General features: G+C 42.8%; 2 protein-coding genes across 3 annotated transcripts; one reads left to right on the top strand and one right to left on the bottom strand.

The window, feature by feature from the left end:
* Positions 1 to 34994: 34994 nt before the first annotated feature.
* On the top strand, positions 34995 to 46111 carry LOC103525571 (killer cell lectin-like receptor subfamily F member 1). The gene is made up of 7 exons (XM_030451760.1): positions 34995 to 35076; positions 41051 to 41128; positions 42246 to 42344; positions 43178 to 43318; positions 44302 to 44453; positions 45090 to 45202; positions 45997 to 46111. The coding sequence occupies exons 1-7, from the start codon at positions 34995 to 34997 to the stop codon at positions 46109 to 46111; spliced, it is 780 nt and encodes a 259-aa protein (XP_030307620.1).
* Positions 46112 to 51899: 5788 nt separating this feature from the next.
* Positions 51900 to 57013, bottom strand: LOC103525570 (C-type lectin domain family 2 member L-like). 2 transcript variants are annotated; one of them, XM_030459083.1, is made up of 5 exons: positions 56893 to 57013; positions 55874 to 55954; positions 55018 to 55202; positions 53813 to 53913; positions 51900 to 52163 (listed from the first exon to the last, which is right to left on the bottom strand). In XM_030459083.1, exons 1-5 carry the CDS (start codon positions 56954 to 56956, stop codon positions 52025 to 52027), a joined length of 570 nt encoding a protein of 189 aa, XP_030314943.1. In that variant the 5' UTR covers positions 56957 to 57013; the 3' UTR covers positions 51900 to 52024. The 2 variants fall into 2 exon arrangements, with proteins under 2 accessions (XP_030314943.1, XP_030314950.1); XM_030459090.1 differs by lacking the exon at positions 56893 to 57013 and adding an exon at positions 56593 to 56847.
* Between the last annotated feature and the right edge of the window lie 14697 nt (positions 57014 to 71710).

Below are 71710 nucleotides of genomic sequence, written 5' to 3'. Positions count from 1 at the left end.
GTAATATTTCTTGTCAATCAGCCTGGGACAGCATTTAAGCTGGTGCTTTTTTCCAGATGTGAAAGATAATGACTGATTTGACACCAACTACAGTAATACAAAGTTGAGCGTTCAATATTTGTACATGAAGTAAGGATATTTTGGTGTAGCACTAGAAGACCTCAGGACAGATTTACTGTGATGTCAAAGCCTCGTCTCAGTTTATTTATCAGAAAGTGTCTCTTCTTCCTGCTTTCTAGCAGGCTGCAAGAGGAATTTGCTCAACTCTTTGGAAAAGAAACAAACCCTGAAAACCCCAGATTAACCGCACAGAAATTCTGAAGAGTTTTAACAGAAATCACAAATAAGGATACAATGGTAAACAGCAGTATATATAGAAAAATAGTATTTCAAACTGGAGTCCAATAGACCCTGTGCAAACTCTGTGGTGGAATACCACAACGTGACCAGAGCAGCATATATAAGAGAGGGTGTGGGCTTCATCCCGCGTGTGCTGTGGATAACTGGTGAGCAATGGATTGTTGCTAGCTGAGACTCTGAGCTGACATGGCCTGCATGACCCCCACCTTTTCTGTCATGTAACTGATGCATTCCCAGAAAGGAAGTAGTGAAAATAAGAACAGAATTCCCTGTAGGGGAAAAAAAGGAGATGAAATTATGAAGAGAGAATTAAACAAAGTAGGAATGCTTGTTTATTAACCTCCAGAGTCCTTCCTAACTGAAATCACTTCTCAGATAAATAGATCATCCTTTCTTCCTTGTCAATTAACTACCACTTTCTTGCTGTGCTTCTTTATCACTGACTTACTGTCCCTCCTCTCCCATTCTGACACCTCACTGATTACTTCATGTTATCCTCACCTTGCATGCGCTTTTATTGCCCATCTAATATCCCCACCCTCTTTCCTTCCGTTTGTTAAATATCCAGTCTCGTGCTTTTCCCTGTGTCTTGGACTAATTTCTGACTTTGTGGGCTGTATCTTTATCCTGCAGAGGGAGGAGTAAGGTAAGTCTGAAAAAAAAAGGAGGATAAGTAGCAAGATCTGTAAAACACACATGCGAAAAACAGTCTTCCTCAGAAAATCTGAGAAGTGAAGGGGATTACATTGCTCTTGCTGGGCCTGCAGATTACACTGCGTTGTAGGTCATTTATAGACTCCTCACCTACTGCAACACTTTCTGCAGCAGATTAGGAATGCAATATGAGCTGTGCTCACAGGCTTACCTTTACCACAGGAAAACATCAGTCACACTTCTGGGCCAAAAGAGGAAGTGTCTCAGTTGGCCATTCACAACTTCTTCAGGTTGCAGTAGATGGGTTGTTACCTTCTTCTTAATCACAATGCATTTTATACAGTTGTGCAGAACTTTTTTCTTTTTTGGTGCTGCATGACTATCTCAACCCAAGTTACCATGGGGATTTAAAATAAGAAGCAAGGAAGATGAGGAAAATTCTGAGCAAGTCTCTGCTCTCAGATCAGGAGACCATGAAGTGCCCTGAAACCTCAGAACAAACTTCATCTCTCCATATATTTTTTGTAATGTCAATGATTAAGACACATGCATTTTCTAAAGAGAAAAATGCTGACAAAAGAGAGAACATGCAGCCAGATGTGCTCTGACATCAAGGGCTGAGATCTACACATTATTCAGGACAGACGTATCTGCCATTCTGCCTCAGCTACAATTCCCACCATCCCAAGCTGGGTGTTAGAGTGTTTTGCCATCCCAGTTTTAGGGGTTGTGTTTTGCTGTTTATTGTTTATTACCTGGCTTCCTGTTCAAGCACAGTTTCTTGAGTGTGGGTGCCTGATCCTGTGAAAAAAAGAATAGTCTGCATTTTGCCTCAGACTTGCATGGTCTGGGTAAAGAACTGTGAAGAAGTTTGATTGTTGTTATGGGGAAAAAAATACGTGTCTACAGTTAAGGTACACACTGAAATCAGCTTAGAAATATGGGGTTGTTTAGATTAAATATCTATAAGCATATGGCTTCAAGAACATGCTGTAAAAGGTGGTGCTTCAAGGCAGATCTTGCAAGTGTGTAGTGGAACAAAGCAATCAGACACCTCTGATTACCGAGAAGTGGGTGTGAGCCGGTATCAAATCCACCTGTGCCCAATTAGGGCAGGCCCCCTATTGAGCATGTGCAAGACCAGGAGGCCAATAAAAGGTGAAACTCACAGCCACAGACTAGCTCACTCTCAAGCACTGTATTACCTTTATTGCACCACTAGCGCTCATCACCTCCAAGGTGAGGCTCTCTGTGGAGTCTCAAACCCGGGGCTTATCGGCATTGCAGTACTGGGTCTTAACCAGCTGCACCATGAGCTGATTGGGCTGATTGGGCACAGGTGGTTTTGATACCGGCTCACACCCACTTCTCGGTAATCAGAGGTGTCTGATTGCTTTGTTCCACTACACAAGTGTGTGGTTTTCACTGAACTTTAGAAATTAGTTCTTAAATTTCCAGCTTTCTTTTGTCTCTTCTCTGTACATCTGGGGCTGAGAAAACTCTAATCACAATCATACCTAAACACAGGGGTCTGCAAAGAGGTAATTACTAATTCAGCTTCTACAACAACTGGCATAACTCTCAGGGGTCTGAGAGTTGTTTCTAGTGCTGAATCAAGGCTTTGAACGGGATAATGTTGGGGCCTGCAGAAAGAGGCAGCACAGCAAGACAGGGACAACAGCTTTGCAGGAACCCACACCTCAAGTATGGACAATAGGAGACCAAAGTTGCAGAAGGTTTCAGGGATCTCAGGATGTGGAAGCAAAACTGACAATAGGGTTACTTCTTTAACTGGACTGTCCTGAAAGAATTTGGGATCTGGAGGCACAGTCTTTTGATGTCACACACACACACAAAAATCCTGCAAATGAGATATATAATTGTCTGAAAAGGACTTTGAGGAAAAAGGGATCAAGAAAATTGAACTTCAGCCCTATGAGTCATATTCAGAAGCACATGCTCAAGAGCCCCTCTGAAATTTCCTAAGGAAGAAACTGTTTCATTGTAATATTTTAATAATTTGTGTGTGTGTGATATTTATTCCAGGAGGTGAAGGGGGTTTGGGCAAGAATGGTGTGTGGTCTCTGGATAAGAGAAGGCTTCAACAACTATTTTAGTCTCTTTACAGCTTTTAACATCTTTTGTTTGTCACATTGTGTAGCAGTAGAGTTTATTTTTGAGAACTCTCAATGGCAAGCGGATTCATGAAATATTGACATTATTTTACGTTATCTCTCAGTGGACCCACCCACTTTGTCTCAGCTGAAAGTAGATTCTTACTCTAATAGCCTTTTCACACTACAGAAAAGGCTCCAGGCTTCTGCAGTTGCTGCGGATTAAACTGCAAACAAAACATGGGAGCTTCATTTGTTTCCCCTGCAAATCCAAATACAGCTCCAAGCACTGGTCTTAGTTGCGTTATTTCCATATTTCTGCCCTCACTGGCATAATTCACCATCATCAGAATCAGAGCACAAGTCATTCTGGGAACCATCCTCAGGATTAGGCACAAAAAGTAATAGCCTACAGCTCACCTTTTTCCAGCCATGCAGACTGTAGTGAAAGCAAAGATGAAAAGCTGTTAATGATTAGTCAGCCTAGATTGTCACCATGACACTTTCACAGAGGGAAGATGAAAAGAGGTCTGTTATTTCATCATTCTCCATGATCATTTGCACTCTATGAAAAGCTGAAGAAAATCATCACAGGTATGAGGAATTTAGCAAAGTTAACAGCACTCTTTTACTAGTGCTGTATGCACCTCTGTTCATCAGGGAATTGCTTTTCATGTTTAGGTTTGAATTTTACTTTCATATAAATAAAATTATGGAAAAATGATCATTTACTTCCACTGCTGCTTTCATGTAATACACTAAAGAGGGAGTGAAAAATGTTACTGCACAGTGAAGCTTAGGTATATGTTTTAGAGGTAACCTGGATAAATACATTAGATGCAGAACTGTAATCCAAACACTACTTGATACCATAGATGGAAGGGTGCTACCTGTGGTGCCCATTTAGGAAAAAATCACTGTAGTACACAGAGGTCTGGGCACCCTTTAGTGATCTTACAGGGTCCCCTGCAGTTTTGTTTTTCAGCATTCCAACAGAGACCTAAAATACAAAAATAGAAACAAGTTAAATAAGAACATATTTTAATTTGTAGTGAAAGTAAATATTTTGAGGAAACCCTCAAAAAGCCTTTGAGCAAAAAACCTCATAAAATTTAATTTTTCAATGCTTTATTCTCTCTAAAGTAATACTGAAGACTCTAATAATGGAATTTTTCCCAAAGCGCAATTTCTCTTTTGTGTATAGCTCCTATCCTATACCCTACTGAAATCTCTGACTACTGGAACTACCCAGTCTTTTGCTAAATTCAAATATCCCAATGGGTCTACTGGGGAAAAAGAGTTGAGCAGAGGATGTTTTGTCCCTCCGTGTCCCTTGGTAGATAACTAAAGAAAAGCTATAAGAAAGGAATAAGCAAGTTTATATCCTATCTGGTTGCCAACTGCCAGCCTAGGTGACCTTCAGTTTGCAGATTTTTCCCTGCTTTTTTCTCCACTGAAGTTCCAAGTTGGTTTTCCAGATTCCAAGCAGCATAATTCTGAAGAAACAAGAAAGAATGTATTAAGGTGATACTTTTTTTCCTCGTGACATTGTTCTCTTCTTTGATGCTCTGAGCAGCTCCTAATTAATTTGGGATTACAGAATGAAATATGTCAAATCGTGTAACAGTATTACTGCATCATCCTCTAGCACATCCATGGAGATCTAGTGGCACTTGTTGGTTTTCCTTACTTCTTTGCCAAAACCACATTTGGAAACATTAGAGCTAAAAGCACTAGGACCTTCTCCCTCCCCCCACTCCCTGAGTAGTACTCTAACACTCAGGACAGATGAGCTCATGTCCCTCCTATTCCCACAGTTCAGCCTTTAAAAAAATGTGATGAATTTCTAAAGGAAATGGCTTGAAAATATCCCTAGTTTAGGATTTTAGTTGTTCTTTGTAGATTTTTATATTTGCCTTCATCAAAGTCCTAAAATGTTTTTTCTACCCTGTGCAATTTAATCAAGGCCATCCTTTTAATTGCTTGCTTGCATTCTTTTAATTATCTCCTTCAGTCTTTACACATGCATTACTTTGTCCACAAATAAAAGGGAAGAAGGTGCGTATCAGCTAGGTCTGAGAAAATGGCTGAAAAGCCAGGGAAAAAAAGCCAAACGAGAGCAGCAGGAATGATTATCCCTCATAGCTCTGGGATGTGACTGAAGCCAGAGGGAGAGAAAATGAAGTGTAACAAATTGAGGAAAATGCAGTGAAAAGAAAAGGGGTAAGAAACAAAGGAGACATCTGCCTTGTGCCAGATTTAAAGTCACACCTGGCTGTTTTAGATGTTGTGTAATATGTATAAGGTAATGTAAATAATAACCAGACAACACTGTTTTAGCAGTTCAGTAACAGGTTTTAAAAGGATTTTGCCTTAATGTTTGAGAGCAGGGGGGTGTGAACATGAAGCAGATACAAGGAAAGAGGCATTTGGATCAAAAAACCACCACAAGCTGTCCCCGAGAGCAACCAGGCTGATGAAGCACAGAGCTGAGAGCTGGGACGGCTCCGCTGGCCAAAAAGTAACTAGATCTCAGCAAGGGTTTGCAAGAACCTACTCCATATCTGTCCATCCATCATCTGTAGCTTTCTGTCTGCCAAGAGTCATTAGCCAGGAAATATTTCCCATTTCAGGAGTGCTAAATAGATTATAAACATTGACAAACTCCCCGAAATTTGGTGAACACTATTATACTGTCTGCCTGCAGAACATGAAATTTGGATTGAAGTTTGTTAAACTTAGAGTGTATTTCCAAAACCGCGGAGCCGTGTCTCAAATTCTCAGTAACCAGGGAAAAAACAGTTACCTTAGGTTTAGTTAACAACATCTAATTTTAATCAGAATGCTTTCCCTCCTTCAGAGTTACCAGGCAGTGTATGAATGCTTCTCATCCTGTTGTCCATACCATGAAAATGGTTGCCTTTCAGATGGTAGGACCTGCCACTGAAATTCCCAGAGATCTCTCAGCAGCAACTGGAGACCTAGTTACCTTCAGTGAGTCCCTGTCTTGTAATCAGTGATGATTTCTAATTGGTCCTGAAATACCTTTCCCTTTGCTGTGTTTGCATACAGCATCTGGGTAGATACAAGTTCGGTTGCTCCTGGTTCTGAAGTGAAGACTTTCTACTTGGTAAAACCTGTATGTCAGGAACTAGTGGCTGCTGCTGCTGCTGCTGCTGTACATCCTTTTTTTAATAATCTGCTATTACTGAGCAAATGACATGCAAAACCACGTCAGTTTAGCTCTCAAAGACTGCAGAATTTTTCTTGCTTTTAAAGAAAGCTGGAGCTAATTAATTTGGACTGTCAACTTTGTTTTATTGTAAGAGGTTATCTGAGAGTCTGACATGAGTGACAACTATCTTAAGTATATTTCAGCTAAAATCAGATCAGGTTAGTGAATGACAGCAACATGCAGGTCAAAATGTCATCTGCAATCTCTTATCTATGATTTATAAACATTTATTTTTCCATGGGTATTTGAAGACCTGGGCTTATTCCAGAGCACCTGGCAAACAAAAGGGTGATGTCAAGAAAAACGTAAACATTTTCTTCTATTCCTTTGATGCTCCACTCTGTGAGGCAGGGATTCTGTCTTTAGACTACACTTACCAGAGCACCATCCTGCTTTGTAACAACAGCTCAGGTGTTATAGTCATACAAATTCTAAATATGACTTTTCATCAGTTTAACATAATGAATGCCAGAATGTCAAGTGCTTTACTAAATATCTTTATTGATTTCTGGTGCATAGACTAGAAAATGTGGTAGATTATCAACAGCAGAAATGTGGTTTAAGTACAGAAAAGCTTAGATACAGGGAACAATTCTAGAAATAATTGCTATACAATCACCTCCTACTCAAGATCTGCAAATCATTGATATCAGCCTGTCCCAAGGGAGTTATAACATAACTGAAAAGAATATAAAACCAGACAACAAAATAATAGAAAAAAATGCATCTGCCCCTGCAGTGGCTCAGTTCCAGTGGAGAACTCTGATTTAAGTGAAGCTACAGCATTTTTGAAAAACAAAATAAAGTACCAAAATAAATACAAAAGTAATTGCTACCCCAAGACAGAAACATCATAATATATCTCTGTGAGATACTCTCTTGAACAAGTCGATCAGAATAGTTTTATTCAATCCAATGTAGAAATGTTTCTTACATTTTCAATGCCCCTTTCATATAAATCCAACTAAAAGCTGTCAGGAGAAGAAAATTCATATCTAAATTTGGGCTTTCACATTCCCTGTTTTAGCCATGACTTTTTGCACTTGCACATATGGAATCAAAATTTTATCTATATTGCAAATTATTGCAAAATCAAGTTAGGTGTGAATTGAAAGTGATGACACAAACTGTTCCACCTGGTGCTGTCTAGGCAAGGCCCAAATCCAACTTTCTGATGCAACAGCTTGAATTGTTGCCTTGGTACATGCACTGATATAACTGCATGCTTGCTGGTATTACAGGGTTAAGCAAATTCCAAATAAAATAATAATATATGTTTTGTCCATCTATGGAGATCCTGTAGGAAAAAAAGCTGAAGACTGAGCAGACTGATGCCATGTCTTCTTTCATAAAGGTCTCTTCAGAGAAAATAATGAAAAGAAAACAAGCATTATGTCTCATTTGGTTGAAGAAGCAAGAACCCAACTTCATGAGTTGGGTTACCTGTGAATGGAAAAGACAAAAAAGCTATGGAAAAGACAAAAGCTAATAGAATTGGGGTATCTTACTGAAGTTCAACCTGCTGTGAGTGTCCTAAGAACAAAGAGAGGGCACCTGTATGCCATGAGGGCCATGGCAGGATGTGGTGTGTCTTGGGATGGAGGGGGGTAGTGCAAAAGTATGACTAGTGACCCACTCAGTGACGGGGGCACTGGTACTAGGACATAGTGTCTTCAGCAGGCCAGTGACAGCTTCCAGGAAAAGTGATCCAGAGGAGTGATTACACATGCTTTGTTGTTCTGTAAGAAGTAGCAGATATGGATGGGAAGGTTTTATCTGGATCGCCGTTTAATGATATTCCTAGTCTGAGATGGACAATTGTTCTCTTGGTTTCCTTCAAATCCTAGACTGAATTGTCTCTTATCACTTGACTAGGTCATTATCAGTCCTGGACCAAACAGTGGTTAATGGTAATCACCCCCAACTGCACTCAGGCCTGTGCTTTTTTCACATCATGGTAGGTTTGTGGGGTTATATAACTCCACAGCTGGGAGACACCTACAATTAAATGAGGAATTTTCTTGGAGTAAAAGCAGCAGAACCCAATACTTGCTCTGGCAGGTGGTTCTGGTTCTGCCAAAGCTGCTGGATATTCCTGTGGTCAGGAAAAAAATCTAGTGCGCCTGTGAGTTGCTGGCTGGTTGAATTTGTGACAGTGTCTATTATTTGGTTTGGTATACTTCCTTGTACCTCCTCTGGAGAAATGCAAATCTATCCTGTGTGACCTACTCTGGTGATCCTGCTCTGGGAGGGGGGTTGACTCAATGATCTCTTAAGGTCCCTTCCAACCCATAACATACTGTAAACATCCTGTGAAAATACAAACATGGCTAAAAATGGCTTACCCTGTAGGTCAGCAGGACAGCCAGATCTGCCTCAGAGGTGTTGACATTTCACAGCCAAGAGGATGACAGTGATGAGCAGAATCACTGCAGTGAAGTACAAGGTGGCAGCAATGTAACACCAGCGTGACTTTTCTAAGCAGCTCACTGCCAAATTGATAAGGGAGAGGGATATTACCACAGGTAGAAGTAATTCAACTTTTTTTTCTCAGTTACAAGAGTATGCAAAATCACTTTATCTAGAACTTCATTGGGAATGTGATTCATTGTGTGCTATAGATCTAGCACCCATGGAAAAGGGAAACAGCATTTTTATGAGGGTATTTTCAGTGTGCTGCAGATACAGCTGAAAAGATCCTGTAGTATTTTTTTCAGCTAAATGTACCTGCAGATCTTGTTTTGGAAACTCTTTTCTTAACCAAAAATCTAATCCTTGAAAACTGGAAATCTGAGGGTCATAGTATTTATGTTATTAACTGAAAATAAAACCTTTATCCATTTATATAGGTTTGTGTATATATATGTGTATGTTTATATGCAAAATCACATTTTCAGGGTCAGAAGAACCCTTTTCCTTGCCACTCCCAGTTTTTACCATCACAGCTGTTGGTGCCCACAAACGTGACCCCTCATGCTCTGTGGCAATGTTGCCAATTCTGCTGTCTCAAACACTTTGCCATGGGGTTTGCCTGCTGTTCCTGCACAGCACTGCCAGTACTTTTCAGTGTGGTGCCTTTCCCTTGGAGAATGGCTTGCAGTGCTCATCATGGGTTATTTTTCCCAGGTTATGTAATTGAAGACCCACAAAGAAATATTTAAGTTCACTTTCAGCATTTTTTAAAAAGGTTTTATAGTTAATTTGAAATTCTACATACTCTTTTTCCAGATTATCATCCTTTGTACACATAACAAAGGAACACATTTTTAATTAGCCATTAAATTCCTTCATAACTTTCTGCTCCAACTGTAATCCTGTCTAGGATCTCTGTGTTCTTTTGATCCCTATTCCTTAACACTTTCCAGGCCGATCTGTACCATCTAAACCAGAATTAGAACAAACACTTGACTTCTGTGGTTAAAAGAGGTTTCAGTGAAAAACTGAAGCACTCACCTCTAGTATTTATTCATATTTATATGGATTTTGATATCCCTAGAACAAAACTCTGAAAACCTGGAAATTCAGGCAGTTTAGGTAGAATCAGAAGAAAAAGGAAGATTGAGGACTGTGATATAAAAGGCAGCAAACAAACAGATGAGTCAATATATCACACTATCAGCAAGTTTGCAGATGACACCAAGCTGAGTGGTGCTGTTGATGAGCCAGAGGGACAGGATGTCATCCAGAAGGATCTCGACCAACTGGAGAGGTGGGCCCAGGTGAGCCTCATGATGTTCAACAAGACCAAGTGCAGGGTATTGCACCTGGGTCAGAACAATGCACAGTATCAGTCCAGGTTGGGGGATAGGATAGAAAGCAGCCCTGCAGAAAAGGACTTGGGGGTGCTGGTGGACAAAAAGCTGGACACGAGCTGACTGCATCCTTGTAGCCCAGGAGGCCAGTCACATCTTGGACTGCATCAAAAGAAGCGTGGCCAGCAGATGGATGGAGGTGATTCTGCCACTTTGCTCTGCTCTGGGGAGACTTCGCCTGGAGTACTGCATCCAGCTCTGGAGCCCTCAATAGAAAGGACATAAACCTGATGGAGCAGGTCCAGAGGAGGGCTGTGAAAATGATCCGGGGCTGCAACACCTCTCCTATGAAGACAGGCTGAGGGAGCTGGGGTTGTTCAGCCTGGAGAAAAGAAGGCTCTGAGGAGACTTAATAGCAACTTTCTAGTGTCTGAAGGGGACCTACAGGAAGGCTGAGGAGGGACTGTGTGCAAGAGTGTGTAGTGATGGGACAAGGGGCAATGGTTTTAAATTAGGGAAAAATAGGTTTAGATTGGATGTTAGGGAAAAATTCTTTACCATGAGGGTGATGGAAAAATCAAGCAGGTTGCCCTGGGAGGTGTTTGAGGCCCATCCCTGGAGATATTCAAGGTGGGGCTTGAGAAGGTTCTGAGCAACCTGATCTAGTTGAGAGTGTCCCTGCTTCCTGCAGGGGGGTTGGACTATATGACCTTTAGAGGTCCCTTCCAACCCAAATTATTCTATGATTTTATGAATCTATGAGTCTATGTCAAAACTGCACTACTGACAATAGTTTTCATGCTGCAATTTTATCATGTTTTCACTGGCATAAGATCAGAGGGCATTGGAATGAAGCCAATAAATTGGTTTTGCTTTTGTAACAGCACAACCAAGATCTCCACTTAGCCACTATCTTTTCTGTCTGACTCTAGCAGTTTTAATCAGAAAGACCATCTGAAGCTTTTGGTTTCTTTTTCCTCATGTTAAGGCCAAATTACCACACAATGGAAACAGTGGTTCTCACTAGTATTTTGTGCAGCTAACATTTTTTTCTAGAAATATTTTAATTTTTCTCATGCTCCATACCAATGCTATGTTTTCCTTATCTTTTCATTTTCACCTGATATGGGAGAGTTAAAACTTATATCCAATATCATATTTTACTTTGCAGAACAAAATTTACTTTATGGCAGGTTACACAGTTTGAGAAAACAGTTTAATGTATGTTGAAAATTTAAGAAAAAATAGACCATATTTATCTGAACTTGTCAAATAAATATTCAAAATCTAATTTTTACTCTCTAGGTTTCACTTGCTATAAGAAACTCCATTTCTGTGCTTTAAGTACTATTGATGACCATTCAGCCTAAATGCATTTGGAGGTTAACAATACATGGATTTTGTTGCTAAAAAGAGCGGAAGTGTTTGCAATTTTGACCACTGCAAAATGAATTTAAGCCACATGTTATGAGCACCCTGCATGAGTGAGGTGAACAGAAGAATAGACCCAAATCAAGTATCACTTGTGTTGAAAGTGATACAGTCACTACCCTGGAAAAAAAAGTGTGCTATTTGGCTGCTGAACTGTTAGGGAGCTGCTGTGTTTTGTGTGGGTCTAACTCATTATAGGTATGAAATGGCCGTTCCTGGTCCAGGTTCTGGTGGACCATACTGCCTGCATAGGACATGTCTATTTTCTTCTGGAATCCTTCTGGGATGAATTATCTGGTTCCTTCTTAGAAGAAAGCTGGCCTCATTTCAGAGAACCATTCTTTTCCTACAGTGCAGATTTGGACAGTGTCAAATTTTAGTCCCTTGGCCCAGAATTGATCTCCAGCAGCATCCCCAGTGGATTGTCCCATGGTCTACATGAGACCCTTTATTACATTCCCAGTAGCATAATGCAATGTTTTCTGAGCCAAGGTTTAAACAAAACAAAACAAAAAACAAACAAACAAAAAAAAACCCCAAACAAGCAAAAAAACCCAACATCAAACCAACCAACCAAATTTTTAAAAAAACAAATAAGCAAAAAAACCCCAAACAAACAACAAACCCAAAAGGTACAGCCCAGCCCAGCCTTTTACATTTAGGCATTTCTGAAGCAAAATGCCACAACCAAGTGGCAAGAATGTGCCACAACAAGCAAGTTTGAACGGGCTCAAAGAAGGTAAGTGGCCAGGGACTGTGCTTTTCAGAAGTAGCTGGTTTGCTCCAAAATGTCTTGCACTGAGGAGTGTGGACACAAAGCTATTGGCATCAATGGGCCCTGGCACCATGATTTGCTCCCAGGTGCAATCCATGCCAGCAGCACAAACATCAACCAAAGGCTCACTAGACTGAACCCCAGAGGAAATGAAATTGATGCCAGGAATCCTCCTAGGCTTAGCTGGGGCTGAGGCCCCAAAAGTTTAAGGTAATGCAAAGATGGGGGCTGTGACTCTACCGCTGACCTTGAAAACCCCATCACCAGCAGCCTCCAGGCACCCCCAGGGGAAACGAGCAGCAGGGAGAGGTTTTGAAGGCCTTTTATTTTGTCTAGATTACATCAACATCTCTTTGGGCGCCCTAAGCAACTCCTCCACTAAATGTAAATATGTAATTGTGGTGGTGGTATAAAAAGAGGATAAAATACAAATAGAAAATGGGAAGTGTCCCACAGCATTGCAGTACCTGGATGGGCAGTCTTGGGTGAGCTGTCAGGTCTGTCAGATCTCCGTTTCTTTTTTACCTCGGTGTATATGATTGGGTCACCTGTAGAGAGACAGAAAGTGTTTCAAGTACAAAACCTGCCTGAGGGTAGCCCTTGCTATTCTCACTGCTGTCTAGCATCCTGCAACATTAGAATTTCTCCAAGAAAGTCAGAGGAGCAAGAAGACGAAAGTTTTCTTTTTTTTTCTGATAAGACTTGCATGTTGATGAATTCAATGTGCCCAAAATAAATTACTAAAAGAGTTCATGCAAATAATTGTCCTGCTGTGAAGTTTTCCAAATGAATACAAAAATACTATTCAGTTATTAAATATTAAAAGATTTAAAAACAGCCTCCAGGTGACTGTAGTTTATCACCCATTGAACTACTCTATTATTAATGTTATTTTTTTTCTTACTAATCCATATTTATACACACATGTATACAACCTGTCAGTTGGTAAGGAGAATTAATGAGAAATTTTTTCCTAAATTAATTTTTTCTATTTACTTCTTGATAAACGTTTTCTTCATAGTGAATGCAGATATTGTCCATGGGTACAAAGCATGCGTTTTCTACTGTTACTTCTTCCCAAAGAGGAACACAGTTCCTACTGGAGCAAAGCTATGCATGTGCATACAGCAGAGGCTATTATTTATGAATTAAACATATTTTTAACTATTCAGAGTAAAGCACCGAATGCAAAACATTATGCAAAGCATAAACATGCTATATTCATTTCCTCCACAAATTTTTCTTCCTCCAGTTCATTCTTCCAAGTATTTAAATGTTTTAATTAATGCTTGCTAATCACCACTGCAGACAGAGTGGAGATTTTTAGTGCAAAGCAGAAATTCCATTTTCTCTACAAAAAGGGGAAACAAAAGCCTGTCTCTAGTAATTTCTCAGCCAGAATAGTACAAAAGCAGCTGTTCACCCTCCCTGCCCCTCCCGCTGCTGTTGTTGGTCAGAGAAGGCAGAAACCTATGGAGGCAAGACTTAACAAGAGACTTATCTGAATCTTCATTGCCTTGCTAATTTCTGACCATTCTCATCTGGCAGCAGCAGAGGCCCTTTCCCTTTCCTCTCCTCTCCTCTCCTCTCCTCTCCTCTCCTCTCCTCTCCTCTCCTCTCCTCTCCTCTCCTCTCCTCTCCTCTCCTCTCCTCTCCTCTCCTCTCCTCTCCTCTCCTCTCCCTCTCCCTCTCCCTCTCCCTCTCCCTCTCCCTCTCCTCTCCTCCCCGCCTCACCTCTCCTCACCTCTCTCACATCAGTCTCCTGTATAAGTGCTTTCCATAACTAAGAACTATTTCCAAGAGCAGCTCTGTGTATTGGATGCAGAGATGGCATCTCAGCTCTTATTCAGCAGCCTTCATCTCCACTGAGCTGAACCACCCATTCCTCCAGGCTTAGAAACCCCCATTTCACAATCCAAGGCAATGGAACAGGTCTTTCTCTTACTGTGAATATTTATGCTCTTTTTTGTAATGAGGTCTAGCATCCACAGGGAACAACTCATCTTCCTCCAGTCACTTCTTGCTTCTCTATTTCTTCTAAATGTTACCTGTCAGGCTCCTTCCCAACTTTTTTTCCTGTTTATCAGCTGCTCATCACCATAAAGATCTTCACAGACCATCCCTATTCTCAGATATCTTGTTTTGCAATTAATTTTTTGGGAAAAAAAATACTAAAAAACAAACACAACACCACCCACCCACCCCCCAAAACCCAACCAATGAGCCAAAAAAAACCCAACCAAAAAACTCTTTTATTTTAACACTTGATCTGGCTGCCTTTACACAAGTCAGGAAGAATTCTTTGTCAGATGCTCGTGCCTCAGACCATACACTTGTTCTCTCCGAAAACTACCTACCCTCTCCAGACTGATTTGGGATATTGGCCTACATTCAGGGAGAATAAAACTTGGCTTTTCTGTCAATAAATCTGTCATGGTTTAACACTGGCCCAGCAATTAAACCAAGTAACAGACACTCTCTATTAATCTCTCTCTCCTCCTTGATAAAGAAAGGAGAGAGAATAAGGGAGAGAGACTTATGGGTTGGAAACTAAACTACACGACTTTAATGAAACAGTAATGATAAGTAGGAAAAATTACTAAATATATACAAATATACAGGAAAATGGAAACCACATTCCCCTCCCCTTTCCCCCAGTAACTCTCACGTCCCCACCGAGGCTGCAGGGCAGCCCTGGGAAAGTCCAGGCAGGACTCCTGGAGTCGGCAGCAGTCGGGAACTGGAGGCAGGAACACACACATACGGGCTGGCATGGATCAGGACCACAGGCAGATGAACGGACGGAATCCTTCCAGCATGCCGAGTGAAGGAAGGGAAGCAGGAAAAAAGGCAGGAAATCAGGAAGGGCAGGCAGCTGGAAGCTGGAAGCAGGAAATCATGGCTTGGTCCTCGTGATCCCTCAAATTTATACTGAGACACATTTTGTATAGCCAAGCTCTCTAGGACTTTCCAAAAGCAGTCTTACATAGGCTTTCAAATGTGACATGTCAGAGATTGGCACACATATTGGGGGGTGCTGGAAATATCTGGTGGTCAGTCAGTAGGAAATCCTTATGTGCCCTGGTAACCACTACCATGGTTGTTACACTCACGGTTCCAACCATTTAAAAAAAATGTTTTCAATGTGTGTAACATGATTTTTAGGACTGATGGAGACCACAAAACATGTTGTCAGGATGGGCTTCTCAGAGGTATGGGAATACCTGACAAACTGCACATTCCCTGCTTTCCCAGCCTCAACAGGGGAGAATTGCCTGTCTGCTGCACTATCAGTAGTGCTTGATGACATGGCCAGATTCACTAACAGTGATGCAGGCTGGGCTGGGAAGGGAGCTAGGAATAAGATTTTGAAGAATGAGCCAGTCATTTTCCCAAGAAAGAGGGTGGTTTGCTTGGATTGCTTTGCTTTAACACCACAAAGATCATAAGCATAGCTCTCCTTATCTTTGTAGGCCTTGCTTACACTTGTCTGTTATTATGTATGGATGCTAACAGTGGCCATCTGCATAACAGATTCACTATCACTGTAAAAGCAGTTCATCAGTGATCAGTGCCAGATTTGAAGCTCAAGGCAGGCAAAGATGATGTTCCAGTACCTGACTCCTGTTATGTGAATCACCATAGGCATCACCATAGGCAGTGCTTGCAAACTCATATACTAAAGGTATAGAATAGAATAGAATGTATCTCCCTACCCAGGGAGTCTCTACCGTACTATTGGACTAAATCAGCAATGTTGTGCAATCAGAAAAGTTTGTGGGGAAGAGGTACAAGTAGGAAGATGACTACAGATTTAATAAAGTCAGAAACTAGCCTGACAGTTTCTCCTCCATCTTGAGTTATTCAATCTGCAGATTATTTGCAAGAGTGGGAGGGTGAGGGAGAGGACATGCCTGACTGACCCCAGCAGTTTTCAGTAGGTGTAGAAGCCCGAGGAAGGAAGAAGCTGAATATTTACACTGTCTTGTAGCTTGCCTGCTTTGCATGGCTTGCCTCATTTCCCAGGAGCTACTTACATCAAATTTGCTTGCTGATAGTGTATGAAATAAGATGGGTTTTCTCTGAAGAGAGAAACCAGATTTTTCTCTGAAGTGCCATTGGGAAGACAGCCAATTTTAGGAGTCCAAAATGTAGGACAAGTCCAGCAAGGTGGAGATTAAAAGCTGTATACACCAAATGCAAAAACACAAGGAAACAGGTATGGGACTGAAGGGAGAGATGGGGTGCAGACTAGCCAGGAGTCAGGTATAGTAGGCATGAGGAAGCAGACCAAAAGTTGAGCTATGTAACCAGATTATGCAGCACAAGCTTTGCAGTCAGTAACTCAATAAATTGCTCAAGGATCAGGCAGTATGGAACCTTTTTTTCTTTCCTGGCCTAGGCTATTATTCCTGTCTCAGGGAAACAACTTTGGCCTTTTCCAAGTCTTGCAGTATCAGTAATCTCATGTAAAATACACAGACCGTTAGACGGCAACTGGTTCCTTTGAGCTTTTTCAGGCAGATGGGTAATAACCAAAGCTCTGAACTCACTGTAGCATGACAAATACCAAGTTTTTTGCCTTAAAAAAACAACCTCCTAAGGTTGACAAAGCTGCTGACATCTGCCTCCGATATATGAAAAATATCAAATCTAAACCATTTTTAATACCAAGCATGATCAAATCCCAGTTTTGTTGAATGCAGCATCTTTCCTGCCCAGCAGCCAAGATATAAGAACTGAAACTGGCAAACGAGGACCACAGTTTCCTTCCACTTGTGTTCTTAACCATGAGAGCAAAGTAGCACATGTTGAAACCAAAGATAAAGATTTTAAAATCTATATATACAAGAACACACACAAAATTGTGTGTTTTTTACACTATATCTCACTAGGACACACAATAGTGAGAGGTGGAAAATGCAAGAAAATTTAAAGCATTTCTTCATGCAAGATACTACAAATAGCCTGTAGAAGTAATTCTTTTAGGATGTTTTAAAAGTAAAGTATTTATTAGGACATCAAAAGGGATGCAAGATTCACAGACGTGACAAGAATATGGGTATGGCAGCTGAGAAGATTTTTCAAAAAGATTATGAAAGGAAAAACATTGTGCCATCATACTCAAAATCACAAGAAAAAAATGCTTTGCCTGAAATTTATTTAATTAGCTTCACAATTGGCCACCAACATTTTTTTGACAGTCTTTCCAAATGCCTCATACTGGCAGCCTTCAGATGCTGAGTTAGTGTCACAGTTTAATCTCAATATAGCTTAGAGCAGCAATTTCTAAGCATAATTCATTAACGTGTATTAAAAGCTCTGGGAAAGTACTTAATTCCATAAGATATAACTGGAAATTTAAAGGAGAGTCTCACGTGAAGAAGCAAAGCCAAGCAATTAGATGAAACAGGCTTTTATGATCATGACTTTTATGACTTTTGTAACATTTTGTTTTACTGGGCATGGGTGTGAATCTCTGATAAGCGTTTGTGGGGTGCTGCTACACCGGAGCACCGAAGATTGTCCTAACAATAAAGCTCTTTTCCAGTGAACTGGTCACACAGTCTGAGGGGAAAACTGAGTTAATGCCATGAAAGATAATGACATCATACCTGTACAGATGCTTTTACTATTGTGTCCTAAGGAATAAATCTAAAAAACTTATAATTACAGAATAAGTGTTGCCTTGCTTTCATAAATAGGACACATTTTTCTTTAATACTGTAACCCCTGAATATTATAATTTAAAATTTTTCCTATGATTATTGTCTTATAACTATCAAATAACTAGTCTTAAAGCTAGCAAAAACCTTGACACTTTTGTTTAAAAATGTGAATTATTTATTACTTATACCCATTAGTGGCTATCTTTTGCACTTTATTCCTTAAAATATATTTTTAAGTAATGTAGTTTTAGAGCTGAAGACACCAATAGACTTTACACAAATTATAGGACTGATGTTTTTTAAACTTATCAAAACCTCTATTGATTCTTGACTCGTATTGTTATCAACAGAGAACTTAGAAGAGAAAGAAAGACTAAGAAAGAGAGAAAGCCTAAGAAAGAAAGAGAGTCAAAAGGAGTAAGAAGGAGAGCAAGAGAGAAAGAAAGTGAGAAAGAAGATAAATAGAACTATCATTTTATGGTTTAAAAATCTTTCCGGTGTTTAACAAAATAAATAAAAATTTTTTTAAAAGTATATGTACTGGAGGAGAGAGGTCTGTTCGGTGTCCTCAGTGCATGGCAACTGCCAGTGAGTTTCTAATAGTTTGCATTAATATCTTCAATCTCTGGTCATTAATTTGTTTCAGAAACAGCACATTTGAGCCATACAATTGAAATCCAGAACAATATTTTAAAGGTCAACCTTTACTTCTGCTAGAATTCAGTATTCCTTCTGTTAAACATTAATTGACCAAGAAAATAGATATGTAATAAACAGAGGTGAATTTTAATAGTTATAGAAGTGCTCCCAACATTACTTCAGCTTCTTATGAATGCTTCAGTGTATAAAAGAATGAAACTTTTAAGAATTTGTCACTAAGCAAAAGAAAAGTAGTATTAAAATGATCACTTTTACCTGTATCCGAAGTTTGTGAAGTAAAATGCACTCCTTCCTCGGGCCATACCTCTGCATAAACAACTTCCCTTGCCATTTTGAAAAGATGCTTCAGATCTGCAGTCAAAATGGACTCGTCGAAGAAATAGTGCCCAGTTCTACATCCTTTCTGGCCTCTTCCTCCACCCCCCCATGTTAAGTCAAAAGAAATGTTTAGATGTTTGTACAACGGAAGGAAATGAGACACTTTATTTAAATTTTTTTCCAAATGTAAATTCTCACCTTGTAGCTTTTGGTGAAGTTGTTACTTCTTTGCCCCTTTCTGTTGGTGTATGGTCTATTAAAAACAGTTAAGCTACAATTTTTATAACCGTTCTGATAAATTGTAACCTTCAGCCCATACATAACCTGAGCTGGCAACACACTACATATATACGTATTTTCTTCAAACCAACCATACACTAAAATGTATTCCAACAGAAAACTTAAATCGTGATTATTATATAGTTTCAGTTTGAGATTATCAGATCACTTCCCCTTAAACTTGATTAGATGAGGGTTAAAACTAGAAAGCAATGACGAGATGAGGAATGGAGGGAATATCTGACATTGCTGAAACACTCATTTAAAATCTTTTTAGAGATTTTTGTTTTCTTTTTTTTTTTAAAACGAATTTAAAATATTTTAAATTAATTTTTGTTCACTTGGAGTAAACTTGATTTTTAAAGTTAGATTTGAAACAAAATATTGTTATAAGACAAACTTCCTTTTTTTTTCTACATTTTCCTCCATGTAGAAATTTCTAAATTTTCTGGTTTTATGATAACTTAAAATAATGCCAAAATTATTTTCCCAGAGGAATTTCTTCTCTTCAGCCAGCTCTAGACCTCACATTACTCCTCTCTTCCTAGGGACATTATCAAGGAAGCCAATATGGCTTTCTTCTTTCTTCCCTCTAGCAGAGGTGTTAGTTGAGGATAAAGTCAATGTAGTTACCATGGCAGTAAGTCACAAAGTTCAATATTTTATCCTCTTGGGACCAACCACAAGACCCTTGGGAAAGGAGAAAAGAGGCTCTGGAGGCTTGGAAGACAGTGATGTTTGGTCACCATTTTCCATCCTTTGTTTTACTAGTTGCACAGAACTGGCAAAATTATTTTCTCAGTGGATTTGAGGAGAGCATGTAAAGTTGAACCAATCACTAGAAGGATACTTAAAGAGTTATGCTCCGCAACATTAATCCTTTACATTTTAATAACAGAAAATGGTCACTAGATGTCTCTACAGCACCATCAAAAAAATCATTAATTATATTCCATTTAAACCATTTAAACTGAAGAAAAATTTGTATATGTATATAGCCTTTTTTCAGAAGCATGAGTTGCATAAAATAGCTTGTTGGAGATCGCCAGAGTCTGAAGGAGAAAGAAGACTGGAAGAGGAGAGAGGAAGATGGGTGTTGGCTATGACTTCATGAAGCACAGCAGACTTATCAGTAAGCTTTTCCCGAACCAATGCTAAATATAACTGCATGTCTGTGGCTGAATTACAAGATTACACAGTTTAAACCAACCCTGGTTGGTCTTTGGTTGATAAGAGTGTGGGGGAAATGGAGAGCCAGTGACTGTGGGCAGATGTGCAATAGCCATATCCTGTGCTTAGTGAGGATGGTAGAAGAGGCAGAGGATGTCAGAGACCACAGTACCTGTCTCAAGACCTTTTGCTACACAGACCATGAAGCTGGTGTCAGGTGCTAGGAGTTCAGCATGAGGCAGCAAGCAGCATCCTGGCAAAACTCAGCGAGAAGTGAGTCAGAGATGCCTGTCCCCAAGCAGCTCTCCCAAGGGTAGCAGCTACCCATCCACTCCAGACTGACCTGTCTGATTCCTGGCATACAGGTCCGTGCTGTCCCAGGACCTGAAGCACTGATATAACCTTTAATTAAAGGATATCTTTTGCTTTAGGGTAAAAGAAACAGCTTTTTTACTCATGAGAAAGGTAATAGTGTGTTGCTGTCCCTGCAATGGGGCAGAGTAGGCATTGGGACCTTTCTCAACCATTTAATTTCATGATTTTTTTAAAATGATTTTTTTTTCATGGTCTTGGATTCTTCACTATGGAAAAAAAATTAATATAATTTATCTACAAAACAAATGCATAACATTTATATAAATCTCCAGAGTTATGGTCACCATGTCACTTGAAGTCTTCTACTTTTGAGAATAAGCTCATGACCTGACTAGAGCTGAATAAGAAAAATAACAGCCACTGAAAATAAATCAAAATAGTAATTAAAAAATTTTTTTTCTGGCCTTTTTTTTCCCTTTAAACGATCTGTGTGAGGTAACAGATGTATACTTATTACTCCTAGGAAATAAATCCTGTATTTTCAGGTGGGCAAAGGCCCTGCCATATCAAAAATTAGCTACTGCTTCCCTTAAGAATTATGTGTTTTTCTGGAAGGGGAATAGGAGAATACTTTTAGTATTGTTTTGGGCCAATATATCACTTAAGAATGCATTAAAAAGTATTGTAAAGTTTTTTGGACTGTCAGCAACTTGTTTTTGTCTCTCATACCTACTTAGGGAAAAAAGACCTAGTATGGTGCTGTACTGCAATATATTCCAATAATAGTAATGCTTTTCAGAGTAATCAGAGGCAAGAGGAGTATTAATGCATGGGCTTTCTCTGTTTAGTGCCTTATCAACTCTTCTTGCACCCCAGGTGTGGCTGTTGACAAAATTAATAGGAAAATATATTAATGGATTTTTAATAGCTAATCTATTACTATATTATCAAAGAAGAATATTCTGTAGCTGCTAATTATTTCTCACCACCTGGGCTTATTTACCTGTACCAGTCAATACTTCTGAATAAAAATCATAATTTTTCCATCTATTATAGAATCCATTGGGGATTGATAATGTTCACAGCACATCCAAGTGTGGGAGGGAAGCACAGGGGAATCACAGGGGAATTTAATACTTTGGGAGAGGAAAAATATTACTTGGTGAATTGGGAAACTACTTAGGGAAACACGTCATTCAGTTGCAATAACAAATCCAGTTAGTGTTGTGATAACTTACCACACACAAATATGCTGGATTTTTTTAATTATGCAGTGAAAATTGATCTGCTTGCCAAAGAGCCCACTGTACAAGAATTCTGTAACCTAGAAGAGCAAGAAATAAATCTAGCCTGTTTCAATTTTGATCACGGTGGTTAAATAATCCAGGCAGTGTGCACAGTAATTATATTTCTCCAAATATTAATTTTTGGCTTGTGTTTTTGTGGGTTGTTATTCTTACTGAAAGCTTAAAAGGAAATTGCATTCAGCAATTCAACTGCTTGAAATGCATTTCAAAATCACTTCTATGATTCTGTTGCTATGTTCTTCACCTAACTTTTCTTGGGAAGCTCACAACAGTGGTGAATATTGTGCAAGTTTTCCTTGACAAAAAAAAAAAAGTTTTAAATGAGGGGAAGTTCACTTGGGTTTTAGTTTCCTTAAAGCTATATCAATTGGTTATTAACAGTTAGCTGTAATTTATCTCCTATGTGAGCCTTTTAATGTGAGCAGTGAGGATGCTGTTGGTAGGCTGGCTCAGACAAGCACCCAGATCATGAGGACAGGTCTGAGGTCAAGCCAGGAAATCAACAGATCAGCAGAGTCAAAATGGGGCCCTAAGCCCTTGGGATGGAGTGTGGGAGAAGGGGTCACCCCAGGGGTGACCCTTTAGAGTCAGTCAGGCTCGTGATGAATTCATAGCCTGTGTCATGCTCCTACACAGGGCTTGTGAATTGCACTGTTGAGAAAGATCCTGTGGCCACCTAAGGACGGTAACTAAATGTGTAAGGAAGCAGGTACATAAGCTAAACAGAGCTCTCCTGTACCACCACAAATCTAAAGCAAGAGGAGCAAGCTCAAGTGACAAGGGAGACCCAAAGCATGGCAGGGAGCAACAATTGGAAGTTGTTGGCATATTTATTGGCATATTTACAAGGCAATTTACAGACACAGCAAAACAAACTTCTCACCCTATCTGTCACTTCGTGCTTTTTCAACTGGACTGTTGACATGTGGTGGGAAGGATGTCCCTACCCTGGCAATCTGAAGCCTGTCCAAGGTCCCTTAGAAGGCGCCGCCCCTTCTGTTCTTGTGCTTTTTGTGGCATGACCACAGAGAAGGAAGTTCTATTGAATACTCTGTTCCAGTTTCTCCTCTCACTTTCTCCTCCTTCTTTCCCTTCAAAGGAGAACATTTCTAGGTAAATGCCAAGTGTATTTATAGCAAGTTGCAGTTTCTTCTTCCTCTTTCCAGGAGATGGATATGCCAGATTCTTCATCTTCCCTTTGAGCTTCTGTGAGCTTAATATGTTATTCTGCTTCCAGACTAGAACAGTTTCCTAGCTTAAAAGGGCTTTCTTCTGCTTCACATTTTTGAAGATAGTAACCACCCTTTGCAAATCATGTATCTTGGGAGGTGGTCATTGTACTGGTATCTGCTGAACCTGGGAGTGACCAGGCAGGAGCCAACACAGATCCAGATCTTCAGTGCCCCTCCTGCCCATTCTCAGGGAATCATACCGAGAATTTAAACAGATTACTGCAGAGTGCTATGATATTTAGTTCTAGTGCATCTATCCCATGGACTGTTAAACTATCCTGGCCCATACAAGTCACTTGATAAAATAGCCATGTTTTACTTAAAAGCTTTAGCTTGAGCTGGCAAGAAAAGTTTTATTTTTTTTTTCCCTGCATAGGCAAACAGATAAATAACACAACACACTCTTCATGCTAGATATACATGTCTGTCCCCTTCTAAATACATTTGACTTTGTCAGCCCTCCTGAAATGACTGTTGTGTGTGATTCAGTTCGGGAACTTTCCTACTGCTGCCACATATTCAGGGAAGTTCTGAGAAGTAATAGTCATCTTTTCAGATCAGTCTACAGGGACAGAGTAAAGTATTTGTAGTCCACCCCACTATATATGCCTGTAACAGCAGTGCCATTTGCTAGAGGACCTAATCATTATCTGCCTTCCTGGTTTACCAGGCTCACATTTATATCCTTGGACATTATATACTAGTAACATTTGAAAACCTCATGGAAAAAGAAGGGAAGTCAAAACACCTGATGAAATCTCATCCACTTACCACAAAGACAAACTGAAAGTTCTCAGACAAAGAATTACTAAATTCCACAGAAAACAGGAAAAAACCCATAGTGTTTACTATGTGTTGCACTTTCAATAAGATCTTTGTATTAATCTAACAGGTTTTTCAGCTGCCAAAAAAAAAATTATGTTTCACAACTGTGAAAAGTTCTGAAGAAGCTCATCTATTGCCAGCTTTTTCAGGAGTTTGAACAACGAAACTGAATTACCGAGAAGCAATGTCTGCTCTTTGCAACAGCCTCTGTAGCATTGTTTCTTCTTGGTACTTCCACTTCTTAACCAGATACCTTATTCTCACAGAGTCACTATGACTTCCTTATTGCTTCCCCCAGAGACGTTTGGATATGATCATCACCACAGCACCTCTTGCCTCAGTGGACCATCTACAACAAGGATTTTCAGTATTAATACTGTGGGAGTTGCTGTGGACTGTATTTAGTGTACCCTGGAGCAGGATTGAATGTGAAGAGGGTGTGAGGGAAGATGGCAGACTAAATTGCTTAAATTAAACTGAATTCCAATTTTCAATAGAGCAACTCTATATTGTACAGCCAGCTGTTCCCTTCTAAGAGCTTGCTCGGGACTACATTGACCAATGGTACAAATCCAGTTCTTCTGTGAGGAGCACCTTCTGGTAGGGATAAAATACGAATCTAGGACACAGTCTCCATCTTCTGTTGCATTGATATGAAATCAAAACCCCAAGAGAAAAACAAAAAATTAGGGCAGAACTTTGTCCTAAAAATTAGAAGACACATTTCTTTGTAAAACTAGGTCTTAGAGACTGCAGAGAACAAGACAGATTTTGAGCCCTGCTTCTCATTGGGAGGATCAGAATTAACATGCACATTAAATGCATAGTGATACTCTGATGCACCTTCTGTTAAATCAAGCTGCTTTGATCCCCACAGAGGAGTACCATGTGTACTTGTACTTCACAGTGTGTGAACATACGTGTTGTAAGCATAAAAGGCACAATTCTCCAAAGCAGGAGAGAGGGGATCCCAGTGGGATCCATGGTAGCACTACTCCTCCAGCTGAGAGTGGGGCCCTGCAGCCTCGTGGGTCTGATATTGCTGAATGTCTGCAGAATAGACAGGATGTGGCAGCAGAGAAAGCCAATGTCTGAGACACAGTGAGTGAAAACAATGCCTGCTGAGGCACAACCCAGTGACCTTCTGATGTGGGCCTGTGCATTTCAATTGGTCTTAGGAGCCTCTGTCTGTACTGGCTGAGTGCTGAACTCAAGATCAACAGGACAAGCTAATTCTTCCTAATAAGGCAAATGTTATTCATCTCACATAGTGGGATTGTACAGAAACAAGTTATTCAAGGAATAAAATAGCAGCTGCTATGCAGCCACATGAAAAAGCAGTCAGTGATGCCCCTTCCTCACTTCTCTGGGGACATAACTAGTTTCATTTAGCATAGTGCTAGCATTTTTACAGCCAAATGAGAGCCCTCATTTGGTAAAATACACCGGATTATCTACAGCAGAATATGTAACACAAAATAACTTTTCTGCTTGGACAAAAAAAGATACTGACTCATCTCGCACATACTGAACTTGAAAGAAAACTCACAAGTTTGTGTTAAATGACTCTCCGATCACCCAGAAGAATTTGCCTTCCTTCCTGTGCAGCCCAATTCAGAAGTCAACCATGCATATTCAGTACAATATAAAGTTCTAGATGAAACAAAACCAAACAACATATGGCTATTAGATTTTTTATTTATTATGACTATATAGGTTTTTTTATAAACCCACACAGACATAAACTGCATCACAGAACAGTGGACTTCTTTTTGTCTCCACAGGTCACTGATGTTTTACTGATGAATTCAATTAGCTGAAATGTTAACGTAAACCCTAGATTCATTATTAGTAGTCAATGAGATCCCAGCTGTTTAGTTGGTAGTCATGCAAAGTGTTACTAACTTTATGTATATATAACCTGTCCCATCCCATCATGAAAGACATCCATGTATGTCATTAGACACACCATATCACATTACAGTATTGCATTGGTTCCACTGTAAAATCAGAAAAATTAAATTTCAGTACAAGGATGTGAATTTAGCAGGGAAACAGTGCCTGAGTTGACATAGTTTGACTCTTATGTCAGTTTAACTCCCTGGATGTCAGTTACATTACACCTCTATCAAATACAAGTCATAATTTTTAAATCCCTTCAGCTTCCCAGTTTTCACACTTTTACTGTGAGAGTTTACTCTATTTTGCTGTTGCTTTTATTCCTGACTGCAATCAGTTGATGCTACCTAAATGCAAACTCTGGGATTTTTGACAGCATGTATATAGTGTACCATTTACAATACAAATAAAATAAACACTTTATCAGTTCTTTCCTTATGATCCTATAGTAGTCTCTGAAAACACATTTCCAGCATGACTTAGACAGGCTGCAGAACTGGGCAGAGAGAAACCTTACGAGGGTCAACAAGGGCAAGAGTATGGTACTGCACCTAGGGAGGAATAGCCCCATTCACCAGTAGAGGTTAGGGGCTGACCTGATGGAAAGAAGCCCTGTGGAAAAAGACCTGGGAGCTCTGGTGGACAATAGAATTGCCATAAACCAGTAATTATTGCCCTTGTGGCCAAAGAAGGTGAATGGCATCCTGGGGTGCACCAAGGAGAGTGTGTCCAGCAGGTGGTGGAAGGTTGTTCTCCCCCTCTGCTCTGCCCTGGTGAGGCCACACCTGGAGTACTGTGTCCAGTTCTGGGCTCCTCAGTTCAAGAAGGACAGGGAACTGCTGCAGAGGGTACAGCAAAGGGTTATGAAGACAATTAGGGAACTAGGACATCTCTCTTAATGAGGAAAGGCTGAGAGTCATAGGTCCTTATAGTCTGGAGAAGACTGAGGGGGGATGTTATCATTGCTTATACTGAAAGGGTGGCTGCTAGGAGGGTGGGGCTGGTCTTTTTTTCAATAGTGTCCAGTAACAGGACAAGAGGTAATGGGCACAAGCTTGAACATAGGAAGTTCCATCTAAAGGTGAGGATGCTCTTTACTTTGAGGGTGACAGAGCACTAGAACAGGCCATCCAGAGAGGTGGTGGAGTCTCCATCTCTGGAGACATTCAAAATCTGCCTGGACACCATCCTGTGCAACCTCTTCTGGCAGGAGGATTGAACTGGATGATCTCCAGATGTCCCTGCCAGCCCCTAACGTTCTACAATTTTGTGATCTGCTGTGCTGTAATTATCTTTTGTTTTTCTCATCTATATATAACACCTGGTGTTGGCAGGACTCTACAGGACATCAAAAGAACATAGTAAAAAGAAAAATGGTTTGAAAAAAACAAAAAACCGAGATAAACCTACTGCACGAACAATTACAATACTGTGGTTCCCAGCATAATATCACCACAGCTGGTTTTGCCTTTTGTGGAAACAGAGAACTTGACTATTTTGCACAGAACTAAGAGCACATTTCTATTCCTCAGTTTGCCACTAAACCATTTGTTATATTAAAGTAAGCACCCTTCAAAAGAACTGTGTCTTTAAAGAATATAAAAAAGATAAAAACCACATACATGTGCATCAGTTCCCTGTAAACTCAAAATTAGTGTAGAGGTTATATTTAGTGTGGGAGTTGCTGTTGATTGTGTTTAGACTGTAGCCTGGAGCACGAATGAATGTGAAGAGGGTGTGAGGGAAGTGGGCAGACTAAATTGCTTAAATTAAATAGCATACATAAATAGCCAGTTTAAAAAAAAAAAAGCAACAAACCAAAAAAACCCAGCTTCTTTATTAATAATTAGGAATCACAATTCCATTTGTATCTTCTTGCAGACTTTACTGATAATTTACACATACTTTTTCTTTTAAATTTATGCAGTACCCTCTAAGGTAATAACAGAATTTCTACACATTGCCCTGAAGAAGTCTAAAGGTTTGTACTGACTTGCATCAGACAAGTCTGCCACACAGTATGATGGATTTCAGGTTATGAAAGTGAACAAACAACGGAGTTAAAGGTACTGTTAGGGCGACAGATGTAGCACCAAATTCAAGGTGCTGGACAGCTTACCAAATCTTCCTGGCTGTCAATCACTTCAAGGGAAGCCCCATGGTCAGAGCAGAACTCCTGGCTGGAATTCCAATCTGCCGTGGCTCCTGAATGATAGCAGCACTTTCTATTGTAGTACAGCCAGTCATCAGGGCACGGCTCCACATGTGGAAATTTAAGTGGATTTTTTGCTCAAATGAAGAAACGAAGAGATTGTTATTTACACACCACTATGTGTTTAAAATACAACTACACACATTTGCACATTCTAGACCTGCTTCCTCCAGCTTTAAAATATCTGTGACCTGCACTGAAGTGTGAACAAAATACAGAAGGATTGTACTCAGTCTTAGTTTTTTTCCCAGTTATACAGTGTGTCCAGTGATCCTTGACTGCATGTTTATACACTGGGCATGTGCCAGCAAACAGTTCAGCATGTGCAAGTGCAAAATTCCAGCTATGCCAAAGACACAATGGCAGGTGTCCTGTCAGAGTAAAAAGCTGTCTTTGAAAAAGAATGCAAACATACACACTATTTATCTACTGTGAATGAGCTAAAATTTGACCCTAAACAGGTTCTGGTTCAATGTACTCTGCTGTAAAAGTAACTCTACAGGCCAGAGCCACGTTAAGAAGTCAGTAGTGCCTCCCTGTTTATGCCTTTGTCACTCCTCAGCATTTTGCCATGATGCAGTACAATGAAATATGGCAGAAAATTCAAGAAATTAAGTTTAATTGTAAGTTAAAGGTGCACTGTAAAGGTACACTTGTCCAACTGTAGATGGACAAGCTGTAATACAATTTAGTTTCACTTTCTCTTTCTGGATTTAATCTCTGTAATGGCAGCATGCCTGCATGTGGGAGAGCTGACATCCAGCAGAAAAACCTTTTAGACCATAGCCATTAAATGGCAGGATAATGAAAAAGAGAGGTACAGAATTCCTCCTTCCAAAACGAGGTTTCTTAAAATAAATGCACTCCCTCAAGGCAATCCATGTTAAGAGTGAAAACACACCAATGGCAATGACAATTCCTGCAATTCTTTTCCAGAAAGACAGTTGCAAACACGTATCTGAGGAAAAAAGTACTCACGCACATCAGGGGATAACACACACGTAAGGAACTGAAGGCTCAGATCACAGAAAATGACCAGAAGTGCAGAAGTGCATTAACTTCTTGAGGTTTTTCCAAGCACTTGCAATTACCCCTGAAATTACTTCACAGCAGAGCTCCAGCACTTCTAACACCTGGATAGATTCTCAAAGGCATGGAAGTGCCAAATCCTACAGAAATACACTTAGAATAGTGTTACCTGAGAGATTCATGCTCACAGTATGGCCCTGAAGGTGCCGGTCACTCCCTAGCCTCACACACCCTGCTGGCTCTCCCGCCCATCCCATCCCATCCCATCCCATCCCATCCCATCCCATCCCATCCCATCCCATCCCACTGTCCTCCTCCAGGCTCGACCAGGGCCTCCCCACATCCCCCTCCCGTCCCGTCCCATCTGACCCACCAGGCAGTGCTGCGCATCTCTGGGAAGCCAATGCCATCCCCAGCAGCCACTCTCCCTTTGCCATCGACCCCAGTCAGCCCCACCAACTGGTGGGGCCGTGGGGAACCTGTCCTGGGGCGGCAGCTGGGCCAGCAGCGGGTCGGTGGAGATCCGCCATCGGAACCACTGCAGCTCATCCCGGCGCCAGCAAGAGGAGAGCAGGGTCTCGGCAACACCTGCCTCCTCCATCGCCTGAGCCCCAGGATGGTGGACTTTTGGACTTGTGTCCACAACATCATCACTGCCAAACCTGCATAACCAATAGCAGGTAATTATCAGAGTGCTGTTTCCTAATAATGCCTCTAACCTGGGTCCCATGGAGGCTGCAGACTTCCCTGTGGGATGGGTCTAGTTGACACATTGGGTTCTCTGTTCCCCTCGGGGGGGGGGAATCACCTACTTCAATTACCCTCCAAAAAGGCAGTCATAATGCATGGGGCTGACCCCATGGAGGCAACTGCCTGGAGACACCACCTACATCCTCCCAGATACTTCCTAGTGTGTTTCTAGAGTTCTTTTCATCACTATGATGCCCCATGAGTCTTACATCTGGATGTGTCTTCCATGAGAAGAAGAGGGAGAGGAAGTGTGTGGAGTCATGGCCTGGTGTCCACTAAATTGTTTTTCAGGAAATATATGTTGCTAACGGAGATTTTCCTCCTTGGAACCCTGCTTGGACCAAGCGGGAATTATATTTTATTTGGTTCCTAACATAGTCTGCTTAGTTGCTTCTTTTTCACTGGTTCCCAACTAAAGTTTGATTAACTTTGTTTGACTGTCTTAGTTAAAGATCCACCGTAGCCTCTGTAGCCACATTTACTAAATAATGGCATAGCTCAACTACACCTTTACTGTATGTGGTATTCAAATATTTTCCTAAAAACAAGTTATTCCATTGTTCCCTGGCTACTAGAAAACTGCTATCACAGCTAAAACAAGCTAAAATCAGCTCAGGCCAAGGTAGGTGCAGACAGATCCATCACAGGCAGATTAAAGTTTCTCACTACAAGCCCAGTGGGCACAAAGAAGTACAATCAAACATGCTGAATAAATGTGCTATAGCCAGAAATATTAAGTTGTCTGTCAGCAGAAAAGTTGATGTAGTTAGGCAAATACTACTGTTAAAGGTGCAAAATAAGCAAGCTATATATTACTTATATCCTGGGATTTAAACTGTTTCCTTCTGTTAAACAAAAGAATGTTTGTGTAAACATGATACAGTATGTTATGAAAAATATAAAAGGCATGGTTGGCTTAGTGGTTCCTAGCTAGTGCTTATAAACATTCTATAAAGCATAAAAATACACCAAAGCATAGTGTCCAGTTCCCACTGAGTTACCCAAGTGAAAGATAGGAACAAATCCTTTAACTTCATCTTAGTTAGTCCCAGGAAGAACAAGCATTGGTGTACTACAGAGCTGTAACTGAAAGAATTAGCTTTTGAGTCTTGAAATTATTTTTTCTAGAAAATTTCATTCCTGATTGTGGTTCTGTCTCCTAGGGAAAAAATGTAAAGTTGTGGCATACTTGTATTTGTAAAGAAATAATGCTAGAGAGCATTGGAAGTTTTGTGGAAGGAAATGCTTGTTACATTCTCATTTGTTCCCTAAACTAGGCAGAAAAATTAAGTAGTAAGTACAGGCTGGAGGGACCTCCTTATCTGGTGTTGGCTATATGCCTCTGTCCTCATTTAAACTCCTGAAGAGAAAAAAAGAAAAACAAATTACAGAATCACAGACCCATCAAATAAATTGTGGAAGAAGGATCTCTGGAAAACTTACCTTGCTCACAGCAAAGCTGACTTCAAACCATCAATCAGACAGCTCTCTTGTTTCTATGAGTTTTAGCACAGGACAGCAATCACAAAACCTCCCTGGGTACCTGTTTCAGTGCTGTACCACTTTCATGAAGCAAGAAATTTCTCCTTCTGTGGCACTGCAACTTGTGCTCATTGCCCATTTTACACATCTAATAAGAGTCTGGCTCCAGCTTCTCTATACCTCTCTCCCCATTAAGTGGTGGACAGTGGCAAACTAGACCCTTTTCCCTCTAGTCTTACCTTCTCCAGGTTGTCTGCACCCTGATTCTGACACCCTCTTGCCAGATTTTCCAAAACTCTCTTGTATAGAAGGATGAAAAGGAGACACAGTACCCCAGCTGTGGCTTCCTGAGTGTGTTGAGCAAAGTGAAATAAGCTTGATAGCTGTGGTCTTCACCAGTGCAACTCTTCCTTATGTAGGGAGCTTTCCTTGCCATAGAGTCATGCTGCTGAGTTATTGCTCAGTGTGTTTTGCTGGATTAGGTGTTTGTTTTCTGTATTCAGATATCTACTCAGAGACGTTTTCTGTGTTCTGATATTTGCTCTAGATGCAGTACTATTATATACATGTGTTATGTATGTATATATACTTCTATACCCTTTGAAAGAAATTTTTAAATACTAATAGCCCGTTTCCTGGTTTGCTGGTGCAGATCCTAGTCAGATCTCATTTTAAACATAGATCTCTACCCCAATGATTTCAGTATATACAGAGATGCTTGTGGAGGAAGGAAAACACTCATCTGTCCAATCTTTGAATTTATGTTATAAGCTGATACAGGCTTTCTAGCTGATGGAGACAGTGGCATTTCCAGGAGGCTCCTTATCTCAGACACTGAGTTAGAATGTAGTAAATCTCTTCCTGGACTGTTTATCTGCTTTCACTTCAGGAGTCAGTAAGTTTTTCCAACTGAGGCTTAACTCAAATCACTAGACTTAGGTGAGATGCTTGCTTACAGTATTGTGCATCGCTGCAGCCTGGGGAAATTTAACATATATATAACACTCATGCAGACATATACCGTGAGTCAGCAATGCTATTACTACTTATAGATACTTTTGTGGCTATCATCTGCAAATACCAGGTATATTAACTTAAATGTATCTCAGTGGTCAATCTAAAATGTTTGTAAAGCTGCACAGTGGATATTAATTTCCATATTTTTTAGAAGAATTGTAAGTTTATAGCTGATCAGGGTTCTACAAGAGCTTTGATTCTAATTTCATAAGCAGAAATAAAATTATTGCCAAAAAGCACTGTTACAGTAAACAAATACGTTAGTGGCCAAGGAATGTCCCAGCCTACACGAGTGCATTTACAGAAAGACCTCTGAAATACATGGGAAGAAAGAAACTGATGTACCTGAACTGAGCTCATCATTTGTGAATCAACACCCTGCAAACACAAGATGCTTCTGTATCAGCCTGGCCAACTAAAAGAGGGTGACGTGCTGAAGGGCAGAAGTGTTGTGCAGCTGGCCTGCCAGGCAAGCTTGGATAAGTCCTTTTACTTCTGCCGTTCCACTTGAGTCATGAGAATTGCCATGCCCTTCTTGGCTATGTGCTCTCAGCCCCACAGGTTAAAGTGATACCCAAAAGGCAACACTTGCTCATTCATGAGGGAAAGACAGAGGAGCTCTTCATGACCTGAAGACAGGGAAGGCTATGTCTGTATGGCAGAACAGAGCACGTGGCAGCAGACGTAGCAAATAAATGTCAGCCCATCAGACCGCATGGCTCATAGTTGCACTCTGCTGTAAGGACATCTCCAGCACACTGGGTTAAAGTGCATTTGCACTGAGCCAGGACATGCTCACTCAACCACAACACTGTGGTCACACCAGGGTAATCTGCAGCTGCACCAGCAGTTCTGCTATGTCTCACCTTGCAGAGGCATCCTATGCTGTCCAGAGCACTAGATGCTGCTGTGCACATGTATGGTCTGCAGAGATGCACCACATTGCTTCCCCACCAGCCATTCTCCAAGTCACAGATATGGGGTTGCAGAAGACCAGAACATACCTTATAAAACCACCAAGCACATGCTACCTATGGAAGGGGTCCCAGGAAGGCTTACTGGTTCAGTGCTTTGAAGGAAAACTCAGTTATGTGAGAGTACAGGAAAGGAGAGACAGCAACATGGGAGTGTGCTGGAAGGGGTGTTCACTTGCTCCTTCCTGAGAGGGTATCACAAAACTGTTCAGAAGACTGAGCACATTTTCCCACCTACAGATTAACCTCACTGCTGCTTAGCATTGAAAAATTAATCCAAGGGAATACACGGCGCTCAGAATAAATAACCTGCACAGCAACATCTTTGGGAATGAGCCTGAAGTTTAAAGAGAGTTGCAATGACCCAAAGGCATGAAACACTGCACAGGAAAGAAATCCATCTCACAGGCTTCTAGCCCTGTTTGCTTCCCATCTACTCCTAGTCCCACCTGAAGAATATGAAACTACTGGCATGGAAACATTTAGTTTACAATCCACAAGCACTGCTGGTTCACTGAGCTATTTAACAACTTCTTAAAATTGTTTTTCTTTTTCTTTTACTTGATAAATTCATAGGTTTGCTCCTTTTAGATGACATGGGGTTTTTGTTGCAGTGTGGGATAACAATGCACAGACTTTCATTTATGGTAGGAAGTGCCTTTGGCTTGTTGGGGTTTTTTTTGGTTGATTGGGTTTTTTTCCCCTGAAATAGAAGACAAACCCACTGTCATCAAAATATCCTTCAGCAAACACATAGGTTATGAACAAGGAGTTCAAGACAACTCAAGATTTCTGCCTGTGGAGTTGCTGAGTCGATCAGGAAATAGCTCAAGCAACTTGAGGAAAAGCAGCACTGGTCCTCTTAATTACTGTTAAAGTAAATATTGAAACATTCTTTGAAAAGGCATTGATCATATTACTTTTAAGTTTATTTGGAGTTCAATGTAATGCATCATTATTATAATTTAAATGAAGCTGTTAAACCATTATAGTACTTGGTGGATGGAGCAGGTTAGAATGTGAGTCACATTTTTATAGCTTTAAGTGTGATTACTGTTACATTAGCCCCAAATATCTTATACTGATGTATATCTTGTTTATCTTCCTTTTAGATGAATAGACTATGTGAGATCATGCACATAAGCACAATACATCCACGACATAGATCATATTTTGCATGAGAACCAGCAAAGCTTTTGTACCCGCGCAAGTCCACCTGTGGTTATTCCTAAGAAACTTCACTCTTCTTTGGCCAAAAACCAAGTTTTTAAAATATCAATAATAAGAATGGTTTTTAATCTTAACTTTCTCCTGCATTCTGAAGGGCAGGAGATCATGCAAAAAGATACAGGCTGGTGCTAAAAGTAGCCTTTGAAGCCGTATTGAAAGAAGTAACTTCCTTCCTTCTATCTGTTTATCAGCCTTCCTCAGAGCCATAGCATGGCGTATGTATACATCTGGAGCAAAGCTTATACAGGATGCAACTCACTGCATTAAACCAACTCATTCCATAACTCAGGGGGACTTGCTCATCAATGGCAGGTGATCTCACTTATGTGGACGTGGCAACGCTACCCAAGGAAAGACCACATGCCCCTTCTCGGACATCAGCTCCAGGTAAAACATCTAACCAGCTCTTGAGCATACACTGTTTTTCTCTTATGTGCTTTCTCCCTCTTCCTCTCTTTAATTTTTAAAATTGTTACTGGGTAATACTAGAAGAATGCTATAAAGTGATGCGTGTAGAAGTCATGGGAAGGGTGAGAAGTTGAAAGGGATGCAAGAGATCTTCCTGAGATCCAAATCAGGAAAACCATTCTTAAGTCACTATTGCTACAGAGTAGTGTCCCCGTTCTGAGCAGTGGTTTTAAGTAACAGGATGAGAAACCAAAACTGTTCATTTTTTAATAATGAGTATAGTACTTTTTAAATATGAATGACATGATCAAAAACTTGTTAGAAAATGCTCCACCAAATCAGTACCTAGCTTAAAAGTCAGATCAATGCATTTTTCGATCTTTTTGTGGAAAAGGAGTAGTAAATTAACTAGCAGATCAGGAAATTATTGGCAATCAGAAGTTGAGTCACTGTCACTGAAGGAAGAACTGAATGACTCCTAAATCCTTCCTTCTCTTCCTCTTTAATTTTCCAGTACAAATTTTCCAGAAACACAATATCAGTTATAGATCACTTAATGTATTTGTAACAGAAGACAAGAGATTAATCAATATTCAGGGTAAGGAGATGATTTAAACCATATTTTTTTAATAAGTAGAATTTCCATTACTTGGAAAACAATAACTTCTTTTATGAAATCATTTTGTCAAAATTCTGGATCACAGCTAATATGAATGAAAACATATCACTATGAGCAATTAGGAAGTGCTTGTGGTCAGAATAAGATTATGTTTTCATGCTTCCAAGCCTCACTAGTAATTATTAACTAATAATTATTTAAGGAAACAACATTGTGCAATGAGCATTTTCAGTTGTTCTTCTTACAATGTAGATTAATAGTGATGATGGCATATATTTAAATGAAGGTCAAATGATTTTCTAATATTTTTACAAAACCTTTATTTAAAAGATAAAATCAGTTCACTTTATTAAATGTCTAACAGAAAATACTTACACTGTACCCTCAAGCACTCGTGGATGCTGTTTGTACTCCTGTAAACTGTGTAACACAAAGCACAGAGGATTTGCCTAGAATTTTGTCCCATTTCTAAAGGGTTATAATTTATTTACAAAGGGAGCCAGGCATCAAATGTTGGTTTGAAGACATCCAGAAATGTCTATTTATCATGCTGTCTAAAGGAGAAACTTTAATTTGAATCGGCTAGGCTTCAGCTTCCAGTGAAAGTTCTCATCCATGTCCAGACAGATCTTGTTAAAACTTTGTCTAATAGATTTTAGCACTGTTTTCTCACATGAAGTTACTGGCCAAGTAACTGTAGTAACCAAGTAATAGTTACCAAGTAATTCTTCTGTCCTTTTGATTTTATATCTTTCATTCTAATTAGCACTCTGAAGAATCCTCATTATTTTTGTGGCTCTTTTTCTGGTCATTCTCCAATGTTTTCATCTCCTTTAAAACATAAGGGCAATGGATATGCACCTATTATTGCTACAAGTCTCAGTTATGCTGTTCTCAGTTATACAGAGACAAAAATCTCCTAAAAAATCTTTCCAACACTTTCTATAACTCCCAGTACCTCCATCCCACACCCTTATATCTGGTTGTACTCAAACACTTTTTTTTTGAGTGAGCTGTCTATACTTATAATTTTGTTATCTTTATGTTATTTTCAGATTATATTAGCAATTTTTTTCTACTTACTTTGGCACAAACAGGAAAAATACCATATGGTATTACGCAATCTTGTACCTCATGTCAGTATAGAACATGGTAGAAATATCTCCCTGATGACAACTATTTCTGTCTTCATCATTAGCATGTACTAACACATGGTTTATTAGTATTAAAATAGGCAAGAAATTGAGCCATACTATCCTTCCTTTAAAATTCAAATGAATTTCAGTTGCTTCCTTGTTCCTTCCTTGAAGATTTAATGCTTTGACCAAAATTCACACACACTCATCCACCTGGTGAGCATTCTTTTATAGCCATAAACTCTTCAAAAATGAGTCACTTTCATCATAGGGAGAGTGAATGAAAATGCAATTTTTCCACAGAATAAGTTCAGTAGTTTATAAAAACTTGGTAGGAAATTTGGAAAAAAAGCCTGAAATGTGACAGGCCTGTTGAGTCTTCATGAAAGACTTAATGTCAGTCTAAGTATAGCAATCGTTCATGTTAAGGTTCCCCACTACGTAGCTGACCCTCACTGAGATGCCCTGCATTTCTTAATAGCTGATGCAGAAGATTCTGTGATCCACAAAATCCAGCATGGTGAACTGGATGAGAAATTGCCCAAAGTAGCTAATAGGGTAGAGCAACCACACAAGGTAATGCTCAGGCAGCCCTTTCTGACAGATCATTTACTGCAAGCTAGAAGGAGCATTTTCCTACATGGACTGAGCTCAAGGCTGCTTAGGGCAGGACAGCTTCTGATTACCAAGCACACTTAGAGCATGTGCCACTGGTTATCACAACCTGCATGAAGAGGTTTCAATGCTTCCTCTAGTTTAGAGTGGGAATTTGGAGCTGATTCTCAAAGCGAGTGTCTTGGCTCCAGGGCACTCTCTGTGGCAAAGCATCACAAGCTCTCCTTTTGGCAGCTACCTGGTTCTGTGGCACACTGAAATGTCCACTTGACCTACATGCATCCCTTTCACAGATTCCATGCTGGTCTCGCTCTTGGCCAGGCATGTTTGACTACCTTGCAGATAAAAGAAGCAGATAGGCACAAGGGAAAGCAGTGCATCGCTCTAACTCTCAGCACAGAGGAAGGAGAGCTGGGCTGAATCACCACTGCAACTCTGGTAGATAAATGTTTCTAATGGCAAATTCCCAGACTTTTGGTGAGACTTCAGATCAATAGGCTACAGGTAAGTGGAACATGCCCATCTCTTCCTGGCCTCATTTTATTTAGGATTCAGAGCAGTAGACACAATTTACTGAAGTGGATACTTAAAAAAAAAAAAAAAATAATATCATGGGTGGGGCGCATAGCTAATTTGCCCTTCTAAAAGTGTAGCTGCTGTCAAGACAGGTTGCACCTGAAAGATACACATGTGGAAAGCTGAACTTTGAGCAGGTGTTTTAAATATGTAAAACTTGAACTTGAGAGTGAAAATCCCTTTATCAATCCAAAGCCCACCTCTCTTTTTATAATTATTTTTTCAGCTTGTCTTTATCTGTGAGAAAGGGATTTGGTTTGGTCAAATTATGCAGAGTTTCTTGGAGTTCTCCTAAATACTATTCTTGTCTCAAAATCAATTCAATATATTTTATGAGGATTCAGAAAAAAAAGATTAAAAAATCACTGCTGCACAGTAGCAAAGAATGTGTAAGTTTGTAGTCTAATGACAAGGAAGGATCAGTCATTGAAAACTGGGATAAACTTGGTAGACTGAACAAACTGTGTTAGCAGAATGTAGCAATACAAAATGATTGCAGCTGTAAATCTGGGAAGCTGTACCCAGAAAAGTTATTGAAATGGATTTGTTGCAATCCTATTGCAATTGGAAACTGGACACTGAGATGTTACCCCCTTAGTTGCACTTCATCTGGCAGTCAGGTGCTCTGAATCATGAGGATGCAGTGATTCTTGGATCCTCTAACAGGGCATAGTGAGGAGGAGTTAGTACCTGGCAGTGTCTGTGCTCATGCTTTAGTGGGCTAGGAAGTGTGATTACAGTGTGTCATTCAAAACAGATGGACAAAAAAAGTGGTGAAGTGTTTCAGTGTTTCAAAAATACAGGCAGGGGTAAATACAGGCGGGAAATAATTTTTTAATGAAAGTCTGAGGCAGTTTTTGCTTGTGAGCTTACTCAAGAACAGTTTGAGTCACCTGATCATAAGTGACTACACATGAGACTTTTCCTCTATTAGAAAATCAAAACAAGAAGTGTTCAACTCCACCATCGAAAGAGACTGCTATTATTTTGTCCCTTAGCTTTTAGTTGTCCTCCTTAGACTCCTCAGCCCCTCCAGGTCCTGACCATCTTATTATCCCTTCTCTGCTGGACCCTTCTCAAGCTTGCTTCCCTCTGTGACCTGGTGGTCCCTGTCTGGACATAATGTCCCAGGTGTGGCAGTAGCAGCAGGATCAAGTGGAGCAGCAGAGGAAGCTCCCCTGCTCTGCAGGACCAGACTCTCCTTCTGCAGCCCCCCTGGCTGCTTGCACTCCCTGTGATGATGGGAGTGCACGGTGGGCTCGTGCTCAGCCTGGCATCCAGCTGATGGCAAGAGCCCAGTGACCGACTGTAAAGCCTGATTCCCTGGAGTGAACTCCCTGGCTGCACAGGTAACAACCATAAGCTTCCAGTAAATAGAAATGTCTTTCTGCACTTGGCAATTTGCATAGGGAAAAGAAGGGGGATTTCAGTTTTAGTATGGGACAAAGGTCTCCACCTAGTGCCAGGGGGCCTTGTTGCTAAGCTAGGTAAGGGCGTATGAGCATCTGGCAAAATTAAGGTTAAGTGGTATTTTAAAACCACTCTCTGACTTCCGAGGACTTCACATTCAAATGATCACCCACACATACACACTGTAACAGAGGTCATCTCTTTAAAATTCGGTTTGCATTCGTAATAGTTTTGCCTGGTTGGTTTGGTTTTGGTTTCTTTGTGGTTTTTTCCATGTTATTTGAGAGGTATTCTTTAAAGGAATGAATCTTTATTTGAGAGAGAAAATACTTAGTAATAGCAGATTTTCTAACATATGTATTTTAGAAGTGTCTCCATTTATAAGGCTAGTGCATTTAAAAGTCCTGTTATTCTTAGAAAAATATTTACATTCTAAGAAGAAAAACTTCTATAATAGTTTCTTTCTGAGAACAGTTACTTACCTATGAAGTTAAATATAATTTCAAAATTTTCCACAGTTCATTGAACTAATAAACTATAATAAATTAAAGAAGAAAGTGTATTAAGTCAGGTTTTCTAAAGCACAGAACATGTTACCTGTATGAATAAACCTTTTTTGCCAATCAGTATTTTTCTTACTGTAAAACCTCTCCACACTTCAGCAATTCTCACATGAAAGGCTTCCCCATTATTCCTAACAAGACTTCTTCTGCCAAGTTTTTCCCTGACCAGTGGGGTTTTTATACAACATAAATTGCTTACTTCTTTTTAAAAGTGGTCACAAACTAAGTCTGTAGCACAGAACCTTACTTTTGATTCATACTACTAAAGTCTCACCATCTATTGAAATAAGATCAGTCTACCAAAGGTTCAAATATCTTCCATAATACTGACTAGTAGCTCTACAAAATATCCAACTAATACAAAACTGAAACCATTCAATAATACAAAACTGAAACCATCAAAGGACGCGTGTACATCAAATTCATACCATGCTATTTTAATATCTTTTGTTTTGGCAATGTGCACCTGGAAAGGGATGTCTTCAGCTATTGGGTCCATTCCTCTGCTCTTGCAGGCATGATGTAATATCCTGGCATAAAGATGTACAAGTCAGGAATGCCTCCAAGATTCACCTTATTGCAGAAGTATTTCTCTGAGTGGAAGTTTTCTCTTTGGGGTGTCCCTGCTTCATGAAGCTGCCGTGGCTCTGATACCTTAAGTCCATATGATACCTCCTGAGATGGCTTAACAACAAATGGGACATTTCCTGTGGATAGTACCCAGGTCTTACACCTCATTCAGTCTGCCTTCTGGTCCAGCCACCCAGCATCCAAGTAGTTCATGGAAGAGACATTTAGTTAGCTACTTCCTGGAAGAGACTTTTAGTTAGCTACTTTCTGGCAGAAGCAGGAAATGAGAAGTCATCATCTTGCCTGTTTTTGCTTTCAGAAAAGAAAGGAGAAAAAAAAAAAAGAAAAAAAAAAGCACCTCTGGAAACACACGCCCCTTTTTACATAGTCTTGTTCATCCTTATTGTTTCTTCACTTAATGGCTTGCATAACCACAAATGTCAGGATTTCCTTGCTCCTTACAGAAAACACGGTCACATATGCTGAGCTACGTGTGAAGCCGAGACCCAAGAGGAAGAGCAGTTCAGAGACTTCTGCTTCTGGTACTGTGCTGTTTCATTTGGTTATTGGTTACTAATTATAGATTTAGCCTTTCCTATATCCCAATATTACAACCTGTTATAAGAAGTCTTTATGCACTGCTTCTCAACAAATAGTGGGTTTACCATTAAATCAATTTTTAACTGGGTTTTCAGATTATACACTTTTCTTGTTAATTGAAAATTATTTTTAAAATATTTTTAAGTGCCTTTGTGCCCTAAGTAAAAAAATAGCAAAGAAAAGTAAAATTCCACATCTATTTTAGGAATCCTCCTATAACTGTTTCTGCAGAAACAGCCACAGGGATGCATGAAGCTTTCAAAGCATCACAATACCCAGTTCTCTATGTGCAGTTTGTGCCTCTCTGTACTGAGGGATATGTGCCAGACAAGGTCAGGCCCCCAGGACTCTGTAAGCAGAAAGATGTCATTACAAAATACATCTTAGGTAGCTGGAGAATAGAACCATAGCTCATCTCACACAGGCAAGGTCAGGAAAACAGCAGCTGCGAAAGTGCAGCTCTGTGGTTTGTGGAAACCTTAATCCCAGATTTTCTCAAATTTTGCCTCTTCCTAAATGTTTCACTCTCATGAGCTGATGAACACCTCACAGCTGGAGAGACACTCCACAGATGTGCTTCCCTGTGCTATAGTGTTAGAATGGGGCTTTATGCCTTTCCTGTGCATTTGGGTAAGTTCTCTTTCAGCTAGATGACAGGCACATCAATCCAAGAAAGCATGACCAGAGGAGAGGAACATACCACAGACCACCCCAATACTCTCCCTGAATTGCTCTACAGGGTCTTGCAGGGGGAAAGTGTGTAGGTGGGAAGAGGCAACACTTGAAAAAATTGACTCAAAGGAGAGAGAATTCTTAATGGCATGATTGATTGAGACATCACTTACTCTGACAAAATGATCTTTTGCTTTCCCTTTCATGTATGCAAAGTGGATGCAGATTTTTATTAAGTAAAATGTCCCCGCATGCTTCAAACAGCAGACTGGTTTTAGGTAGATGATTTATCTGTAGTTTCCACATAAGAAACTGTCATAAGTGAAGGTTGTGTTAAATGTAATAGTGCAAAGACCTTAAGACATTCTTCTTCCTACCTCCTTCCAGGCTGCTGGCACAGACGCCCGGTCTGGTTCTATGTGGTGCTGATCCTGGGAGTCCTTGTGCTCATCCTGCTGGGTGTCATTGCCATACTGGCCAAGCAACGTGAGTCCCAGCATCTGCTTCATCTCCTCATTGCAGACACAGTTAAACCTCAAAAGCTGAGTGATGTTAAAAGAAAAATGCCCTCAGTGTCTCATTAAAGGTATCAAGTTATACACAAATGTCAGAAAGTAAAAGTAGCATTCCCAAGGGAACATTTGCTACCTGTCATTTAACTATAGTGCAGATGAAGGGAGTTGCTGCAGTCTACCTGGTCACCAGTGATGATGAAAGGCTGTAGAGGCAGATTTCAAATCATTATGACAATCAAAACACTTGGCCTTCCTCCCTGAGAAGTAAAAAGTTGGATCCATGATGCAGGATGAGGCCATTTCACTTAATTACTTTGTAGGTTTGAGCAGATAAAAATAAAAATCCAGACTTCAGATAATTTCATTTAATCTCACTTCCATGATACCAGTAATATCATAATCCACAGCATGTTCTGGTTAAAAAGAACTGTTTCAGAGATTATATTTATTTCCTGAAAGAAAAGTTTTGAAAAACCTCAGAAAAAGCATGTACCTCCCAACCCTCCCTAAAATCTCAGCAGAAGATTGTGTATTCTTTATGTATTCAACTACCAAAAATCAAAGCTTTTTTTTTCTTTTCCTGTGCTGTCCATGTTATTCAGTAGCTACATCCTTTGCCAGACAGTTCTACTTAGGGAGTATGCTCATAACCGACTAAATATACACACACAATCTCAATGTATACACACACATTATACATTACAGTATAATCCTGGATACACAGACTACATTTCCTTGACCCTGCTGTAAACAATAATCTCTCTCTATATTTTTTTTGTGTGTGTGTATTTGTGTGTGTTCAAGTTTCTAAAGGCAGAGCAGGAAAATCAGAAAGTTTGTCCCAGCATGATATAAACAGCACTGTTGACCACATTTCTTCAGAGAAAGCTGTCTTGGTGCTTCAGCTGAAATGGCTCATGGAGGAACTGTGTGAAGATCGACAGAGTTAGTCCTTTCATATCAAAAGTGATGTGTTCTGTGCATGCTTCTGTTGTCTCTGTTCCCATTTCTATGACACCCTGCAATTTATGGGAAATCACCAGTAATACTCAGGGAGCGTGGTGTTCCTGCACAGACGTGATGCCAGGATCTAAACTACCATTTTAATTACAAAGGTTTTGCTCTTTTGGTATAGTTTCTGGTACTTTATTCACATTTATTTCTGCCACTTCTGTCAGAAGTGCCATATATCACAGAACCTTCCCTTCTTCTGAAGAAACTTTCCAGACAGAATTGTTTTTAAAGTGTGAGACAGAATTTATCTTTCCTATCCTTTTGCAAGGATCAGGCACTGGAAGACCTTGCTGGTGTTTTTATTGTGAATCTCCTTTTTATTGGCAAATATTAATGCATTCCTAAGGACTGATTGTAATGATGTTACTTTGAAACATTAGAAGCTGCCAAGACAGAAAATGTGGGAGATTTTCCTCCCAGATGACATGGGAAGCAAACCTGGGAACAGCAGTGTTCCCTATACTTAACTTAGTTCCTTCTGCAGCTCCATGGACATAGTTTGAATGTCATTTAAGTGCCTGTACTTCACAGTAACATGGCATGTCAAATCCACACACTCCACATCATGTCACATCACATGGTGTCTCCTCTCAAGGGCTGCACGTGGGAGGAGGAAAAGTATTTTTGCAGCCCACTGGGTCTTCCTGGTGCTCTCCACTGGGCAGGTGCACAGGGACATGGAAAACCTGATGATGTGCAGTGGGACTGTGGAAGTGCAGAGCCCTGTGTCAAGGGACTAGGAGGATGAGTAGGAGAGCGGCACTGGAGCCCTCAAACTTCTGGCCATACCCCATAAACCTATGCTTGGGAGTGAGGACTGGCAACTTTTGCACCAGGGAGATAGGCATGTGAAACTAAAATGGATTAGAGTAAGTCATGCTAAGAAGCTAATGGATCCCTCTCTCCACTCCCAGGAGCAAAATGTGAGCTGTGTCCTCCAGGGTGGCAACTACACAGAGGGAAATGCTACTATTTCTCTGAGGAGGCTGTAAACTGGGATGACAGCCAGAGAAAGTGTCTGGCCAGGAAATCCCAGCTTCTTGTCATTGAAGATGATATTGAGATGGTGAGTCCTGCAGCAGCCCTGAAACAGTGTGACAGGCATCTACCTAAAGCAAACATTTCACCAAGTGAACATGGCCAAGATGTCAGGTGTATACGCAGGCAAGCAAGAATCCCATCAAGTGCAGAGCATCTGACTCTGTGGAGGGGAACTTGTCTTGGGGAAGATGAACAGAGCAGAGCTGCAGAGAGCAGAAGAGATGCAAGTGTGGAAGCCAAAGTAGCTTTGACTGGGAGGAGGAGATGCTGGGGACTTCCCACTCATTTCCATTATTTGGCTCTGGAAAGAGGGATCTGATTCAACCACTAATACAGCCAAACCTTCTTCTCATTTTCCTTTGGGATAATGAGTACCAATGTCTCTTCTGAGAAATCTGAAGTTCCTTGAGCAATAGGGCTTTTTCCGGACTTCTATGGCATCTGACAGGAAGCCAGTTAGCCCAAGAACCAGCTTGAATCAAAACTCTGTGGTTGGTCACATGCGTGGAGCATTGTTATGGGCTGCTTTGCCATGGCTGAATCCCTGCCCTTGCACTCCATGTGAGGGACTACCTGAAAAGCTGTGCATGAGATAGCACAGTGGCCTGAACATGGCAGAAAAGCTCTGCTTTTGGGTAACATGCTTCTATTTGTTCCCCAGGAATTCATAGACAATAAAGAGAAGGATACCAAATATATCTGGATTGGGTCAAAGATTCAAGACGTGAAAGCACAAAGGAGTTCAGTTGAAAATCCTGGAGTAAAAAAAAAAAGGTGATGATTTTTTGGGGGATGGCAAAAGCTAAGGTGTGGTACCCCATGTGTAAACCCAACTCTAAACCCAAGGTAATTTTCTAAAACACATCAAGTCCTGCAACATCAGGCACATATTCAGGACCTGTTTCAAGGCCAGTTCCAGGTTAACTGGCTCCTGCTGTACACCTTGGGAAACAATTTTGTTTTCTGCCTTCAAGATCACAGCCACAGTCCATGCATGAATTAATGCAGAGGGACATTAATAAACCCTTGTCCCACTAATATCACTGTGAACAAACTTTCAGTGTATACCTCGTTCATTGAATATGACACATCTCACTTAGTGTGGGTGCTGTGATCTTGCAGCTGAAGGGTCCTTCCCTTCCCACTTTCCATTACATTTCAGCATCATGGCTGCATGTGGGGGCCTCTTCATCATTCTTACAGTAATGTTCATGAGCATTCATCCCTCAGCAGCCAGCAGTCTCTGTTGTGGGTGCTCGTCCCACCTACGCATGGCTGTTCATGGAATCATAGAATAATTTATGTTGAAAGAGACCTTAAAGATCATGATGTTCCAGCCCCCTTGCATGGGTAGGGACACCTCCCACTAGACCAGATTGCACAAAGCCCTGTCCAGCCTGGCTTTCTACACTTCCAGGGAGGGGGCATCCACAACTTAAGGAACTGTGCATCAGTGGTTTACAAAATGAGCCCCACCCAGACCCCTCACTCAGGATGTTATCAATGTTTTTATCAAGTATTGAATTTAAAACTGAAAACTCACTACATTCCTTCTGTTCTGTCAGCAGTTTAGAGACTGACAAGAACTGTGCTGTTTACAGAAGAAAACAAGTGTTCCAAGATAACTGCCAGACTTTAAACAAGTGGATCTGTAAGAAGAATGCAACTTTGTTGGTCCTCTAAGCCAAACTGTCAGGTAACAGGCAGAGCTTTTTGTCAGAAGATCCATTTAAATGCTAAAGCAACGTGTGATGTACTTCCATGAGACTTGTACAGAAATTTGACTTCTGCTGTTCTGTTCTCCCTACGACTTTGTCTGATGAAAACAGGGAACTTGTAATTTGTCAGGTGTTCAATGTTAAGATAACACAGCAGGACTGCAAGTTGGGGTGCTGATTGTTCCCATGGACAGATGTTGGCAGCAGCTGCCTCTCAGGAGAAGGCAGGGCAGAAGAGGTGCTCAGGTGAGGATGAGCTCTGCACACAGAAACTGTGTTACGTGGAGGAAAAATGCCTACATCTGTGGGGGCTGATGAGTGTGTTTCAGTAATTTTACTTGGGTTTCAAAATTCTCATGTTTTCTGAAGTTTGTGGGTTTTTTCAGCTTCCAGTCCTGTCCCATCTTCTGGCTGGGACAAATGAGTCCTATCTACATGACAGGCTGAACAATTCAATTGGTAACTGAACCAACTTTTTCTTTGAATCAAGTCATCATATAGTTCTGATGCGAAAACTAATATTCAAAAAAGCTCAAGAGTTAGTCCCCCTTCTAAATTTTCAGTTTCTAGTCTCGTATTCTCAAACTGTGAGGCAAACACTGTCTTGCAAAGGTGTAAAAACCACGTCTCCATGCTTACAAACACAGCTGCTCAAGTAAATTTTCATTTAAATGACCACAATTCCATTACAAGCATGACCTTTTCTTCTGCCTCTGAAGTCAACTCTGTTGTGTTTTCCACAGTAAGACGCTGAATTCTTACCTCGTTTCAGAGTTCTGCAAATATTTACAGCTCAAAACCCCTTTCAGGGCAAGTGTGGGATTCTAAGTTCCCAGTGCTCTACCATAATTTTATGTATTTTTACACTAGCCATGTCAGGGAATTGTGTCTGGATAAAAAACAAAACAAACCCAAAACCTATCATTAAGATCCATGCTGCTACTCTTAACAAAAAAATGCACAGACTTCAACTAAAGTCCTTACTAGTAATAAGAGAGAGAAGCAAATCCAAGGTGCCTTTTGAAAAGCAGGGCCTTTAGCTCATCTTTGCTAAGATACACACGATTTAAGGCAGCTGCAATTTCTCAAGTATGTTGTCTCCTACCTGCACTAGATGCCTAGAGCTCCTATGGGGTGTTGAGGTTAATGTCTTGCAACTTGTGATGAGTAACCAAGAGTCGTGCTTGCACATCAGCTTTTGGTGTAAGGTACCACAGTTTTAGCACACCCGTGACTGCAGCTGTGGAAAGAAATGTTCATGAGTAAATCAGCAGCATCAACAGACTGATAAACCTCCATCCACAGACACTGATGGGTAACACCTCACCTATGTATGGACACACAGATGCCAGGAAGGCAGGAGATGCAGGTAAGTGGGAGCTGTAATGGCACAGCAATAAGAGACACCAAGCATCCTCTGTGTTTCAGAGGCACAGTGTGATGTCTCATCTGAAGGACTTCAGGGCTATAGATTCAGTGTAGCTGAACTATTTTTAAAAGAGAAAAACAACACTTATTTACCCTACAAGAGGCAGCATCAGCAGCTAAAGACTCATTTCAAAGATAGCTGTTATTCTCATGTTAAACAAAACAAACAATCCCCCAAAGTCACTGCAGTATATGTGTTGGGGAGGGGATTGGTTTGTGTTTTTTTGACAGTGAAGCAAAGGCAAGAAAAGAGTCTAAAGTGAGCAAGATAGATAAGACAGGTATTATAGATATATCTACCTATTATATGTATATTTTTATATATATATTCCCTATTGAGCAAATGTAACTTCAGAGTATTTAAAATATATCCTTCTCCTTGTACTGGAGCTGGCTTCTGATTTGTTGTTTTTATGGCAGATGTTTCTCAAGCTGAGCTGAATTTAACAAGAAAAAAATAAAACTCCTTAGCTGGCTCCTCTCAAATTGGTTGGGGTATTTAGGTTTTAACAGTATTCATGAAACATCCTGTATTTGAGCATTCTCGCTATCACTAATGTAATTAAACATATTTTTGCAGGGCCCTACTGAAGCTTTAACCTATATTTTAAGCAGTCCATAAATCATGACCGATTCCACCAATTTAAAAGAAACAAAATAAACAAACAAACAAGAAAAGTAAAACTATGGTCATCTAAACTAAGGACTTCATTAAGCCCCACTCAGACTAAAGAACTTGCAACCTGACCCTTCATTACTTAACATCACAGGCTTTGGATACAAAAGAAAATGCTAATTGCACATGTTAAGAGTCAGCTTACAAAACTCCTGAAGGACCAGAGGTTCATGTTTGTGGACTCTATCCATAGATGACACTGGTGGAAGTAACAGTGGTGGTATTTTGTAGTTGAAGGAGACATACAGATAAATCAGCTCATTTAGAAAGGCTTAGGACACGAGACATTAATATTCCTTATTCCTTACAATTTCTACAGAATCTGGGAAATGTACCTCTAGTATGTCCCTATTGCAAATAGTCAGCAATTTTTGCAAGAGCAACTGTGGAAAATTCCATGTTTCCCTCCAAAGTAACTGCACTCTTTGTGTTTCTATGTACTACGTGCATTTCTTCATTTCAGTTAAATACTGAAAGTTAAAAGTTTGACACAGTCTCCCCAAATGGAGTCTGAGCTGAAAAAATAAAAAATAAATATTAACGACACAATATTTAAACACAAAACACTGGAATTCAGAGTGTCTGTAAGGATATTTATTAAATATCTTTTCAGGACTACTGCACATACCATATCATTCAGAGTTAGTTAATTTTAAAACAAAAACACTGCAGGCTAACTCTAGCCCAACTAGTTACGTATAAATTAGCACATATGTTATTAGGCTATTCATACTGTAGCATTCTGATATCTTGCCTATAAAGAATACAAGAAGAATACTTTTTTTAAAAGTGCAATTCCACACTGCATGGTCCTCTTACAGTAAAGTCCCATGTCACAGAAAATAATGAAGGCATAAACATGACATAGAGCAAAAATTCACAGCAATTGAATTTGAATTAAGAAGGCAAATAAGTACAAAGATCAAATAATAGAAAAAAATAATTACAAAAAGGAAAAAAAAAAAAAACTACAACAGTCCAAATAACCTGTCAAAAATGGTGCAATTCTACATTAATAAAAAAAATAAGAGTACATTCTCTTCCCTGAGCCTACAGTGCCCTCTAGAGGCTACTTCAAAAATATCTCCACTTGCTCCTTCAAAAAGTCCTCCGGAGTCCAAGTCCTCTATAGAATCACAGAATTATTTAAGCTGGAAAAGTCCCTTAAGATCATGTAGTCCAACCGTAAACCAGGTAGTGCCAAATCCACCACTAAACCATGTCCCTAAGAGCCACAGCTTAATGTCTTTTAAATGTCTCTATGCAGTACCCCATCACAAGAACACCACTTTTCCAGACTTTATTCCTGGCAGGAAAGTATTTTGCCCTGCTATACGTACAAATTTTCCATTCTTCCTTCTCTGGAAACCTGATAGGAATAGTTTTTCCAGGAAATAAGATTCTTTGCTTCCTCTGGGTCAAAAGTCACTTTTAATCCTCGAGGTACATGATAGATTGGAGTGGACAGAGTTCAGCAGGATTGCACCCTAATTCTGCTCAGACTCACCCCAATTCAATAGCAGCCACCAGATGTTGACACTGAAAACGATGTGCACACTGAAGAAAATGCTGATCAACCATCCAGTAACCCATGACTTCCTTCGGCAGCCTCACACTCCAACAAGCACAGGACATGAGGAAACAACAAAAAAACAAACGGTCACAAATTGGCCCCTGTACTCAGCCCTGGTGAGGCCACACCTCGAGTACTGTGTCCTGTAGCAGGAGGAGCCATTCTTGCTCCTGAGGCTCGACGAGCTGCTGGTCTCTTCCAGGACTCCAGCCACCACACAGCGCTTCCAGGGTAGAAGTGTAGCGGGAAGAGCCTTTCTTGCTCCAGAGGCTCGACGAGCTGCTGGCCTCTCCATGCCTCACACCAGAGTGAGCTGAGGTGCCTTCTGTGGGTGTGTGTCCCACCTTTATTGGCCCCCTGGTCTTGCTCATGCCCAATAGGGGCCTGTCCTAATCAGGCACAAGTGGACTCACACCCACTCTTTGGCAACTCAAGGCACCTGATTTATCTTATTTCTCTACATTTCCCCCCCCTTTTTTTTTTTTTTTCTTAAAGCTTTCCCGGTTTGCCCTAGCTTACAGACATTTTAACAAACATACAGGATTTTTAAACATACACATTTTTTTTTCTACTGACACACAGGATTTTTTACACAAAAATACATATTTTTTCTTCGGGCCCCACGGGACACTCAGCTAAGAGCATCGAGGGGGCGCACAGAATACAGACATACAGGATTTTTCTTCGGGCCCCACAGGACACTCAGCTAAGAGCATCGAGGGGGCCCCAAGTACAGGACTTTTACACATACATACAGGATTTTTTACAAAAATACACTTATAACTTACAGGATTTTAACCCTAGCTTAGGCAACCAAATGTCAGCCCAGGCACTTTTTCACAAAGTCTCTACCTTTTGTTCTTCTCCCTCCTGTTTCTGCTCTTCTCTTGGTTTCCCTCTGCTCAGGGGCTTCCAAAGAGAGAATCCTTCTCTTGGCTTTCCTTTGCTCAGGGGTTTCCAAAGAGATTTCTGGTTCCTCATGGGTTTCTGGTTCCTCCGTGGGATTCCATACTTTTACTTTTATTTACTTTTTTATATTTTTTTTTTCTTTTTCCTCCGTGGGATTCCATACCATGAGATTCCATCCTCCTAGCTTCCCTCCACTCAGGGGTTTCCAAAGAGAGAATCCTTATCTTGGCTTCCCTCTGTTCAGGGGTTTCCAAACCAAAGAGCTTGCTGGTCATACCTTTCAGGGAGAGTGTTAGCCCAGGCATTTTTTCAAATCAGGGATAATGTTCCTGTTGCCAGCTTCTCACACTGCCGCTTCTTTATGTTGCCCGCATTCTCCACCAAATGTAGCGGGAGGAGCCATTCTTGCTCCTGAGGCTCGACGAGCTGCTGGTCTCTTCCAGGACTCCAGCCACCACACAGCGCTTCCAGGGTAGAAGTGTAGCAGGAAGAGCCTTTCTTGCTCCAGAGGCTCGATGAGCTGCTGGCCTCTCCATGCCTCGCCCCAGAGTGAGCTGAGGTGCCTTCTGTGGGTGTGTGTCCTACCTTTATTGGCCCCCTGGTCTTGCTCCTGCCCAATAGGGGCCTGTCCTAATCAGGCACAGGTGGACTCACACCCACTCTTTGGCAACTCGAGGCACCTGATTTATCTTATTTCTCTACAGTGTCCAGTTCTGGGCCCCCCAGTTCAGGAAAGATATCGAGGTCCTGGAGCAGGTCCAAAGGAGGGCAACCAGGCTGGTGAAAGGACTCGAGCACAGACCCTATGAGGAGAGGCTGAGAGAGCTGGGGTTGTTCAGCCTAAAGAAGAGGCGGCTCAGGGAAGACCTCATCGCTCTCTACAGCTCCCTGAAAGGAGGGTGTAGCCAGGTAGGGGTTGGTCTCTTTTCCCAGACGACTTTCAACAAGACAAGAGGGCATGGTCTTAAGTTGTGCCAGGGGAAGTTTAGGTTAGATATTAGAAAGAATTTCTTTACCGAGAGGGTGATCAAGCATTGGAATGGGCTGCCCAGGGAAGTAGTGGATTCTCCGTCCCTGGAGATACTTAAAAAGAGACTGGATGTGGCACTCAGTGCCATGGTCTAGCAACCGCAACAGTGGTTCAAGGGTTGGACTCGATGATCTCTGAGGTCCCTTCCAACCCAGCCAATTCTGATTCTATCAGAAAAATCATTCACCTCCACGCAGGAGCTGAGATGTATTCTCAAGTCCCAGACTATAGACATAGCCTGTGTAGACATCGCATTGGAGTGCTAAGTGCCAGGATTGGTGGCTTCCTCCACCTTTATTACGTCCAAGCTACAGACCCACCTCCTAGTTAAATAACATCCAGAGGCTGAGACTCCTTTTGAGTTAAGGTAGGCACAGTTTCCAGAGCCTTTTACTTCAGTCCTGTAAGGAATAATGAGAGACATGATTACTTGGACACCAACAACCAAATTAAGCAACAGAGTGAAGGGAACTAAAGGGATCACAGGTTGTCATTGCCCAGTGGTGCCTGATATGCTACCATCAAGGCATTACAGGATGATGATAGCTTGTGCTCTGAAGAGAGCATCACAAAGACTGTCTTTTCTTAATGCCACCTGGCCCCCAAAATACAAAATCTAGGACATACAGTACTCCTGCATCTTGTCTAGTAGTTGCTTCATGATAATACACCCTTAGAGTGGCAACTGGAATTCATGTTGCACTTCTCAAGCATGTTGAGTTACCAAAACTGGCTCCACCTTTGACTCCCAAGTGCTTCTTTACAGCTAAAATTTCCAGCAGAATCTGTGAAACAAATGCCTTTCTCATTTCCTTCTTCCTCGGAACTGAACATGGCACTAAGGGCATGGTGAAAAACAGAAAACAAAACTTAATTTCCACACTGGAAGTGCCCTATGAAAGTGGTAAGGGTCTCCTTCACCTACCAAGTTTTCAAACAAGGTGTTAAAGTGTTCTGTAAATATTAACCAAACCAGTACGGTCTCAAAAGATGGGAAAAATCCCCACCAGTGTTAACATGAGTCAAATATCAGTTTCCACTTACACAGCAAGGTCTTTGCTCATCTAAAGAGGGGCAGCTTGAGGCACATAAAGATAAAAATCTAAGAATGCCAAGAACTTCAACACTGAAAATGAAAGCATCAGTGGACATTTGTATCACAGACAGGTGATAAGGAAGAGTGGGGAGGACTGCAATCTTCAGCTTGAGATGCCCATACACTGTTCACATCTCACATTAAACACACATTAAACTTTTATCAGATCAAGCCCTCATATCTTAGGGATGAACTGAATATAGTCACACATCAGCAGTTATGTCACAAACTTAAGAAGTGGAAAAATTAAATACTTTAGTATTTGTGACTTGTGAAATCTCAGTGCTTACTACTGCCACTGGTAATTCTACCAACTCCTGCTGGCAAGTGCCAGCACCAGTCTCTGAGAAGATGGAACAATTGCTGGTGGGAGGAACAAATTGCCCCAATACTGACACTGGTGAGACAGAATTCAGGGCTGTTACCACAGAGTAACTCACGCAACTTAAATTCACCACTTGACCTTTCCCCTCAAGCAGTGTTTTTTGTAGGTACGTACCATAAGAAGTATGAAAACATCTCTTAGAAGCCTCACAAATATCTTTGCTATATGTATCACACAGGGTGCGTGCAGGTTAGTCCTTTTGAAAAATATATTCTGTAACAAAGAATTCGAATTATTGTAATCTTTGATTCCCTCCTCCTTCCTGCCTTACTTTGGTATCTTAGTCTCATTTTTTTAACTTACACTTTTCTATAGTGTCTGTTACCATGAGCTCCTGTGACATGCTGCTTCTGAATCTGGCATTACAAATTTATCTCGCAATGTTCATTCATCACAGTTCTAAAAATGCTATGTAAAATCTTTATTGTATTCCAGGCTCCTTCCATAGCCACCCCTTCAACATTATTACAGGTATTTCTTTCAAGTCACTGTCTATATCTCTATTAGATATCATCTCTTACTTTCCTACAATGTAATATCATCAGGAATACTCCTCAAGGTTGACTTACAGATTATTGTCTAATTGTTTCCCATTTACCCAAAAGAACTCTTCATTTCTTTTATAGAGTCCAATCCACAGGTCTTGCTTTGTTATCTTCATCATAAAACTCTGTAGGAACAAATCCATATGAGAGAAGTTTTGCATCTTCAGTCCAGATAGCAAAAGACAGTCTTTGATCCAGGACTAGAAAGCATAACAACACTCTTGCCTTTCTCCCAGAAGAAATAATACTGAATATTAAATCTACAGAGTATTACAGGATCTGGATCTTGTGTGATCCATGTAACCAAAAGAGGACTTACAACTCAATCTGAAATCAAATTAATTTTGAGACAGGATTCCTGCAGCACTCAGATATTCTAGTGATAGAAATGCCAACTATGAGAGCACAGGTATATTACTGAGTATTATGAACTGCTATGGAACTGCAAACACGTCATTTCACTGTCTCTTCACAAAAGTTTTCAAAGAATTATTAACACCTTTGCAGCTTATGACATCCATCGCTGATGTGTCTTCATCATACTGATTTTTTATTATCAGCCAGCAAGGATTTGTGGAACATATTTGTGAGATTAGCAAAGGAAGATGCTTGGCACAGTGTGAGCAACAGGATTACTATCTGCCCCAGTATGCCTATTATACTGGTGTCTGTGATAAGGTCCACAGACACAGAAAAAGGCTGCTCTACAATACTGCAGCAAATGATACCAAGGTCTGTAACAGATACGGAAGAACAGATTTTCCTAAGTCTGTGCTAGGTGGGATCTTTCCTAACACTGTGGTATAATACAGAAAAGATGTTCAAAGCTATGATTAGGATAACTCATCTCCTAACTTCAAAGGTCAAGACTAGCTATCTACCAACCTGTTTGTCATTAACCTATCTTGGTAAGAGACAGCAGTTGTCCAACTAAAGATAAATGAGGCTCAACAGTGCACTTCAATGGGGTAATCCTTCAATGTGAGTGTATATATAGCTGTGACCAGCACCTCATTTACCTCAGATAAGCCTCAGGCAACTGCTAAAACTGATCTTGCTGTTTGCAGGGAGAGGAGGTACACAGTTTTCTATGAGCTGGGACACATCACAATCTTTGAACCAGCTTTCAAATTGTTCAGTTCAAGAGGCTGGAAGGACACACTGGTTCATTGTGCAGCTCCATACAAGTGAGATGGGGTGAAACCTGGACAGCCTTTTTATTCCCTTACCAGTTCCTGGTGATTTTCAATCACTAGGAGAGAAGCATTGTGCAGAGAACACAGGCTGTGACTGTAATTCCAGTTGGCTTCAGAGTCTGAAAGGTAGTAGCATTTCCTCTGTAAATACAGCCAACCTGAAGGACAGAGTTCCAGGGAAGGACAGACAGGAAAATCTTTGCCTGAAGAACGGTTTACTGCAATAAGACAGAAAACAATATACCTATCTCTTCCAACTGGAAAAGGTTGGTTTATGGAGCTATTATTTATTCTTATTTATTATTATTATAGAGCTATTTAGTTTGCTTTCTGACTGCATTACCTAAAATCATAGATTGAAAACTAATTATACCCTGCACCCTTATGGTTTCTCACATATCTTTAAAGTGATGATCAGGGGAAGCTGGCAGAAGTAACTAAGAAAGGGACAGTAACATATCCTCCAAGGACTGTTCTATGACTTAAATTTCTGATAACTATAATTTTTGCAAGTATTCCTTCCTTGAAGCTGAATTAATAGCTTTGTTTACTGTTGTGTCAATTTTTGAAGGACTACAGGTTGCTTGCAAAGAAAAAAAGTTCTATTTGTTGTTTTCTTGAACTAAGGCAGTGAGGTTACAAACCTGAACACCAGGAAGTACCCTAAATCAACTGAGCATTCTCCAATACCACTGCAACTATTGGAGACATTTCTCCACCACTCTACCAGAATTCTAAACAGTATGTCATAAGACAACTATTTAACTTTGCAATAAAGCAAGTTCTGAATAAATCTTTTGAGGTTTTGAGGAATTTCTAACCTTCTAAATTTAACTTTGGTAATTTCTAGGGCTAGTGATATTTTCTTTTCAAACATTTAAATACTTACCCAACAGAATACACAAAATCAAAATGATAGCAGCAAGGACTCCAGCAATACCTTGCCATAACCGGATACTTGAGAACACACCTGAAAAAAGAAATGTAAAAAAATTAAATGAACCACAAACAAACCCACAACCAGCTGTTAGAGAAGCAGGTTTCAGGACCCAGGAAGCTATTAAAAAAAAAAAAAAAAAAAAAAAAAAAAAAAAAGTCACTCTCTGTAGAAAGCAGGCTGGAAGCAGAGATGAAGTCGGGAAGTGACATTTAGCTTATCATCCCAAAGCTAGCTAACAAGAACTCTAAATTATTCTGAATTTTAATTACATTATCCTAACAGTGAAGTAGTTCTCAATATTTCAAAGGGATTTAAGAAGCAAGAAATGAACATTGAACAAATGAAGGTGAACAGTAAATTTGAGGTTGACATGATGTGTGAACATGGTATGCATAAGAGTAATATATCAGCTCCTAAATCCAAGACTTCTGAGGACCATCCAGCCATATCCCACAGCGACAGATTTGCACAGTCTCCTTTCTGTCTCCCAGGCGGTTCGGAGGTGGGCAGGACCCACTTGTCCAGGCAGTACCGGGTGTCGACATGCCCTGACGGGCTGCAGAGAGAGGGTTCTCTCTCCCCGGCGGTCACGCTGCTGCCAGCAGCGGTCCTCCCGGACAACCTCCTACCTCTGCGAGGAGCCACGTCACGCAGGTGAGGTTACCTACCCTCCACGCACCGGGGGACCACGGACACTGGCCCAGGCCTGGTCCCCAGCACCTCCATCCATTGCTTGGGTGGGTCTCGCAGCAAGGCGTTGGCCTTGGGTGGCCGACGCCCTTCGACGGCGGCATCTCTAGCGGTCCATCCCCTTGGCACCGGCGGGCATCCAGAGGCGTGCCTTGGCTAGGGGGGGTTTTCCAGCGGTTCGGAGGCTCCCGAGGTCTCACTGCAGCAGCCGTCGCACCCAGCCCCCCATAGCTCCCCCACCCCCCGCTCTCCCAATCCCGTTCCCTTTGCCCGTTCACCTTTGGGGGTCCCCGTCTCCCACTCCGGGAAGCCGCTGCCATCGCTGCCCCCTCGGCGCCTCATGAATGCGAACCAGCTGGAAAATGGCGTAGACGGAACAACAGCTCCCGGCCACGGAGGGGGGGGTAGGGGAAGCCCGGAGGGTGGGGAAAGAGGGTGGCCCAGAGGCCGGAATTACGGTTCCCCCGGTGCTGGCAGCGGCGGGGCGCGGGGAAGGGCCGGGGTCCCTGGATGGCCGGGGAAGGGGCGTGAGGTGGGTGCCGAAGAGTACCGCTTTGTGATAGGAAAAGGAGGTGGGAAACTCGGAGAACTTGGCTGCCACCAGGCTTCTCTGTGGTTCTCTGCCAGCAGCTGTTTTCGGGGCTTGGGAAACGTAAAAGCGGAAGGCTCATAGAATTATAGAGACGTGGAATCCTGCTGCCTTTTTGTTTGAACGCTGAATGCTTAAAAGTCTTTGGAAAACTCGGACAGTGATTTGCCTCAACCCGGGAAAGCATAAAGCCTGATGGCTCTAATTTGCCAGCTGAGGGCATGAAGGTGTAGCAGAAGCTGTAGCATTGCTTATAAGACAAGGAAATACGTGCAAGGAGGGTTTGACCACAGTGCAGACATTTCATCCGAAATGTTTTGCACAACAACTGGGTTAACTTGCAAAAGATCTTGGCTGTGTTACGTGTTTAGATAGCCAGAGGAACAAATCTCTTGAAGCCAGCATGAGGGCTGCATTTGAGGCTGAGGAGGAATTCACTGATGTTTTATATAAAGCAGAGATCCAGCTGTACCTCAGGAGAAAATCATAAATAGAAAACTATGAGAGTAGGGGGTTACACTTTATGCTTTCATTGCATTCTCCAATTACTATGATTGTCAAGAATTTTGAGCAGTAGTCAGTTGATGAAAATTATCTCCAGGTGTTTACATTTACAGGTAACAAAGGGTCATGTAAACTTTATACTTCAATAAATATAAATTGACTCGCAGCTGACTTTAGCCTTTGTCTGCCTCAGATGCTTATTTAAGCAATGGACTGGGAGAGATGGATAGGCCAGCATCCCTGGAATGACACTTGAGAAGAAACAGAAAGGCAAAAGGGTAAATAAGGATCCAAAAGATATGCATGAATGGGTCTGTGGCTTCAGGGAATTTACAGAACTGAAGATTGCCATGAGAGGGAGAGTAGAAGAGGGAATAGGTGGTGGCTCCAGAGAGCAGTTTGGAGGCACTAGAGCAGCTGTACACAGTTCAAGAGGTATTGCAAGACCTGAGTCCATACAATGAGAGTGGAGTGTGGAATCAAGGCAGCAGAGAAGTTCAATGCCTTCTCTTCATATAGAGATGATTTTGGATACAAGGAGATAGTCGAATACGAATGTATGCATAACTTTTATTCTAAGAACAGAATATTCAGCATTTATTCACTAGGAAGATGTGGCTTGCTCTCTTTCCATTCAGGCCTGCCTGTCACTGAAGTAAAAAATTAAGTTACTGTGGCTTATAACTGCATAGCATTCATGGGTACTCTTTTCACTCTTACTCACCCAGTACTGCAGAACATACTTCTGACAGCTGCAGGCCATTCTCCAGGCTGACAAAAACCTCTGAGAACCTGTAATATATTCAGTTGTGAATCATCTCATGTTCCAGAACTATTACAGTTATTAACTCCAGATGCTTAAACTGAGGTGCTCGACCTTTGCTTTCCCTCATCAGGTTGACTAAGACACCTCCAGAATAAAGAGTAAGCAGCCTGCTGCTGTCATTAAAGACCTGTGGTTTAGTAGGTTCCTGCCACCTCATTTTAACACTTTACTGAGAGAGGGCTGCTCCCTGGGTTATTTTTTCATTAGTCCTGTGTTCAGCAGAGCAAAATACATTTCTTTCTTAATAGTTACAATTTTTAAAATATTCTAGTGCCCAGTGCTTTTTGAAGTGATATATTTTCAGGGTGATATTGAATTGTTCCTTCAGTTTCAGAGTGAAATTGTTTGACTCGAAAGATAAGTGCATTTTCTTGCCTTTAAGTTGCAAATATTTCTTTTGTATAACATGAAACTACAGATGAGTAAAATTAATACAGGAAATACCCATGTTTTAGACAATAAAATAAAATTAAAAGATGAAGGATTAATGTAGCAGAAATAATTCTGAGCAGCTTGTGGGACATCATGTGTTCATAGTAGTTTTAACATTTAAAAAGTTAGGCTCCTTTAGAAAGCGTTTAACAGAAGTATTAGCAGATTGTATTTGGTGCAGAAGTTACGTTTGTATTTGAGAAGCACTAAGCATTTTATGAAGTGTGGGATGAGAATACTGCATATGTCAGACACCAATTTCTTTTACACCAAAAAAAAATCGTTATTCAGCTGCAGAAGTCTTGCAAAGCATTATTTTGGAAAGTTTTGGAATAAGAGGAACAAAAGAAAGGAATCCAGCTATGTTACCAGCTGTGTTTGTATTTTTGGTGAGGCTAGTATTCACTATCATGGTTATTTATTTTTTTATAGCACTTGTGCATTGCTATCAGAAGTCATAGCCCCCATCTTCAAGAACTGACAGTCTTGGCTCTGAAAACAAGCTGAGGGAGGATAGAAATAAGTAGGGAGGGCTGGAGCATGGCGTAGAAACCACTACAGCATTATAACTACATGAAAACAATGAGCACTAGTAAGATGGATTAAAAAAATAAAGATACAAAAAACAAAAAAATAGAAAAAATAACAACAAATAAGCATGACAGGGAAAAGTTATTGTTAGCCACTTTTTATTGATGAGAATCAATGTGCAGAGGGATACAGTCCTCAAGGCTGCATAGAAAATCTACAGAAGAAAGAAAGGAGACTTCCTGTCACAAGATAAGTTTCAACAGATGTCGAATGAAAAAGAAACTAAAACAACTTGCTTAAAATAGATCTGTTTGTGAGGGACTGCAATCCCATAGCTTGCCAGTTATTTGTATTCTCTCAAAATTCTCTCATATGAGGACTGGAAGAAGCAGCTCCGTCATCCTTCCTTGGATCCCTTTTCTGGTAACTTGGTTTTCCTTTCGGGTTTGTTTGAAATGAACAAATGTAAAAGAGAAGGTTGTGCTTCCTGCTGGAAGCAGGGAGCAGCCTGTTCCTGAAGGACTACAGCCTGCCTGTGTGTGGGAGGGACACGCTGGAGCAGGGGAAGGAGCATGATGAGGAAGGAAGGTCAGAGATGCCGTGTGACGAGCTGAGCACAGCACCCACTGCCCGCCCCCTGTGGCACTCGGTGGGAGAAGGTAAAGGAACATCAGCAGTGAACCTGAGCCCTGGAAGAAGGGAGGGCTTGGGGGAGGTCTTTTAAGATTTAGGTTGTCTTTTTCTTTTCCCCTACTGGGGTTCGGCCGGTCATCAATGACATTAACTTCCCCGAGCATCGCCTCGCCGTTTTGCTCATGAGGGCAGCGGGCGAGCGATCTCCCCCTGCCCTCCCCTGGACCCAGGAGCCTCTCGTTGCGTCTCCTCTGCCCTGTCCAGCTGAGGAGGGAAGTGATGGAGCGGCTTTGGCGGGCACCTGGCGCCCAGACAGGCTCAACCCGCCCCGGGTGCGCACGTTGCATACCGGGGCAGGAAGGCGCCTGGGTACCAAGAGCATGAGCCAGCGGGCCTGCCGTAGACTACACCAGGACGAGCCAGGTCCCCGCAGCCCCAGCCTGGGCAACGGGCACCCCGCAAGCACCACCGAGCGCCTGAGAAAAGGCTGGCCGGGGCAACGGCACCGCCAACGGCTGACGGACCCCGCCAGCGGGTGCCCGCCTCAGCCCGGAGCCGAGCACTGCCGGCCCGGGCCGGGGCGGGTCCCAGCGACTCTGGACAGCGAACGACGCTCCCAGAGGTGCCGGGAGCCGGGGAGGGGTTGGGCCGCTGGGGGCGGTGGCGATCGGCGTGAGGCGTGAAGCGAGGGGCGTCGGGCGGAGCGGGGCGGGGCGGAGCAGGAGGGAGCCGAGCGGGAGGTAGTGTCACCAGTGGGGTCAGAGGCGCCCGGCCCAGCCCGAGTGAGGCGAGGCGAGGGGCAGGGGCGGTGGGCGAATGGCGAGGGGTTTGGCTGCGAAAGGGTGTGGAGCGACAGGGCCGGTGGAGGGTTCCCTCCCTCGGGCTCCCGCTGCAATGCGCGGTAGGAAGGCTGTTTGGGAGCTCTTTGGCGCTCTTTTCCTGCCAGGTGTATCCATCCAGGTGTCCAGCCCGAGCCTGTGTTTGCTTTTTCCAAGTGTGGGGAAGCAGCTTGGCAAGGAATGAGGCCACTCCAGCATGAGCGACCTGGGAGCTTCTGTGCACCCATCCTGCCGTCCCTGCCTGGGAGCCCTGTGGGAAAAAAAAACAACAAAAAGCACGAAAAAGCTAATTGTCTCCTGCCTGGGATTTTGTTTCCTTTTTGTCGGTGGTGGTTTCTTTTTTTCGTGCTGCAAGAAGTGTCAGGATTATAAGAAGATTTCCTTGGAGGCTGTCGGACATGGAATACTTTGCGAGGTCAAGTACTGGAGCCCAAAGTTGTTCCATATTCACAGGATGTGGGAGGCAGTGTCAGAACCAGACTGGGGCAGCATTCCCCTGTCTAGCGCTGCACCTCTGCCTGGCGTTTCCCATGTTGAGGATTAGCGCCTGCCTGCCTGTGGATTGCACAGTGACCTTCGATCCATCCAGATGATTTGTGCTGCTGGAGTTTGCTTTGTGGATGGAAGAGCTGAAATACTTGCCCGCCAAAACCCAGCAAAGCAGCTGAAAGAGGTTTAAAGCATTCCTGTCACTCAGGACTTACTTTCATGTACTCTTAGTGTAAACCAGTGTGAGATGCAAAGTTACAAGTTAGTCTGCTGTGGTTTGATGCATCTGTGCTTTTTCTTTATTTCTTCAATGAACTCCTCGATAATGATGTTTGACATTCCGACGAGGCGTGTTGTGAATAATTATATTTGCATTTTTAGATTAACTTGGCTTGATTCAAGGAGGATTTCACAGCAGTAGAGCTGCTATCAAGACACTCTTCTTAGAATCATAGAAGAATCCCAACCCATAGAAGGGTTAGAAAGGCCCTCTGAGGTCATCAAGTTCCGCCCTTGATCCCCTACCACTGTGATTAGCAGACCATGGCACTGAGTGCCACATTCAGTCTCTTCTTAAAAACCTCCAGGGCTGGAGAATCCACCACCTCCCTGGGCAGCCCATTCCAATGCCTGACTGCTCTCTCCCTTGTGTGAACCTCATCCCATTGGAATTGGCCCAACTCTCCAGTCTTTCCAGGTCCCTCTGCAGAACCCCCCTGCCTTCCAGCTGAATGGCACAGAGCTGTAGAATATCCATGCCTGGAGACATTTGGAAAGTGCTCCGAGCAACCTTTTTGAAGTTGTCCCTGGTTAATGTGAGCAATTGGGTGTCCAAATGCTCCCTCTGATGGAGGTTATGGTAGAGTTCTCTAAATTTACACTTTTTTGCTAAACTGGGAACCCATCTCAGGCCTGGATTCTCAGGAAAGTGACAGACAAATTGTACCAGCGGAAGACTTCCAGGTCCAACGAGAGTATGGACCCAAGGTGAGCTGGCATTTGGTGGCAGTCATTCATTCATTCTTGTAAAATCTTGATTGTCATGGGCTATAGATTAATTGGCTGTGGATTAATTCCAGCAGTACCCCTATGATGAATTGTTAGATTCTGGAATCATGAGTTTTTACAACTCAGCTGGCGGAGCTGTGGCTCTCTTCCCCCTACATGTAAGTCACTTGGGGAATGGACATGAGTGTGGATACATAGCAGTACTCATGATGAAGGAAATGAGAGTTTCAGGAAAACCAGGAAGAGCATTTTTTGGTAGCCTTAGTTCAGGAGTGCCACCTGGCTGTGAATTCAAAATTTGGGATGTATTTTTCCATGAGCTGACAAACTCAAGAACTATTTGAGAGTTCAGGAACTCTTCCATTTTGTCTCTATGCAGAAGTTGGTTTTTTCCAAAGGGAGAGAGGAGGCCAACACTACTTCTTGGGGAAAATGGACAGGGTGGGATTCCGGAACTGATGTTTGTGTTCTTTTTTACACTCTTGTCTGCCTTTCTTGCAGGGCCCCAGAACCGTGAAGGGAAGGAGGAAGAAGCCAAGAGGAAATGCTGATTCCCTGCCCAGGTTTAGGCTGGTCAGGCTCTTGAAGGTGTGAGAGATGCTCTCTCTCTCTCTCTGTTAACCCCTCTCTCTCCCTCGCCAGATGGGGAAAGAATAAAGAAGGGAGAGAGACTGACAGGTTGGAAACAAAACTGGAACAGCTTTATGGAAACACTAACAAAGAACCGAAACAACCAACTATATACACATATATACAAAGCCACTGTTGCCCTCCCACCACCTGCCCTCCCCCCCTCCCTGAGAATGCCCCTGTCACCACCGAGGTGACAGCCAGACTCCTGGATTCAGTGCCGGGCCGGCCTCTTGGGGGACTGGGCAGAGTCCGGGGAGCTGCCGGCCCTCCTCTTTGGGGCTCTCTGTGCCGCCCTGATGGAGCGGTCTCTGTCCCGTCTGGAAGTGGAGGGAGCTGCCACATCCCGCTCCAGATCTTCCTGCGGCTCTTCCTGCTCCCTGTGAGTGGGAATGGGAGCACTGGGAGGACTCCTCCTGGGAGGGCCCTGGTGAAGAGCAGCACTGGAGGTACCGGGACATTCCTCTTGCCGGTGACTTCCAGGAGGAACGGGGCTGCTGGAGGAGGGGGCCGTGCCAGGGGCAGAAGAGCAGCTCTGGGAGGCAGCAGGAGCAGGGCCCCCCCCGGGGCTGCCCTCAGGGTCCCCAGCAGCATGGGGGTCCTGCAGGCCCAGCAGACGGTGGGCCTCCCCGCTGCAGCGCTGCACAGCGACGTTGATGAGCTGCTGTACGAACATCGCCGCACGGTTTTGCAGCGAGGCCCCCAGCAGCTGGACCAGGAGCTCTTCATCCAGCCCAAAGAGGACCAGGAGGGGCACGACGAGGTCCTCCACTACGTCTGCCAGGGGACGGCGGCTCCAAAGATGGCGCCCGAGCTCCTGACGCAGCCAGGGCCGAAGGAGCTGGAGAGAGCTGGGTGGTCCCGGAAAAGGGATGCCCAGGTGCTTGGCTGGGAGGCCTCCCAGAGGAGCCCTGGGCACCGTGGCCACAGGCTGCCTGTCTGCTGCTCCAGGCCCGGTGAGCAGCTGCTGGATGCCCTGGAGCTGCTCCCAGCTGCTGGATGCCACCCTGGGGCTCTGCAGGGCTGTGATGACGTGCTCCTCAAAGTCATCGTCTGCACGCACCGAGTGCACGATGGAAAGGATCCTCCTCTTGCAGAGGGGGCACCTCGGGGCTTGCTCTCAGCCCACTGCAGGATGCAGGGGGGTAGCAGAACTGGTGGAGGCAAGGCATCACATAGCTGGCCCTCCTCCCAGCTCTCCAGCAGATGGCACAGGCGCTCCTCCAGCTCTTCTGGCCATGCTCTCCACTGGCTGCGTTTGGGCTGAGGGCAGCAGGGGATGCCGAGAAAGAAGCTCCTTCTCTGGGCTGCGGTAGTGCCCTGGTGGGTGTCACTCTAAGGAAAAGAAGAGAGGCCGTAGTGACAGGCTGTCCTGGGACAGGTAGAGGACTTGCCCAGCTCTCTCCAGAAGGAAACCCTCCCCGCTCCCTCCTCTGGTATGTACCTTCCTTGGTACCCCAGCTGCCTGAACTGGAGGGCTGGAGAGAATGCTTTGGCAGCTCTAAGGACCAACTCAAGGAACCAACTCCAAGGACCAGCTCGGTCTGACGGCCGGTACCAAGACCTCTCTCAATGCTGGAGTCTGGCAAACTGCTTGGCTGGAACACAGGCACCAGCCAGCTGGGTGGCACTCAGGGTCTGGAGAGAAGCAGTGAGGGGCACCTGGTAACATTCCATCACCAGGTGACATCACAGAGCATCCCTGTGGTGTCAGTGAAGCCATTGCACAGGCACTTGTCTTGCCCTCCTGGCCATGTCCTTCTCCTCCTGCATTTCTGTGCTTTTCTCTTGGGCTGGACCTGGAACCGTGCCTGAGCAGAGAGAGGATTGGGGAATAGCTGGCATGGGAAGATGATGGAAAATGATTTTCTTTTGGCTTGGCCTCGTTGTCAGGGTGGGGAGGTGGGGTGCCATCACACAAAGAGGAGGAACTAGTTCTCTCTGATTCCAGAAGCAGCTCTGTCATCCTTCCTTGGATCCCTTTGCTGGTACCTTGGTTTTCCTGTGGGGTCACTCCTAGCAGTGAAATAAAGAAATGTAAAAGAGGAGTTGTGCTGTTACTCACAATTTACATATGGTAGGAGACAGGAAGACAAGATGAAAAAAATGTTCGTTGTGGGTAGTCTAATCTATAGAAGGATCGTCCATATTCCCACAGGAAAATCAGAAATTTAGGAGGTGATGTGAAATGACCTACCAGCTTGGTCAGTCAAAAGAGAAAAGCCAGCTCACACTACTCCCACTACTTTAGCCTGTTTAACAATACAGGTGTTTGCTTCAGTCCGCATGCACAGTACTGCATGTAGCCCAGTACTACTGCCTGGGCTGAGAAGAGAGTAATGCACCTGAGAACCCCACCTGTGACAGTATTGTAACCATGCTGAGTAACAGGCAGGTTACCTGGGGGAAGTCTTTTAAGATTAGGTTGTCTTTTTCTTTTCCTACCAATCCCCTGCCCACCACTACTACCTCTCATTTCTTGGCGGTGATCACCTGCCCACTAACCACTGTCACTACGGGGAGGTTTAAACGAGCAAATACCCAAGCCAAGGAACATTTTGACTCGGTGTATTTTACCAACCCTAAATTACCATCTGTGACTTCATCTTCCATGTCCCTGACAGCAAAGGAGATCTCTAATGTGATAACTAAAAAATTCTACAGGGCAACCTCTTAGTCAGATGCCAGTACAGGTCCTTTCTTTGCCTTGAACTTGCTGGGGAAGCAGATCCTACCAGACTGATTTGCCAGGGTCTGCTTCTTGACCATGCTGTAGATGGCGTAACGAAACTGGAAGGAAGCTCTGGAAGGACATTTCCCTGTATTTACTTACTCCAGCGAGGAAAGTGTTGAGCAACTTTCCAGCCTATGATTCTTGCTATGTTTTTTTCTCGGAGACCCATGTCTGTTACTACTTAATGAGTACTCCTGGAGATTTGCACTTGTGCAGGAGGTTTCATTTCAGATTGCCCTGGTTATACATCCTACAGTGTAGGAAAGGAAAGTCAGTCTCATGTCAAATGACTAACAGAGATTTTTCTGCTTCCCAGCATCTCATGAGAAGGCTGCAGTAAATTCTGTAGGATGCTTTACTCCTCTTCTGACCTAAATAGAGGTCTCCATGATGAAAGCTCCATTGCCCTAACTCATGATACTTTTAGCCTATTTACCTGGGGTCTAAGAGAACTTGTAAGAGAACTTGAAATGCTCTAGAATATCAGAGCATGGCCCCACAAAATCTTAGTCATATATGTTCACAGCAGTGCACGCAGTCCTATTCCAATTAGACCATTTTTACTGTGGTATTTATGTACAATAGCTGAAAACTGTTTTCTCCTGCAGTAATGTAGGGCAACATCTCCTGTTTTGGGGAAACAAACCCCTCTGGCTGCCTGAGAATCAGTTGAGCCTTCTATCATAGCAAACCCTGTTACATAAAAGGACTCTTTTTTTGCCAACAGTGAGTAAAACACCGAGTAAACAGTGAGTAACAGTGAGTAAAAGTCCACGGACACAAGTGGTACAAGGCTGGATCAGCAGTGGTTACAAGCAGGCTGGGAGGAGTAGGTAGACACCGAATAGTCTGGAAGTCTTCTAGGCTCTCTAGGAATCCACCAGTTTCTTCATAGGTCAAGAATCACCACATGGCCCCAGTTCTAAAGGGACAGGAAAAAACTGCCTGCCTGACAGCTAGGACTTTGGAACTTCAATAAAGTGGTTTCTAACAGGAACGCTACCCCATGAGTCTAGAAGGAAACTGCCTCCCTGGGATCAAGGTGAGGAGCACGTAGTGAGAGCTGTGAACAGAGAAACCAAAGTCTCCCCCAGTAGCCCTAAGCCCTACAGCCTGAGTGGGGCAGAGAGGGGAAGGACCATTCAGGAAAGCAGAGGAGGGCCACAAACACCGACCTGTCAGTGGGCAGAAGCAGCCAGAGGAAGGCAATGCTAACAGTGCCCTGAGCTATTCAAAGAGGGGCTCTGGGAGCTCCAGAGCTCTGCCCAAAGGGGCCCAGAAGAAGGTACGGTCAGCAAGAACTCCTTCTGCATTGGGTTTTGCACGGCAAGGTTCTTGATAGCAGGGGGGCTGACAGGGGTGCATTAAGCAAGAAACTGCTACAAGTGCCCCCCATGCTCAACAGAGACACGCCAGCAGGCTCCCAGATGGACCACGAGTGCTGGCCAAAGCTCAGCCCACCAGCAAGGGGGGAGCAGAGTTAAGAAGGGGAAAAATTCTGCTGGTCCCGAGAAGGAAGAAGAAGTGAGAGCAGCAACTTTCTAGGCAGGCAAGTCAGGGAAGAAGGAAGCGGAGGAGGTTGCTCCAGGCTCCGGAGACTACCCCAGGACGAGCCAGGTCCCCACAGCCCCAGCCTGGGCACCGGGCACCCCGCAAGCACCACCGAGCGCCTTAGAAAAGGCCGGGCCGAGGCAACAGCACCGCCAACGGCTGACAGACCCCGCCAGCGGGCTGCCGCCTCAGCCCGGAGCCGAGCACGGTGAGGCAAGGAGAGGAGCGAAAGGAAGGCTGTTTGGGAGCTCTTTGGCGCTCTTTTCCTGCCAGGTGTATCCATCCAGGTGTCGAGCCCAAGCCTGTGTTTGCTTTTTCCAAGTGTGGGGAAGCGGCGTGGCAAGGAATGAGGCCACTCCAGCATGAGCGACCTGGGGGCTTCTGTGCACTCATCCTGCCATCCCTGCCTGAGAGCCCTGTGGGGGGAAAAATAAAAAGCTAAAAGGCTAAACAACTAATTGTCTCCTGCCTGGGATTATATTTACTTTTTGTCGGTGGTAGTTGCTTTTTTTATGATGCAAGAAGTGTCAGGATTATGAGAAGATTTTCTTGAAGGCTGTTGGACACTGAATACCTAGCAAGGCAAAGTACTGGAGCCCAAAGCTATTCCGTATTCCCAGAATGTGGAAGGCAGTGTCAGGACAAGACTGGGGTCTGATAAAGTATCTTTATCTCATCCCATGAGTGTTCTCTCTTTTCCCTTCCAGTTCTCTCCCTCATCTCACCAGGGGGGAAGGAGCGTGTGGCTCTGTGGGGTGTAGTTGCCAGGACGGTTAAACTGCAATGTTGCTTCCTATAGAAAAAGCTGTCATGGGACTAGACCTGGCCCTGATGTATACTTTTTTTTTCACTACTAAAAATAATCTTTTCTATTCCACGGAATGTTCGTAAATCCTTCCTATCATGTAGTAAGTATATACCTATCATAGAGATGTACTCTCCAGTGAGAAACCTGATGACTAAAACACAGAACAGCCATATAACATAGCAAAAATGTGTAGAAAGTTCTCATTCTATAAATTCCAAATGCTGTTCTGAGGCTTTCACGAAGTAAAGACTTGCTTTGTATTTTGTTAGCAGAAGTGGGTAGTGACTGGTTTACAAGTCAAAATTGGTAAATAACAATTCCTGGCTTGGATGCACTTAATTTCTGTACTCTGTAGCTTATTATTACCTCAGTGGGCTGCTGATTTTATCCCTTTAAGCCCTTGAGCAGCCCTATGTATGGGCCAGTGTGTGTCAAAAACCCAGCAAAGCAGCTGAAAAAGGTTTAAAGCGTTCCTGTCTCTCAGGAATTACTTTCATGTACTGTAAGTTAAAACCAGTGTGAGATCCAAAGTTGTTATAAGTTAGTTTGCTGTGGTTTGATTTATCTGTGAGGGAATGAAGAGTGCTTTTTCTTCATTTCTTCAATGAACTCCTCGATAATGATGTTTGACCTTCTGGCAAGGGGTATTGTGAATGACTTAATTTACATTTTTACATTACTTGGCTTGATTCAAGGAGGATTTCACAGCAGTAGAGTTGCTAGCAAGACACTCTTCTTAGAATCATAGAAGTATCCGGGCTGGAGAGGACCTCTGAGATCATCAAGTCCCACCCTTGATCCCCTACCACTGTGGTTACCAGACCATGGCACTGAGTGCCACATTCAGTCTCTTCTTAAAAACCTCCAGGGCTGGAGAATCCACCACCTCCCTGGGCAGCCCATTCCAATGCCTGATTACTCTCTCTGTAAAGAATTGCTCACTCCCACTTGTGAACCTCATCCCGATGGAATCAGCCCAACTCTCCAGAGCCCTCCTGCCTTCCAGCTGAATGGCACAGAGCTGTAGAATATCCATGCCTGGAGACATTTGGAAAGTGCTCCGAGCAACCTTTTTGAAGTTGTCCCTGGTTAATGTGAGCAATTGGGTGTCCAAATGCTCCCTCTGATGAAGATTATGGTACAGTTCTCTAAATATACACTTTTTTGCTAAACTGGGAACCCATCTCAGGCCTGGATTTTCAGGGAAGTGACAGACAAATTGTACCAGCGGAAGACTTCCAGGTCCAATGAGAGTATGGACCCAAGGTGAGTAGGCATTTGGTGGCAGTCATTCATTCATTTTTGTAAAATCTTGATTGTCATGGGCTATAGATTAATTGGCTGTGGATTAATTCCAGCAGCACCCCTATGATGAATTGTTGAACTCTGGAATCATGAGTTTTTACAACTTAGCTGGCGGAGCTGTGGCTCTCTTCCCCCACATGTTAGTTAACTGGGGAATGTCCATGAGTGTTGCTACATAGCAGTACTCATGATGAAGGAAATGATGAAGGAAGAGTTTCAGGAAAACCAGAAAGAACGCTTTTTGGGTAGCCTTAGTTCAGGAGTGCCACCTGGCTGTGAATTCAAAATTTGGGATGTATTTTTCCATGAGCTGACAAACTCAAGAACTATTTGAGAGTTCAGGAACTCTTCCATTTTGTCTCTATGGAGAAGTTGGGTTTTTCCAAAGGGAGAGAGGAGGCCAACACTACTTCTTGGGGAAAATGGACAGGGTGGGATTCCGGAACTGATGTTTGTGTTCTTTTTTACACTCTTGTCTGCCTTTTCTTGCAGGGCCCCAGAACCGTGAAGGGAAGGAGGGAGAAGCCGAGAGGAAATGCTGATTCCCTGCCCAGGTTTAGGCTGGTCAGGCTCTTGAAGGTGTGAGAGATGCTCTCTCTCTCTGTTAACCCCTCTCCCTCCCTCGCCAGATGAGGAAAGAGAATAAAGAAGGGAGAGAGACTGACAGGTTGGAAACAAAACTGGAACAGCTTTATGGAAACATTAACAAAGAACTGAAACAACCAACTATGTACATATATACAAAGGCAATGTTGCCCTCCCACCGCTTGCACTCCCTCCCTCCCGCCGTGTCCCTTCCCTGAGAATGCCCCTGTCACCACCGAGGTGACAGCCAGACTCCTGGATTCAGTGCCGGGCCGGCCTCTTGGGGGACTGGGCAGAGTCTGGGGAGCTGCCGGCCCTCCTCTTTGGGGCTCTCCGTGATGCCCCAGTTGAGCGGTCCCTGTCCCGGCTGGAAGTGGAGGGAGCTGCTACATCCCGCTCCAGATCTTCCTGCGGCTCTTCCTGCTCCCTGTGGGTGGGAATGGGAGCACTGGAAGGACTCCTCCTGGGAGGGCCCTGGTGAAGAGCAGCACTGGAGGTACCAGGACGTTCCTCTTGCTGGTGACTTCCAGGAGGAACGGGGCTGCTGGAGGAGGGGGCCGTGCCAGGGGCAGAAGAGCAGCTCTGGGAGGCAGCAGGAGCAGGGCCCCTCCCGGGGCTGCCCTCAGGGTCCCCAGCAGCATGGGGGTCCTGCAGGCCCAGCAGACGGTGGGCCTCCCCGCTGCAGCGCTGCACAGCGACGTTGATGAGCTGCTGTACGAACGTCGCCGCACGGTTTTGCAGCGAGGCCCCCAGCAGCTGGACCAGGAGCTCTTCATCCAGCCCAAAGAGGACCAGGAGGGGCACGACGAGGTCCTCCACTACGTCTGCCAGGGGACGGCGGCTCCCAAAGATGCGCCCGAGCTCCTGACGCAGCCAGGGCCGAAGGAGCTGGAGGAGAGCTGGGTGGTCCCGGAAAAGGGATGCCCAGGTGCTTGGCTGGAGGCCTCCCAGAGGAGCCCTGGGCACCGTGGCCACAGGCTGCCTGTCTGCTGCTCCAGGCCCGTGAGCAGCTGCTGGATGCCCTGGAGCTGCTCCCAGCTGCTGGATGCCACCCTGGGGCTCTGCAGGGGCTGTGATGACGTGCTCCTCAAAGTCATCGTCTGCACGCACCGAGTGCACGATGGAAAGGATCCTCCTCTTGCAGAGGGGGCACTCGGGCTTGCTCTCAGCCCACTGCAGGATGCAGGGGTAGCAGAACTGGTGGAGGCAAGGCATCACATAGCTGGCCTCCTCCCAGCTCTCCAGGCAGATGGCACAGCGCTCCTCCAGCTCTCTGGCCATGCTCTCCACTGGCTGCGTTGGGCTGAGGGCAGCAGGGGATGCCGAGAAAGAAGCTCCTTCTCTGGGCTGCGGTAGTGCCCTGGTGGGTGTCACTCTAAGGAAAAGAAGAGAGGCCGTAGTGACAGGCTGTCCTGGGGACAGGTAGAGGACTTGCCCAGCTCTCTCCAGAAGGAAACCCTCCCCGCTCCCTCCTCTGGTATGTACCTCCTTGGTACCCCAGCTGCCTGAACCTGGCAGGGCTGGAGAGAATGCTTTGGCAGCTCTAAGGACCAACTCAAGGAACCAACTCCAAGGACCAGCTCGGTCTGACGGCCGGTACCAAGACCTCTCTCAATGCTGGAGTCTGGCAAA

This window comes from Calypte anna, chromosome 1 (assembly GCF_003957555.1).
Source record: "Calypte anna isolate BGI_N300 chromosome 1, bCalAnn1_v1.p, whole genome shotgun sequence".
Lineage (NCBI taxonomy): Eukaryota > Metazoa > Chordata > Aves > Apodiformes > Trochilidae > Calypte > Calypte anna.
The sequence above is the reverse complement of the archived record's forward strand: the minus strand, read 5'-3'. Positions and strand labels throughout refer to the sequence as shown.

Excerpts from the sequence above, each read along its gene's own strand:
- LOC103525571 (XM_030451760.1), top strand. The coding sequence starts at position 34,995 with ATGGCAGGTGATCTCACTTATGTGGACGTGGCAACGCTACCCAAGGAA. Across the intron at positions 41,129-42,245 it reads TTCAGAGACTTCTGCTTCTG|GCTGCTGGCACAGACGCCCG; the intron begins GTACTGTGCTGT and ends ACCTCCTTCCAG. Across the intron at positions 45,203-45,996 it reads CCTGGAGTAAAAAAAAAAAG|TTTAGAGACTGACAAGAACT; the intron begins GTGATGATTTTT and ends TTCTGTCAGCAG.
- LOC103525570 (XM_030459083.1), bottom strand. The coding sequence starts at position 56,956 with ATGAGGCGCCGAGGGGGCAGCGATGGCAGCGGCTTCCCGGAGTGGGAG. Across the intron at positions 53,914-55,017 it reads TTGAAAATCACCAGGAACTG|AGTTTTATGATGAAGATAAC; the intron begins GTAAGGGAATAA and ends TTGTTCCTACAG. Across the intron at positions 52,164-53,812 it reads AAACAATTAGACAATAATCT|GACTGAAGTAAAAGGCTCTG; the intron begins GTAAGTCAACCT and ends TATTCCTTACAG.